We start from the raw sequence: 72,089 nt of genomic DNA, 5'->3' as shown, positions 1-72,089 counted from the left end.
GATCCAGCTTTGTGAATATTTTGGCTCCATGCAGGGGGTGAATAGCGAATCTAACAAAGGCAAAGGGTATCGGTTGCGAACCGTGATCTCGTTCAGCCCCCGATAATCAATGCATGGACGAAGACCGCCATCTTTCTTGCCCACAAAAAAGAAACCTGCTCCCATCGGGGAGGTGGAGTTCCGGATCAGCCCGGCAGCTAAGGAGTCCCAGATGTAGGTCTCCATCGATTCGCGCTCAGGTCGTGAGAGGTTGTACAGCCTGCTGGACGGGAACTCCACGCCTGGAATCAAATCGATGGCACAATCATATGGATGGTGCGGGGGAAGGGTGAGTGCCAGATCCTTGCTGAAAACGTCAGCAAGATCGTGGTACTCAACCGGCACCGCCGACAGATTGGGAGGGACTTTGACCTGCTCCTTAGCCTGGGAACCGGGAGGGACCGAGGATCCTAAACACACCCGATGCCAGGACTCGCTCCACTGAACCACCACCCCGGACGGCCAATCAATCCGGGGATTGTGTTTTAACATCCATGGCAACCCCAGAATCACACGGGAGGTAGAGGGAGTCACAAAAAACGTTATCTCCTCCCGATGATTCCCTGACTCCACCAGAGTTACTGGTAGTGTCCTGTGTGTGATTAAAGGGAGTAGGGTGCCATCCAGTGCTTGCACCTGCAATGGCGAAGGAAGTGCCACCAGAGGGAGCCCTACCTCCCTGGCCCATCTGCTGTCTAGCAGATTCCCTTCTGACCCTGTGTCTACCAGTGCTGGGGCCTGAAGGGTTAAATCCCCACTAAGGATTGTAACTGGGAGTCGTGTGGAAATATGTGTGCGTCCCACGTGAATTTCTTGGCCCACCCTAAGCCCAGTTTCTAGGGGCGGGCGTTGGTGTTTAACCGTTCGAGGCAGTGTCTCAATTGATGCTCAATTGAGCCGCAAACAAAGCACACCCCGCGGGGGAGCCTCCTCTGTCTATTCGGTGGTCTGAATGTGGCCCTGCTCGTGTCCATAGCTTCGTCAGCAGGGGGAGCTGTAGCCACACAGGGCATAGAGGCCGTGGAGCGTGGGAAGGGCGGACCTTTTTCGGACCCGGAAGGAAGAGGGACAGCGCGTGCCCGGCCACGCCCCTCATCTCGTTCCCGACGGCGTTCTTCCAACCGATTGTCTAACCGTATAACAAGGTCGATAAGCCCATCTAATTCCCGCGGTTCGTCCTTGGCCACCAGGTGCTCCTTCAGGACCGACGACAGTCCGTTTACGAAGGCGGCGCGGAGCGCAGCGTTATTCCAGCCGGACCTCGCAGCCACAATGCGGAAGTCGACTGCATAAGCGGCTGCGCTCCGGCGTCCCTGTCTCATTGACAGCAGCACAGTTGAAGCGGTCTCTCCCCTGTTAGGGTGGTCAAACACGGTTTTGAACTCCCTCACAAACCCAGTGTACGTATGAAGGAGCCGTGAATTTTGCTCCCAAAGCACCGTAGCCCAAGCGCGTGCCTCTCCCCGAAGCAGATTAATCACATAAGCTATTTTACTAGCATCCCCAGACAAACGGGCAGGCAGAGCAGACGAATCAGGAACTGGAGCAGGCCCTCCACTGCGTGACCTCCGCGCACCCGGTGGCCTGGAGTGACCATCTGGCCTGGATCGAGTACGCTCATAATAGCCAAGTATCATCTGCTACCGGCCTCTCCCCGTTTGAAGTGTGTTTGGGGTACCAGCCCCCATTGTTCCCGCTAGTGGAGGGAGAGGTCGGGGTGCCCTCAGTCTAGGCCCATCTGAGGATGTGCCGTCGGGTGTGCCGTACCACCCGCTCTGCCCTGCTCAAAGCCCGGACGAGGGCCAAGAACCATGCAGACCGCGGGCATGCCCCGGCCCCTACGTATCAGCCTGGGCAGGAGGTTTGGCTTTCCACGAAAGACATTCCCCTGCAAGTGGAATCCCCGAAGTTAAAGGACAGATACATTGGACCTTTCACCATACTCAAAATCCTCAGTCCAGCCGCAGTGAAGCTGAAGCTGCCAGCTTCACTGCGGATACATCCATTTTCCATGTGTCACGTATCAAGCCTCACCACGTTTCACCCCTCTGTACCCCCGGACCGGCGCCGCCTCCTGCCCGGATCATCAACGTGGAGCCGGCTTGGACCGTGCGCCGGCTCCTGGACGTCCGTCGGAAGGGCAGGGGGTTCCAGTATTTGGTGGACTGGGAGGGGTATGGACCCGAAGAACGCTCCTGGGTGAAGAAGAGCTTCATCCTGGACCCGGCCCTCCTGGCCGACTTCTACCAGCGGCATCCGGACAAGCCTGGTCGGGCGCCAGGAGTCGCCCGTTGGGGGGGGGGGGGTCCTGTTGTGTGGGCCGCTGAAGAGGAGGTACTGCTGGCCCACCACCACCAGATGGCGCCCTGCTTGAAGTGCGGGCTTCAAGCACGAGAGGGCGTCATAGCAACCGGGAGTGACAGCTGTTACTCGTCATCAGCACCAGCTGTCACTCATCCACATCACCACCACCATAAAGGCCGGATTGCAGCTCCACCTCCCCGCCGAGAACTCAGCAACCTTGGACGTAATTTCTCTGCTGAATTTAAACTGACTAATAGTCTGAACTTCTTTGCAGCCGTTTTCCTGTGGGTGTTGCCTTATCTGTGGGATTGGCGTTTGGTGTGATCAGCGACGGCTTCGCTTCACACCCCAACCAGATAAGTGGTTAGACAGGAGCTGCACGAGTGTGTGACTGGAGGTGGAGGTGCTCCCTCCTTACAGAGCACAGACTGTGGGATTACCGAGTGTGCGTACTCACACTCACCTGTGCTGTTTCTGTTCTCTGCCAGCAGTACCAGATCTGACAGCTGGAGACGGTGACCACCTGGGGACCCAGGACTTGGCGGCTCCGGTGTTTTTCAGATCCGTTGGCGGTGAGGGCCGTGTGGGATCCGGCTCGGTTCTGGACGGGCGTCTCCTATCCTCAAGCCTGCCCACACGTCACCCAACGTGTAATTGACTATAGTCCCAAACTGATTGTTGTCTGTATTCCGTTGTGCACAATTTACAACATTAAATTGTTACAGTTTGGCTTATCCATTGCCCGTTCTTTTACGCCCCCTGTTGTGGGTCCGTGTTCCTACACTTTCACAACAGCTACATGGGTCTGGAACTGTAGGGTTTGGATTAGAGTGAAAGAAGGGACAAAGGGTATACAAATCAGAGACATGGAGGCCCTTACAAAATACAGACCTGAGTAGACAAATAAATATGATGTCAGTTGATAGTATGACCAACAAAAAATCAGATCTAATATGGAAACAGATGATAAAATATATGACATAGAAACCAATATTGATGAAAGTATATTTGACTTGACTACAATTGGTTGAGTATTATATGGAAAAACAGTTAAATAGTGAAAAAATTACTGAATATACCCTGTCACTCATACATATAAACATCCGAAGCTTGTACTATAAAATGTCAAAAATAAAAGATTATTTAAACCAGTTTAAAAATAGATTCAGCGTTGTTGCAATCACAGAATCTTGGCTTAAAAATGACCTCATGGCTGATGTTCAAATGGAGGGATATGAGCTATATTTTGTAAATAGAAGAGATAAAAAAGGCAGAGGCATTGCTCTGTACATAAAAACAGATCTGACATGTAAAATTGTAGAAGAAATGACCATCATAGATGATGTCATAGAAATTGTAACAGTGGAAATTGTACATGAAACATCTAAAAATATTCTAATCAGTTGTGTATACAGAGCAACAGACTCTTGGGTTGTGAAATTTACAGATAAAATAATAGAATTATTCCATCAAATCAAAAACAAAACGCTCTTTATGTGTGGAGACTTTAATGTTAATGTGGAAAGCTCCAGTTGCCAAAGAGTAAGTGATTTTGTGAATTCAATGAATAGCATTGGGCTTATTCCCTTTGATAACAAAACCAACCAGAATTACATCGTAAAGTGCAACTGTAATTGACAATATATTCACAAATAGAATCGATGAAATTATTAAGAATGGGATATTGATGACAGATCTTAGTGATCACTTACCAGTTTTTTCAATATTTAAATATAAAAATAGGTACAAAAAAATGTTATAAACTTTAAAGGAGTCATTAAAAGCCTTAGAGGCATTAAATTATGACCTTAAAAATCAAAATTGGGAAGAAGTTTATGTCTGTGACGTTAATGTAGCATATAATTCATTTATGAAAAATACTGATGAAATCATATAATAAAAATTGTAAATTAGTAAACACTAGTAAGAAAAGAGTAAATAAACCATGGCTGACTAAGGGAATAAAAAACGCTTGTGTAAAGAAAAACTATTTATATAGGTGCTTTTTAAAAATGCAAACAAAGGAAACAGAACATAGATACAAAAAAATCTAAAAAATAAACTATTGACAATAATTAGGAAACAAAAAAAAAAAGATTATTATAGTGAACAATTGATAATAGTAAAAAGTGTGATGGAAAGTGATGGAGTGAAATCAACTTTTCCGAATTACCTTGTCAAGGAAAATAAAGAGATATATGACATAAAAGAAGTTGTAAATGAGTTTAATGATTATTTCTCAAAGGTGGGATCAAGTCTGGTGGGAAATAAACCAATAGTAGAAGATAAATTAAATACAATTGTAAATACGGTGAATAGTATTTTCCTTGACAATGTGGAAAAAGATGAAATAAGGAATATTGTAAAAAACTGTGTAAGCAAAAGATCAACTGACTATGAAGATTTAGACATGATGACTGTAAAAAGTATAATAGAAACTGTTACTGAACCATTCACTTACATTTGTAATCTGTATCTGTCAACAGGAATTTTTCCAGACGAAATTAAAATTGCCAAGGTAGTTCCATTATATAAAAATGGAGACAAACATAATGTTTCAAATTACAGGCCAGGTCATTGCTTCCACAGTTTTCTAAAATTATGGAAAAAGTTTTTGTGACAAGGTTTGATAAATTCATTGAGAAACATCATATTTTAAATAATGCTCAGTATGGATTCAGAACAAAACATTCGACAGCTATGGCAATTATGGAATTAACAGAGAAAATATCAACAGCAATAGATAATAAGGATTATTTTGTAAGTGTTTTTATTGACCTGAAAAAAGCTTTTGATGTTATCGATCATTCAAGATTGCTTCACAAGTTACAACAATATGGAATAAGAGGGATTGCACATCAGTGGGTAAAAAGCTACTTAGAAAATAGAAAACAGTTTGTTCAGATAAATAACACTAAATCAGAATTGTGTAATATTATTTGTGGAGTACCACAAGGGTCGGTACTTGGACCCAAACTGTTTATTTTGTATATCAATGATTTTGTGAATGTACCTAATGTACTTGTAGCATTTTATTTGCTGACGATACAACATTATTTTACTCTGGATCAGCTATACAGGAAGTAGCACAAGTGATAAATACAGAGTTGGAAAAAGTTAAATATTGGTTTGATATAAACAGATTGTCACTTAATCTTAATAAAACAAATTTCATATTGTTTAATGACAGAGTAAAAAAAAGTGATGTGTCATTAAAAATAGATGGAATGGACATTCAAAGGGTAAAAGAAACGAAATTTTTAGGAGTTATGATTGATGAAGATTTTACATGGAAGTCACACATAAATTACATAAAAGGAAAGACAGCAAAAGCCATCGCTGTTTTGCATAAAGTTAAATATTCATTAAATAGTTATGGAGAATCATAACTAGCTTGAACAGCCAATGGAAGAGCGAGGTGCACAGGCGCCAGCAGGAGGCGTGTTAGGTGAGCTGCAGCAAATCTTAATCGCTTTTACTGCTCGGATTGACTTAGTTACCGAGCAGAACGTTATTCTCAATCGGAAGATGGAGGCTCTCACCGCCCAGGTGGAAGCGCATGCTCATGGCACTGCTGCAGCACCTCCTCCTGCTGACCGAGTGCCAGAGATAGACATTCCGCTGGTCGTTCAACGAACCGCCCCACCATCCCCTGAAGCATACATAAGCCCTCCGGAGCCATATGGAGGCTGTGTCGAGACGTGCGCGGACTTCTTGATGCAGTGCTCGCTCGTCTTTTCACAGCATCCTGTCATGTACACGTCAGACGCTAGCCGGGTGGCTTACGTAATAAATTTGCTTCGAGGAGAGGCACGCGCCTGGGCTACGGCGCTCTGGGAGCAAAATTCACGGCTTCTAACGACGTATACGGGGTCTGTGAGGGAGTTCAAACAGGTTTTTGATCACCCCAATAGAGGCGAGACTGCTTCGAACGTGCTGCTGTCAATGAGACAGGGGCGTCGGAGTGCAGCGGAGCATGCTGTCGACTTCCGCATCGCGGCTGCAAGGTCCGGCTGGAATAACGTTGCGCTCCGCTACCTTCGTAAACGGACTGTCTCTGGTCCTGAAGGAGCACCTGCTGGCTAAGGACGAACCGTGGGATTTGGATGGGCTTGTTGATCTGGTTATACGATTAGATAACCGATTACAGGAACATCGTCGCGAGCAAGGCGGGGGGGCATGGCTGGACACAAGCCGTCCCTCTCTCTTCCGGGTCCGAAAGGGTGCCGCCGTCCCCACGCTCCACAGCCAGAGACTCCCGTGTGGCTACAGCTCCCCCTGCTGACGAAGCTATGGACACGAGCAGGGCCAAAGTCAAATCAAATAACAGACAATGGAGGCTGGCCCGCAGGGAGTGTTTTTTCTGTGGCTCGAGTGAGCACCTACAGAGGAACTGCCCCAAGCGGTTAAACGACAACGCCCGCCCTTAGAAACTGGGCTAAGGGTGGGCCATAACACGCACGCGGGGAAACCCCGTAAATCCACACGCATCCCAGTTACGATCCTGAGTGGGGATCTGACCCTTCACGCCCCAGCACTCGTAGACACGGGCTCGGAAGGGAATCTCCTGGACAGCAGATGGGCAAGGGAGGTCGGGCTTCCTCTAGTGGCTCTACCTTCACCTTTGAAGGTACGGGCACAAGATGGCACCCTTCTTCCACTAATCACACACCAGACACAGCCCGTGACGTTGGTTGTGTCTGGTAATCACAGGGAGGAAATTGTGTTTTTTGTAACACCGTCCACCTCCCGTGTGATTTTGGGTTATCCTTGGATGATAAAGCACAATCCCCAGATTGATTGGCCGTCTGGGGTTGTGGCTTAGTGGAGCAAAACCTGCCACCGGGAATCAATCAATCAATCAATTTTTTTATATAGCGCCAAATCACAACAAACAGTTGCCCCAAGGCGCTTTATATTGTAAGGCAAGGCCAAACAATAATTATGTAAAACCCCAACGGTCAAAACGACCCCCTGTGAGCAAGCACTTGGCTACAGTGGGAAGGAAAAACTCCCTTTTAACAGGAAGAAACCTCCAGCAGAACCAGGCTCAGGGAGGGGCAGTCTTCTGCTGGGACTGGTTGGGGCTGAGGGAGAGAACCAGGAAAAAGACATGCTGTGGAGGGGAGCAGAGATCGATTACTAATGATTAAATGCAGAGTGGTGCATACAGAGCAAAAAGAGAAAGAAACAGTGCATCATGGGAACCCCCCAGCAGTCTACGTCTATAGCAACATAACTAAGGGATGGTTCAGGGTCACCTGATCCAGCCCTAACTATAAGCTTTAGCAAAAAGGAAGGTTTTAAGCCTAATCTTAAAAGTAGAGAGGGTGTCTGTCTCCCTGATCTGAATTGGGAGCTGGTTCCACAGGAGAGGAGCCTGAAAGCTGAAGGCTCTGCCTCCCATTCTACTCTTACAAACCCTAGGAACTACAAGTAAGCCTGCAGTCTGAGAGCGAAGCGCTCTATTGGGGTGATATGGTACTACGAGGTCCCTAAGATAAGATGGGACCTGATTATTCAAAACCTTATAAGTAAGAAGAAGAATTTTAAATTCTATTCTAGAATTAACAGGAAGCCAATGAAGAGAGGCCAATATGGGTGAGATATGCTCTCTCCTTCTAGTCCCTGTCAGTACTCTAGCTGCAGCATTTTGAATTAACTGAAGGCTTTTTAGGGAACTTTTAGGACAACCTGATAATAATGAATTACAATAGTCCAGCCTAGAGGAAATAAATGCATGAATTAGTTTTTCAGCATCACTCTTAGACAAGACCTTTCTGATTTTAGAGATATTGCGTAAATGCAAAAAAGCAGTCCTACATATTTGTTTAATATGCGCTTTGAATGACATATCCTGATCAAAAATGACTCCAAGATTTCTCACAGTATTACTAGAGGTCAGGGTAATGCCATCCAGAGTAAGGATCTGGTTAGACACCATGTTTCTAAGATTTGTGGGGCCAAGTACAATAACTTCAGTTTTATCTGAGTTTAAAAGCAGGAAATTAGAGGTCATCCATGTCTTTATGTCTGTAAGACAATCCTGCAGTTTAGCTAATTGGTGTGTGTCCTCTGGCTTCATGGATAGATAAAGCTGGGTATCATCTGCGTAACAATGAAAATTTAAGCAATACCGTCTAATAATACTGCCTAAGGGAAGCATGTATAAAGTGAATAAAATTGGTCCTAGCACAGAACCTTGTGGAACTCCATAATTAACTTTAGTCTGTGAAGAAGATTCCCCATTTACATGAACAAATTGTAATCTATTAGACAAATATGATTCAAACCACCGCAGCGCAGTGCCTTTAATACCTATGGCATGCTCTAATCTCTGTAATAAAAGGTTATGGTCAACAGTATCAAAAGCAGCACTGAGGTCTAACAGAACAAGCACAGAGATGAGTCCACTGTCCGAGGCCATAAGAAGATCATTTGTAACCTTCACTAATGCTGTTTCTGTACTATGATGAATTCTAAAACCTGACTGAAACTCTTCAAATAGACCATTCCTCTGCAGATGATCAGTTAGCTGTTTTACAACTACCCTTTCAAGAATTTTTGAGAGAAAAGGAAGGTTGGAAATTGGCCTATAATTAGCTAAGATAGCTGGGTCAAGTGATGGCTTTTTAAGTAATGGTTTAATTACTGCCACCTTAAAAGCCTGTGGTACATAGCCAACTAACAAAGATAGATTGATCATATTTAAGATCGAAGCATTAAATAATGGTAGGGCTTCCTTGAGCAGCCTGGTAGGAATGGGGTCTAATAAACATGTTGATGGTTTGGATGAAGTAACTAATGAAAATAACTCAGACAGAACAATCGGAGAGAAAGAGTCTAACCAAATACCGGCATCACTGAAAGCAGCCAAAGATAACGATACGTCTTTGGGATGGTGATGAGTAATTTTTTCTCTAATAGTTAAAATTTTGTTAGCAAAGAAAGTCATGAAGTCATTACTAGTTAAAGTTAATGGAATACTCAGCTCAATAGAGCTCTGACTCTTTGTCAGCCTGGCTACAGTGCTGAAAAGAAACCTGGGGTTGTTCTTATTTTCTTCAATTAGTGATGAGTAGAAAGATGTCCTAGCTTTACGGAGGGCTTTTTTATAGAGCAACAGACTCTTTTTCCAGGCTAAGTGAAGATCTTCTAAATTAGTGAGACGCCATTTCCTCTCCAACTTACGGGTTATCTGCTTTAAGCTACGAGTTTGTGAGTTATACCACGGAGTCAGACACTTCTGATTTAAAGCTCTCTTTTTCAGAGGAGCTACAGCATCCAAAGTTGTCTTCAATGAGGATGTAAAACTATTGACGAGATACTCTATCTCACTTACAGAGTTTAGGTAGCTACTCTGCACTGTGTTGGTATATGGCATTAGAGAACATAAAGAAGGAATCATATCCTTAAACCTAGTTACAGCGCTTTCTGAAAGACTTCTAGTGTAATGAAACTTATTCCCCACTGCTGGGTAGTCCATCAGAGTAAATGTAAATGTTATTAAGAAATGATCAGACAGAAGGGAGTTTTCAGGGAATACTGTTAAGTCTTCTATTTCCATACCATAAGTCAGAACAAGATCTAAGATATGATTAAAGTGGTGGGTGGACTCATTTACTTTTTGAGCAAAGCCAATAGAGTCTAATAATAGATTAAATGCAGTGTTGAGGCTGTCATTCTCAGCATCTGTGTGGATGTTAAAATCGGCCCACTATAATTATCTTATCTGAGCTAAGCACTAAGTCAGACAAAAGGTCTGAAAATTCACAGAGAAACTCACAGTAACGACCAGGTGGATGATAGATAATAACAAATAAAACTGGTTTTTGGGACTTCCAATTTGGATGGACAAGACTAAGAGACAAGCTTTCAAATGAATTAAAGCTCTGTCTGGGTTTTTGATTAATTAATAAGCTGGAATGGAAGATTGCTGCTAATCCTCCGCCCCGGCCCATGCTACGAGCATTCTGACAGTTAGTGTGACTCGGGGGTGTTGACTCATTTAAACTAACATATTCATCCTGCTGTAACCAGGTTTCTGTTAGGCAGAATAAATCAATATGTTGATCAATTATTATATCATTTACCAACAGGGACTTAGAAGAGAGAGACCTAATGTTTAATAGACCACATTTAACTGTTTTAGTCTGTGGTGCAGTTGAAGGTGCTATATTATTTTTTCTTTTTGAATTTTTATGCTTAAATAGATTTTTGCTGGTTATTGGTAGTCTGGGAGCAGGCACCGTCTCTACGGGGATGGGGTAATGAGGGGATGGCAGGGGGAGAGAAGCTGCAGAGAGGTGTGTAAGACTACGACTCTGCTTCCTGGTCCCAACCCTGGATAGTCACGGTTTGGAGGATTTAAGAAAATTGGCCAGATTTCTAGAAATGAGAGCTGCTCCATCCAAAGTGGGATGGATGCCGTCTCTCCTAACAAGACCAGGTTTTCCCCAGAAGCTTTGCCAATTATCTATGAAGCCCACCTCATTTTTTGGACACCACTCAGACAGCCAGCAATTCAAGGAGAACATGCGGCTAAACATGTCACTCCCGGTCCGATTGGGGAGGGGCCCAGAGAAAACTACAGAGTCCGACATTGTTTTTGCAAAGTTACACATTGATTTAATGTTAATTTTAGTGACCTCCGATTGGCGTAACCGAGTGTCATTACTGCCGACGTGAATTACAATCTTACCAAATTTACGCTTAGCCTTAGCCAGCAGTTTCAAATTTCCTTCAATGTCGCCTGCTCTGGCCCCCGGAAGACAATTGACTATGGTTGCTGGTGTCGCTAACTTCACATTTCTCAAAACAGAGTCGCCAATAACCAGAATTTGATCCTCGGCGGGTGTGTCGTTGAGTGGGGAAAAACGGTTAGAGATGTGAACGGGTTGGCGGTGTACACGGGGCTTCTGTTTAGGGCTACGCTTCCTCCTCACAGTCACCCAGTCAGCCTGCTTTCCCGGCTGCTCGGGATCTGCCAGGGGGGAACTAACGGCGGCTAAGCTACCTTGGTCCGCACCGACTACAGGGGCCTGGCTAGCTGTAGAATTTTCCACGGTGCGGAGCCGAGTCTCCAATTCGCCCAGCCTGGCCTCCAAAGCTACGAATAAGCTACACTTATTACAAGTACTGTTACTGCTAAAGGAGGCCGAGGAATAACTAAACATTTCACACCCAGAGCAGAAAAGTGCGGGAGAGACAGGAGAAGCCGCCATGCTAAATCGGCTAAGAGCTAGTAGCTACACTAAGCTAGCGGATTCCTAAAAACACGCAAAGTGAATAATGTGTAAATAATTTAGAGGTGATTCAGCAGAAGGAGTGCTTTAGTTAAGGCACGTAAAGATTACACTGGGAAACAAATCATAATCTAGATAACTAGATCAATCTAACTGCGCAGATTAAACAGCTAACAGATACAGAAAAACACCGCTGTGCTCCGGAACAGGAAGTGATACAATACCGCAGTGAGAGCCAACCACCAGTAGAGGCAAAGGATCCTCGGTTCCGCCTTGTGTGACAGCTAATGAGGAGGTCAAAGTCCCCCCCAATCTGACGGCGGTGCCGGAGGAGTACCATGATCTTGCTGACGTTTTCAGCAAAGATCTGGCACTCACTCTTCCCCCGCACCGACCGTACGATTGCGCCATTGATTTGATCCCGGGCGTTGAGTACCCGTCCAGCAGGCTGTACAACCTCTCACGTCCGGAATGCGAATCAATGGAGACCTACATCCGGGACTCATTAGCTGCCGGGTTGATCCGGAACTCCACCTCCCCGATGGGTGCAGGTTTCTTTTTTGTGGGTAAGAAGGATGGCGGACTCCGTCCATGCATCAATTACAGAGGGCTGAACGGAATAACGGTTCGCAATCGATACCCGTTGCCCCTGTTGGATTCGGTGTTCACGCCTCTGCATGGAGCCCAAATATTCACCAAACTCGATCTTAGGAATGCGTACCACCTGGTTCGGATCCGGAAGGGAGATGAATGGAAGACGGCATTTAACACCCCATTAGGTCACTTTGAGTACCTGGTCATGCTGTTCGGCCTCACCAATGCGCCCGCGACGTTCCAGGCCTTAGTTAATGACGTCTTGCAGGACTTCCTGCATTGGTTTGTCTTCGTATATCTAGACGATATACTCATCTTTTCCCCGGATCCTGAGACCCATGTCCAGCATGTACGTCAGGTCCTGCAGCGGTTGTTGGAGAACCGGCTGTTTGTGAAAGGCGAGAAGTGCGAGTTCCACCGCTCTTCTTTGTCCTTCCTGGGGTTCATAATCTCCTCTAACTCCGTTGCCCCTGATCCGGACAAGGTTGCGGCGGTGAGAGACTGGCCCCAACCAACAAACCGTAGGAAACTGCAACAGTTCCTCGGTTTTGCGAATTTTTACCAGAGGTTCATCAAGGGCTACAGTCAGGTAGTTAGCCCCCTGACAGCCCTGACCTCCACTAAAGTCCCCTTCACCTGGTCGGATCGGTGCAAAGCCGCGTTTAGGGAGTTGAAACGCCGGTTCTCGACTGCACCAGTTCTGGTGCAGCCCGATCCAAAACGCCAGTTTATAGTCGAAGTGGATGCCTCTGACTCAGGGATAGGAGCCGTGCTATCCCAGAGCGGGGAGTCCGACAAGATGCTCCACCCATGTGCCTACTTTTCCCGCAGGTTGACCCCGGCTGAAAGGAACTATGATGTCGGCAATCGGGAACTTCTTGCGGTGAAGGAGGCTCTGGAGGAATGGGGACATCTGTTGGAGGGAGCTTCGGTACCATTTACGGTTTTCACGGACCATCGGAACCTGGAGTACATTCAGACCGCCAAGCGTCTGAACCCCAGGCAAGCCCGCTGGTCACTGTTCTTTGGGCGTTTTGACTTTCAGATCACTTATCGCCCCGGGACGAAGAACCAACGATCTGACGCCCTGTCCCGGGTGCACGAGGAGGAAGTCAAGACGGAGCTGTCAGACCCAACGGAAACCACCCTCACCTGGGATGTGGAGAAGACCGTCCGGGAGGCCCTGACACGGAACCCGGACCCGGGGACCAGTCCAAAGAACAAGTTGTACGTCCCACCAGAGGCCAGGGCTGCAGTCCTAGACTTCTGTCACGGTTCCAAGCTCTCCTGCCATCCAGGGGTGCGAAGAACCGTGGCAGTGGTCCGGCAGCGCTTCTGGCGGGTGTCTCTGGAAGCCGATGTCCGGGAATACGTCCAGGCCTGCACCACCTGCGCCAGGGGCAAAGCAGACCATCATAAGACCCCAGGCCTCCTCCAGCCTTTGCCCGTGCCTCATCGCCCCTGGTCTCACATCGGCCTGGACTTCGTCACGGGCCTCCCGCCGTCCCAGGGCATGACCACCATCTTCACGATAGTGGACCGGTTCTCCAAGGCAGCCCACCTCGTGGCCCTCCCGAAGCTCCCAACGGCCCAGGAGACTGCAGACCTCCTGGTCCACCACGTTGTGCGTCTGCATGGGATTCCATCGGACATCGTCTCAGATCGTGGTCCTCAGTTCTCCTCTCAGGTCTGGAGGAGTTTCTGCAGGGAACTGGGGGCCACCGTAAGTCTCTCATCCGGGTACCATCCTCAGACAAACGGACAGGCAGAGCGGGTGAACCAGGATTTGGAGCAGGCCCTCCGCTGTGTGACCTCCGTGCACCCGATGGCCTGGAGCAACCATCTGGCCTGGATCGAGTACACTCACAATAGTCAAGTACCATCTGCTACCGGCTTCTCCCCGTTTGAGGTGTGTTTGGGGTACCGGCCCCCATTGTTCCCGCTAGTGGAGGGAGAGGTCGGGGTGCCCTCGGTCCAGGCCCATCTGAGGAGGTGCCGTCGGTTGTGGCGTACCGCCCGCTCTGCCCTACTCAAAGCCCGGACGAGGGCCAAGGCCCATGCAGACCGCCGGCGTTCCCTGGCCCCTGCATACCAGCCGGGGCAGGAGGTTTGGCTATCCACAAAGGACATCCCCCTGCAGGTGGAATCCCAGAAGCTCAAAGACAGGTTCATAGGACCTTTCACCATTCTCAAAGTCCTCAGTCCGGCCGCAGTGAAGCTGGCAGCTTCAGCTTCACTGCGGATTCACCCAGTCTTTCATGTGTCACGACTCAAGCCCTGTCATACCTCTCCACTTTGTGCCCCTGGACTGGAAGCCGTGTGGGATCCGGCTCGTTTCTGGACGGACATCTCCTATCCTCGAGCCTGCCCACACGTCACTCAACGTATAATTGACTGTTTTTCCAAACCTGTTTTGTCTGTATTCCGTTGTGCACGTCATAACATTAAATTGTTACTTTTTGGCTTATCCATTGCCCGTTCATTTACACCCCCTTGTTGTGGGTCTGTGTTCCTACACTTTCACAACAGAAACTATGAAATAAGCCAGTGGGCTGTGACAAAGCCAAAAATGTAATATGTTAATAGTGTTTTAGAGTGTTTGAAGTTTAAAATGTAATCTGTTAGGGATGTTGTCTTTTAAATAATGGTTAAAATTATTAAATAAATCGGTGGCTTGTGACAAAGTCATAGAAATGTAATCTGTTAAATTATGTTGATTAATGATGCTTGATACTGCAAGATTGTATTGTAAAAAAGGGGCAGAATATATAAGACTTGTTCTTCCAATCTGCTGCTTTTCATTCAATGGTTTGTAATGTTTTGTTATTTCTGCTTTTCTGTTTTTTTCTTTTAAATGAATAAAATAAATATTAGATAGATAGATTTTCACAGGTGTTGAAATACTTATTTGCAGCAGTAACATACAAATAAATTATTAAAAAATCATACATTGTGATTTCTGGATTTTTTTTTTTTTTTTAGATTATGTCTCTCACAGTGGACATGCACCAAAGATGAAAATTTCAGACCCCTCCATGATTTCTAAGTGGGAGAACTTGCAAAATTGCAGAGTGTTCAAATACTTATTTTCCCCACTACATATAGCACCAAATCACAACAAAGTTGCCTCAAGGCGCCTCACACAAGCAAGGTCCAACCCTACCAACCCTCAGAGCTACAAGGACGTCTGCATACATATAACCTACAGTAAATACACATGGCCCTCAGCGCTTTGCTCAATGAAACTTTAAGATGAGTGGCTCGTCACATCAGGTGTAGTCAAAGATTCGTGTTTTTCTGTTTTGTTCTTTGCACAGTTAAAAATTGCTTTATATCGACACTTTTGATACAGCCAAATTTTTAATTTGCTGTTTACTTGGCTGACAATGAGTTGGCTGCTGATTCTGTGATGCCATAGCACTCTAAAATCAGTTTTCATGCTAAAATAAATGATACATTAAGCATAAAACAACATTTGTACATAATTTGGGTGTAAACTGTCACAGAAAATTTCCATAGAGTTAATCCTCAGGTGAAAAAAAAATTATCGCACGAGCTGAAAAGCATCGTCCTGCTCTGCTGAATGTCGTGCTCTTAACTCAGTTTCCAAATCACCATTAACGTCACCGCTGTGATCCTGGACTGGACCCGAACCCTGGTCCTCAGACCGGGGTTTTGGGGTTTTAAATGTTTCTTTGTGGTTTGTGTTAGTTTAACAGTTTTGTTAGTGTTATTGAATTATTGTGTTTTGTCCTTCAGTTGGTTTAGTCAGTTTAGTCAAATGTCATGTTGCCATTACCATGAGTGAGAAGTGCAGTGCGTTTGATGTCTTCCGCCACCGTCTCTGTTTGTGGGTGTGTAAAAATCAAAGTGTCCATGTATTTTTGACCACGGACAAAAGGGGAAAAGCTGACATTTGCTGTGTGGTATGCTTATAGGTCCCTTCACACATAACATGAATGAGGCCGAATGGTACTTATGAAAAATCCTAGCCACACTTGAACACCTCATACAGCAGTCAGCACAACCTTTTGGCCACAGGACATGCACTCCATATTCATGTCGCACTCTTGCCAAAAACCCAATCAAATGGCGGTCAAGATGAGGTCATACTGCTATCTGAGCACCACGACTGACGTCTGAGTGTGCCGCTCCCCCCCCCTCCAACATTGTCGAAGTGCACCCGAGTTGGCGAAAGATCGAACAGTGGCCAGAGTGCAGTGCAATTGGTGTCCAGTGTAGCGCAACACCTGGACGGCTGTCATGTCCATGATGGACGCCATTTAACACATACATTGTCATTCCCTCCCATGCGTTACACAATGTATATGAGACATTATGATCATCACAGCTGTAATACAAGATGTGCAGGTGCACGCAGCCTGCTGCCCAGTGGTGGTCCTAGAGTGATTTACTCCACGGGCGAAACCCCCTGCGTGTGCCCCCCCGCGCACACTAACGTGGCCACCACCTCCGCTCCACCACCCATGAAAACACTAACTTCGTCCAGAACACCCACAATCCCACAAATTAACTCACAACATTTATTTATACATGCTTCCCTTAGGCAGTATTATTAGACAGTATTGCTTAAATTTTCATTGTTACGCAGATGATACCCAGCTTTATCTATCCATGAAGCCAGAGGACACACCAATTAGCTAAACTGCAGGATTGTCTTACAGACATAAAGACATGGATGACCTCTAATTTCCTGCTTTTAAACTTAGATAAAACTGAAGTTATTGTACTTGGCCCCACAAATCTTAGAAACATGGTGTCTAACCAGATCCTTACTCTGGATGGCATTACCCTGACCTCTAGTAATACTGTGAGAAATCTTGGAGTCATTTTTGATCAGGATATGTCATTCAATGCGCATATTAAACAAATATGTAGGACTGCTTTTTTGCATTTGTGCAATATCTCTAAAATTAGAAAGGTCTTGTCTCAGAGTGATGCTGAAAAACTAATTCATGCATTTATTTCCTCTAGGCTGGACTATTGTAATTCATTATTATCAGGTTGTCCTAAAAGTTCCCTGAAAAGCCTTCAGTTAATTCAAAATGCTGCAGCTAGAGTACTAACGGGGACTAGAAGGAGAGAGCATATCTCACCCATATTGGCCTCTCTTCATTGGCTTCCTGTTAATTCCAGAATAGAATTTAAAATTCTTCTTCTTACTTATAAGGTTTTGAATAATCAGGTCCCATCTTATCTTAGGGACCTCATAGTACCATATCACCCCAATAGAGCGCTTCGGTCTCAGACTGCAGGCTTACTTGTAGTTCCTAGGGTTTGTAAGAGTAGAATGGGAGGCAGAGCCTTCAGCTTTCAGGCTCCTCTCCTGTGGAACCAGCTCCCAATTCAGATCAGGGAGACAGACACCCTCTCTACTTTTAAGATTAGACTTAAAACTTTCCTTTTTGCTAAAGCTTATAGTTAGGGCTGGATCAGGTGACCCTGAACCATCCCTTAGTTATGCTGCTATAGACTTAGACTGCTGGGGGGTTCCCATGATGCACTGAGTGTTTCTTTCTCTTTTTGCTCTGTATGCACCACTCTGCATTTAATCATTAGTGATCGATCTCTGCTCCCCTCCACAGCATGTCTTTTTCCTGGTTCTCTCCCTCAGCCCCAACCAGTCCCAGCAGAAGACTGCCCCTCCCTGAGCCTGGTTCTGCTGGAGGTTTCTTCCTGTTAAAAGGGAGTTTTTCATTCCCACTGTCGCCAAGTGCTTGCTCACAGGGGGTCATTTTGACCGTTGGGGTTTTTCCGTAATTATTGTATGGCTTTGCCTTACAATATAAAGCACCTTGGGGCAACTGTTTGTTGTGATTTGGCGCTATATAAATAAAATTGATTTGATTTGATTTGATTTGAAGTGTGTCCGCCTGTGAGTGCTTTGTGACGATGGAGGAGCTCAGCAGCACCCGCTGCTCGGTAGGGACAGAAACTGCGATAGAAGTCAGAAAGAGTGATAGAAGTCAGTCTCCAAACACAAGCAGCTACAAAAAAACCCCACCAGAAATAGAAGCTCGATTTGTCGCTAGTCGTTTAACAAAGAAAATACTGCTAAGAGGATTAGGAAAGTCTCCGGTTCAACTCAGAACAGAATGAAAATTAAAAAATGCTCTCACGGATGTTTACACCAAAATATCGCCACCCCTGCTGCTGCCTGTCCATGATGAGTCGATGGGCTGCTCGCCAACACAGCTGGGTGTGATATGAGAGCTGTCCAAACACCCATCATGACATATGCAGCTTTAGTGCAGCGGATAACTGAAAAAAATGCTTCAAATGGTGATGCAAGCACCAAATTTGGCACACATACTCCTTAGACATTACTCTTTTAAAAATGCCAGGTATCCATGTAAACTTTCAATAAGCGGCCAAGAAGGGGTCAATTGAAGTATTACACAGGGGTCAAAATTTAAAAATGCTCCAATCATATTGAAAGGTATTCCATATTATTTGTCTGATCATAAAGATTCCAAAAAGGTATAGTTTGGACTATCTGTGAATGAATGTTCTGGACTTATGGGGCAAAAACAGCAAGAACACTGAGAAAGGTCAATTTCAGTTTGTACAAGGGTCAAAAGTTAAAGTTGCTCCAATACACACGGAGCTCTGGAGCAGGTTTTCATCGAGGATTTTTCTGTACATTACTGCATTCATCTTTCCCTCAATCCTGACTAGTCTCCCAGTTCCTGCTGCTGGTAAACATCCCCACAGCATGATGTTGCCCCCACCATGCTTCACTGTAAGGATGGTGCGAAGGCCCTTCTCCCCCAATTGCTCAGACGGGCGACCAGCTCTAGGAAGAGTCCTGGTGGATGCAAATTTCTTACATTTACATATGATGGAGGTCACTGTGCTCATTGGGACCTTCAAAGTAACAGAAATGTTTCTGCACCCTTCCATAGATTTGTGTCTCCAGGTCTGTCTCAGAGGTCTACAGACAATTCCTTTGACTTCATGCTTGGTTTGTGCTCTGACTGTCAACTGTGGGACCTTATATGTAGACAGATATGTGTCTTTCCAAATCATGTCCAGTCAACTGAATTTACACCAGCTGGGCTCCAATGAAGCTGTAGAAACATCTCAAGGATGGTTAGATGAAACAGGATGCACCTGAGCTTAAATTTGAGCTTCATGGAAAAGGCTGTGAATACTTACGTACATGTGATTTCTTAGTTTTTTTTAATAAATTTGCAAAAATCTAAAAAAAAAGCTTTTTCACATTGTCATTATGGGGTATTGTGTGTAGAATTTTGATGAAAAAATGAATTTACTTCATTTTGGAATAAAGCTGTAAACTTAACAAAATATTGAAAAAGTGAAATGCTGTGAAAACTTTCTGGATGTACTGCATGTGTGTGTTTGTGTTGTCACACATTGAATATACATATAAACACTGTTATCACATGAGAAACAGTTTCATATAAAGCTCCATTAATGAAATCTGCTCAGTCTCCAGACGTGAGCCTGAATGTTCTGACTGAACAATGGTGATGTTTTTTCTGTGTTCCTGAATGTAATAATCATAAAAAGTTATGTTCCGTTAAATAACGCAATACTGTTGGCTTTAATTCTGTTTTCAAAGCCAACTTATTTCATCACTTTGTTTTTCTTCTACAGCGTTCAGTTCTTGATCATTCAAATATCAACAAACAGGCCTTTGGAAAGAAGCAATTTCTCCATTAATTGAAGATCTTTGAGGTCCAGAACATGTGTGTCTGTAGCTGCAGATGAAGAGACCAGAGCCGCTCTTGTTGTAACTTTGTTTGTGGCAAAAATGTCATTTGCATAAATTTCTTGGAGGGTATAAGATACCAAGGAAAATATTGGCTTTATATTTCACACACCAAGAAATCAGTTCCCCTTGTTATTATGTCCAAAATATCTTTGATATCACTTTATTAATTTGCTTTATTTATTTGAAATGACAGAATATTGAGTTGTACTGAATGTTTCTGGAATGTTGCATTAAATAATCTCAAAAATACTGCAGACAACATTGAAAACAGCAGAAATTCATCACTTCACCCACTCTATGACTCATAACCACTGATGTCTTCAGCTCATCATCTCCTCTTTGGATGTTTTTTTTTTTAAATCCCAGAATTTTTTGACTCAAGATATGTCAGAATCATGGATTCCAAATTCTGGTTGATATGATCTGCTTTTGGTCAGCAATGTGGAGTTTGACTTCACAAAGTGTTTCAGCCAACTGATTTGGTTTTGAGGAACCTGTCAATAGGTTTATGTCCTGAAAGCAACCCTGACCTTTGATCCTTTAGAAAAAGAACACCAAAGATATCTCCTGGAGTCTTGAGAGACCTCAGGGAGCCTCATGGGGCCACAATGGTCCAACACTATTAAGGCCACATTGTTCGGACCTCAGGAGGCATGTTGGTCTGATCTCAGGGTGCCATGCTGGTTGAACCATAGGGCGCCATATTGGTTGGTTCACAGGGGGGGCACATTAGTTGGACCTCAGGGCGCACCATTGGTCAGAGGTCTGTGTTGGCTGGACCACTAGGGCCACAGTGATTGTACCATAGGGTGCCACACTGGTTGGACGTCAGGAGGCCACGTTACTTGGACCAGAGGTGGCCACATTGGTTGGACCACAGGGGGCCACGTTGGTTGGACCGCAGGGGGGCCACATTGTTTGGACCGCAGGGGGGCCACATTGTTTGGACCACAGGTGGCCACGTTGGTTGGACCACAGGGGGGCCACATTGTTTGGACCGTAGGGGGGCCACATTGTTTGGACCACAGGGGGCCACGTTGGTTGGACCACAGGGGGGCCACATTGTTTGGACCGCAGGGGGCCACATTGGTTGGACCTCAGAGAACCACATTATTTGGACAACAGGGGCCCATGTTGGTTGGACCACAGGGCACCTGTTGGTTTGACCTTAGGGTACCACTTTGGTTGGACCTCAGGGCACCATGTTTGTTGGTCCACAGGGACCCATGCTGGTTGAACCATGGGGGGCACATTGGTTGGTTATCATCAGTGAAAAATAATGTCAACTTGACATTGTTTTAATTAGAAAAGTAACTTTCTCCTTGCAACTTAAAGAATTAATTTTTCTTTATTGGACTAAATGAAAAAACTAATTATCCATATTGTTGCGGGAACATTTTTTAGGTTTTTGAAAGAACATTTTCATTTTGGTGCTGGTGGTCGAAGCTAATGTTATTTTTTGACCAACTGCACCTTAGTAGCAACTTGCTGTATCAATATAAAGTTTTGCTCTTACAGTTTCCTCTTTCTCGACATGGTTTATCACTTCAATGTGATGTTGATGTGCTTTATGCTTTTTGGCTAAAGCTTTTATAGTTGGACGTCCTTCCTGACTCCTCCTGAGTTTTGTCTGGGCTCCAGACCAGAAGCACTTTAGGATGCAGAGAGTCACTCGAGGAGACTTCAGCTCGTTGGCCAGGACTAGTCAGGAATTGAACCCCCGAGCTTTTGGGTAGCAGACATCATTTGGACCTATGGGCACTTTTAAGCCATCCAATTTTCCAAAATACAAAACAACAACCAGCAATGATTGTTGAGTGTTAAGACTCTGGGGTTAGATTTAAAGATGCTCCCTTGGACTGTTTAACTCATAAAAACATTCTTTCACATTGAATATTTGATCTTAAAAAGGATGGGGGTGGAGGCCAAGGGGTTAGTGTGTTTGATTCCAGGGGAGAAGGTTCCCAGTTTAAACCCCACCCCTGCCACATTTCTCCAGCTAATGTGCAGTTGCGTGAAGAAGGGCATCCAATGTAAAATTTGTGCCAAATCAACTTGCAGATCCACCTTGCATCTGCTGCGGCGACTCCGAGCGTAAAAAACCAAAGCTGAAGAGACTTACTTTATTTGATCTTAAAAAGCTTTTAAGAAAACAGGTTGTTTAGCAGTTGAAAAAAGAATTCAGAACCTGCCCTCCTGCCCCGCCCACTGTCCCTATGATTGGCCTGTACAGCTCAAACCACTGGAGGCTGCATTTAGCATTATTGTAAAGCCAAGTGGCTTCTGTGTGTGTATCTGTGTGTGTGTGTGCGTGTGTGTGGCTTTGATTAGGCAGAAACCGGGGAGAGCTGACATTTGCTGTCTGGTATACTTATGTATTTTGGGTCAATGAACGCTGCGAAAACAGAAAGTTGATAGGGCTAATATTTTTGAATTAGCAATTTTAGCTAACAATAAACAATGGATGTTTTGCTGCAATGCACCATGGGAGTTTGGGGTTTTAAATGTTGTCATTGTTGTTCATGTTAGTGTAACAGTGCTGTTAGTGTTATTGACTTATTGTTTTGTTGTTCAGTTGGTTCAGTCAGTTTAGTTAAGTGTTATGTTGCTTTGACCATGAATGACTTAAATTTCATGTTGGCATCATGAATGAAATGTGTAGTGTTTTTTAATCTTCTGTCACCATCTCTGCGTACAGCAGAATGCAGAATAGACAAACAGCTGTGTGTGTTTGTGTGCAATTTTAATCACACAAACTGGAGAGCTGACATTTGCCGTTGATATTCTTATATATTTTGGGTCAAGGATGAACACTGCAAAAACAGAGAGTTGATATGACTAATGTTTAAGGAAAAGCTATGGATATTATCTACCAAAACTGAACAATGGATATTACTAACTACACTCTGGACTCACACAATTCCAGCGGAAGGCGGTAAATCATCTTTATATTAAAAGCGTGCGTGCAGTGAGTGATTTTATTTAGTAATTTCAATATAAGTACATAATATAATTGTAAAAACTGAAAAAGTACATGGATGACACAAGAAAGTGAAAACAGTTACGTATTTCCATTGTGGTCCATTTAAAAATCTAATTACAAAATAGAAGTAAAAATAAAATAAAATAATAATACTGATAATAATTTTGTTGTTCAATTGGCTGCTCCCATATTGTGTTCAGGGGCGCCACAGCGGATACAGCCAGATCTGCACTGGTAGATGACAAAAGTTTTACGCCAGATGCCCTTCCTGATGCAACTCCAGTTTTACCTGGAGAAACACATACAGCCACTGGTGTTCCAAAGAGGTCTCCTATCCAAGTACTAACCAGGTCCTGCACTGCTTAGCTTCTGAGATCTGACAGGATCAGACTGACACAGAGCAGATCAGCTGCAATACTGATAATAATAGTGTGTATATGATAACAAGAACCTAGACAATTTATAAATACATTAAGACAGTAATTTAACATAAAAAATTACATAATTATTACATAGGGGAGGTGATGGTCTAGTGGGTAAGCATTGGGCTTTGGACCAAGAGGATCCTTGGTTCAAATTCCAGCCTGACTGGAAAATCACTAAGGGCCCTTGAGCAAGTTTCTAAATCCCTAGTTGTTTCCGGTGTATAGTGACTACCTTGTATGGCAGCACCCTGACATTGGGGTGAATGTGAGGCATTATTGTAAAGAGCTTTGAGCATCTGATGCAGATGGAAAAGCGCTATAAGAATACAGTCCATTTACCATTTACATAATTAAGAGGAAATAAAAGTGTTGAGTTCTTCATCTAAAGATTGTTGAGGTTTAAGGTTCTAAAAACATTCTGGACTCACACACCATTCCAACTCATTATACAGCTACAAGGTTTGCTTAATTTATTATCACCCTTGAAAAATGTCAGCTACCTATTTTAAAAACACGACCCAATCGAGAGTCTGTGGAGTCTCACAGGCAAACACGCTACTTTAGTACTTTATTATTTATACATCTGAATAATATCTGCTCATTAAAACCTGGATGAAAACACAAATCCAACATTTTTACACAGTTTTACAAATTTAACACATCCATGACTGTGTTTAATTAATGATCGTTTCAGCATATAGAGCATTTCACCACAAAATGCACCTACCTAACACACAAATGCACCAAAAACTAACCAAAAATAAAACATTCTAAGGTATTTCCATGACAGTTAAATGGACTGCATTTATATCGCTCTTTTCCATCTGCATCCGACGCTCAAATAGTTATTAAAGCAAGTCACTTAAACATGAAAAGTAACAAACAGGGGTTCGACTTGCATCCAGAAAGTATTCACAGCGCTTCTCTGTTTCCACATTTTATGTTACAGTTATGGATGAAATTCTTTTTTTTTTCCCTCAAAATTCAGCACACAATACCCCATAATTATAATGTGAAAAAAGTTGCAATTTATTATTATTATTATTATTATTATTATTATTAATAATAATAATAATAATAATAATAATAATAATAATAAAAACTAAGAAATCACATGTACATAACTATTCACATCCTTTTCCATGAAGCTCAAAATTGAGCTCAGGTGCATCCTGTTTCCACTGATCATCCTTGAGATGTTTCTACAGCTTAACTGGAGTCCACCTGGGGGAAATTCAGTTGATTGGACATGATTTGGAAAGACACACACCTGTCTACATATAAGGTCCCACAGTTGACAGTCAGAGCACAAACCAAGCATGAAGTCAAAGGAACTGACTGTAGACCTCAGACAGGATTGTCTTGAGGCACAAATCTGGGGAAGGGGACAGAAACATTTCTGCTGCTTTGAAGGTCCCAGTTCAGATCCACCAGGACTCTTCCTAGAGCTGGCCGCCCCTCTAAAGTGAGTGATCGTGGGAGAAGGACCTCAGTCTGGGAGGTGACCCGCACTGCACGCCGCTCTGACTGTGCCAGGTCATCGCTGCAATATGGGCTTGTGGGAAGGATGCTGGACTACTTTCAAGGTTTCCTGGATGTAAACAAGAAGACATCCAACATGGACCAAAGCCACACACATGCACCAGTGAGAGGGTAAGTAAGCAGATATACGCGATGGAAGAATGTGGAATTGGGTTTGCGGCGTTTTGTTTTCATGTGAAGGATGAGCGATAATGGAACATAAACATGAGGCCTCGTAAAATTTAATTTTGCTTCTTCATGAGCACTGAAATTATTCATTTTGTGTCTCAGAAAATATTTTCTGGACTTGTTCTTTGCTATATTTGATATATTTATGTATTTTTAAATCAAAATACACTTTTTGTTGTGGGACTACTTTAGGTGTAGTGATTGCTTCTTGGTGATGAGGCCAAAGCGCAGGTGCACACAGAAAATAAAAAAATCTTAATAGTGGTCCGGCCCACCTGAGAGAGAGAGAGACCACTGCCTGAGCCTGGCGAGCGGTCGAGGATGGGAGGTGACCAAAGAACCCGATGGTCACTCTGTCAGAGCTCCAGCATTCCTCTGTGGAGAGAGGAGAACCTTCCAGAAGGACAACCATCTCTGCAGCAATCCACCAATCAGGCCTGTATGGTAGAGTGGCCAGATGGAAGCCACTCCTTAGTAAAAGGCACATGGCAGCCCGACTGGAGTTTGACGAAAGGCACCTGAAGGACTCTCAGACCAGGAGAAACAAAATTCTCTGGACTAATGAGACAAAGATTGAACTCTTTGGCGTCATGTTTGGAGGAAACCAGGCACCATCCCTACAGTGAAGCATGGTGGTGACAGCACCATGCTGTGGGGATGTATTTTAGCAGCAGGAACTGGGAGACTAGTCAGGATTAGGGATGGGTATCAAGAACCGGTTCCTTTCGGGTATCGTTAAGAAATGATTCGATCCACTGACATCAATAACCTTTTTGCTTAACGACTCCCTTATCAGTCCTTCAGAGTGGCTGTTGTTTTTGTGGGTGTTTTGTCAGGAAAATGATCATTTCTCTACACTGATTACAGACCCGCTGCAGGGTCTGTATCAATGTCAATTTCTGCAGCGCGGCTTTGCTTTGAACCTTGAACCAATCAAAGCAGTGATTCGCAGATTGAAGCAGTGCTTCGATCTACTGCTTCATTGATTCATTGTGTTATTTTGCTTTATCTTAATTTTTCCCCGCTAAAACCCTAAAGAGCATATGTCTGTGAGCAATATTTACCTTTTTTTTTATGGTAAACCGACCTGTTATGGTCTTCTGAAATTTTATAACTTAAAAATGGGACAGATGCCAACGCATCAGCATGTCTATGGCGTTTTCAATGTTAAAGTTAGCATTAAGGTGTTCGCATTTCATCACGTTTGTTTGCATTTGTTTTCTGTATAATAATTAATGGCTCAGTGTTCGTTGTGTAAAAGAGTCAAATTGCAATTTTTTAAAATTTATTTTTATTCATATATTAATAATAATAGCAACAGCAACAATAATAGTAATAACTCATAATAACTAATAATGCAACAATAAAATTTTAGAGAAAGAGACAAAAAGAACCTGATGAAACAAAACAACAGAAAAGATAAAACCAACTAACAATGAAAATAAATACATACATACAGAAATAAATGTTTCCTGTGAACACCTAGTGACTCTTACGCCTCCATTTCATCCCTGTCTTAAGTTTAATGACAATTTGTTTCATTTAAACCATATTTTCAATGTGTTCATTTCTTCAGTGATTTCCTCCAGAACTATCTGACAAGTTAGAAAACTGCTGCATCCTAGTAAGAGCAGAATACTACTGGAATGAATTTGAATAAGGAACGTTTTTTTTCTCACTAAATGGATGCTGCACTCACTGCAGTTTATTGTCTGGAATAGTCCCAGATTGCATTTCAGAGCTTCTAGAATTCAAACATTTTCGTGCAGGTGGTGTTGGGGGGTAATTTTGTGTTTCAGCTTTTTTTGTTTTTCACCACTTTCATCCCTGAATATGTGAAATCGTGAGTCACTTTTGTGCAGATTAACGTCACTAACTGGGACTCCTGTCTTGTTGCGAGAAAGAAACAAGAATTGTCCTCCGTTCTGTTCATAGAACTCCAAACGCTGCGCGGCTCTCTGCCGAGTCAAGTTAGAACGATAGAATCCAGTCTGAATTAATAAATTCAAAGCGAAACACTGTTTAAATCAAATGACGCTCTTTCCAAATGTTGTAATACAGACAAACTGCCATTGATCAAAATGGTTTTCCCTCCCAAAATGAGACGTCCTGCGCTGACGTGCAGCATCCGGCTGAGCTCAGCTCAGAGGTACGGAAAGACATTCATGCCAAAATGTCTGAAAGGGAATGCTTTTGACAAAAACTACAGATTTTATTTATTTTTATTTATGTCCAGAGATAACCACTTTAAAAAGCTGTTGACATAGAAAACCTGTAAAGCCTCCTTTTAGTACACAGAAAATTCACAAGAGGTATCGATAAGGGAATCGACACGGAATCGGATCGATATGCGGAATTGATAATGGCATCAATATCAACAAAATCTTATCATTACCCACCCCTAGTCAGGATTGAGGGAAAGATCAATGCAGCAATGTACAGAGACATCCTGGATGAAAACCGGCTCCAGAGCGCTCTTGTCCTCAGACTGGGGCGATGTTCTTCTTTCAGCAGAACAATGACCCTAAACACACAGCCAAGATATTAAAAGGAGTGACTTCAGGACAACTCTGTGAATGTCCTTGAGTGGTTCAGCCAGAGCCCAGACCTGAATCTGATTGAACATCTCTGGAGAGATCTGAAAATGTCTGTGCACCGACGCTCCACATCCAACCTGATGGAGCTTGAGAGGTGCTGGAAAGAGGAATGGACCAAACTGCCCCAACACCTGAGGCTCTAATTCCTGCCAAAGGTGCATAAACAAGGTATTGAGCAAGGTCTGTGAATACTTATGCACACGTGACTTATTAGGTGTTTATTTTTAATAAATTTGCAAAAATTTCAACAAACTTTTTCATGCTGTCATTATAGGTTCTGTGAGTAGAATTTTGAGGAAACAATTAATTTACTCTATTTTGGAATAAGGCTGTAACATAAACTGTGGAAAAAGTGAAGCAGTGTGAATACTTATGCACATGTGATTTATTAGGTTTTTATTTTTAATAAATTTGCAAAAAATTAAACAAACTTTTTCATGTTGTCATTATGGGGTTCTGTGAGTAGAATTTTGAGGAAACAAAGAATTTACTCTATTTTGGAATAAGGCTGTAACATAAACTGTGGAAAAAGTGAAGCGATATAAATACTTTCTGGATGCACTGTATGTGTGCAGCAGATCAAAAAGAAAAAAGCAGGGCTCATATATATCCCTCCCTTTTCTGCTGATGCACTGAAATGATTACACTATGTTAACACAATTTTTGTTCCTGGCTTCTAAGTGTTATATTTCAACTGCTTATGTCTAAAGTCTATGGAAAAATGACTACATTCAGCACAAACTTTGATTTTTTTTTTTTTTTTTTTTTTTTACATTCTAGAAAGTTCTAAAAGTTTCTTGAAATTTCTAGATAATTCTGGAAACTTCTAGAAAATTCTGGACAGTTCTAGCAGTTAAAGAATATTCTAGAAGACTACTCAGTAGTAGTGAAGGCGAATCGAGAATATTCTTGAAAACAGACAAATTTCAAAATATCATTGTCCTGATCACAGAAGCAAAGTTTCTGTGGAATAACAGCTATTTTCTATTTATTTAAGGCATAACAGGTTAGGAAAACACACTGTGTACCCAGGAACAAAACAAAAATAAAAAATTGTTACATAGTGTTATTGATTTCCAGAATAATGATATTTGGTGTTATTTTTGTTGCTCAAAAAAAATTAAAACAACAATTTGAAAACACATCAGATCTCAATGAGGGAAAAAAAAATCATGCTAGACATTGTTCCTGGTTTGGACTGAGTTATATGTTCAGAATGACAGGATGCCACATCATTTGATGGAAATGAAAACTGTCAAGTAACAGCGCTGAATTCAAAGACACTCTGAAAATCAAAGTGAAAAAATGGTGTGGTGGATTTGTCCATTTTGCCTAAATTTCATTGTAAACAGTAAAATCACCAGTGTAAAACTAACACTGCCAGTGTACATATGGTCCTAATCTGGTCAGAGTGGGACCATATGTACACTGGCAGTGTTACTGTAGGGCCCCTCACGCATGGTGCGAAGTTTGGAGGAAGTGCACACTTAGTGCGCATGACGCAGGAATCGTGTGCAAACCGTGTAATGTCGCCGCTGCCCCCCAACGCCTCGTACACCTGTTGCTACAGCTATTTGCGCACACAAGTGCCTGAAAGACAAAGTGTGCGCCGGTCCAATTCCAGGTGACACGCACGAACACACCGCTCACATGGCACTTAGAAAATGTGTGGCCAGCCGCACTCTTGGCACGATAACTGTGCGGCCTCTGTAGGGTCCAGGTACCGCACCTTGCTGCCAGTAGTGACACTGACTCTGGGCAAATTCAAAACTAGTCAAAAGTCAGAAGAGATAAGGAGGGAAAAAAATGTCACTGGCCTCCACCTGTAAAACTGTTCCTGTTTGGAGGTCATCTCGTTGTTGCTCCTCTTGTGCTCCTGTGGTTAAGCAGCTGAAACTGATAAACAACCCCGTCTGCTACTTAACTGACCACATCAACATCCCAGAAGGTGTATTGATTTGATGCTACAGTCTGATTATGGTAAAAGTGTTCCTTTAATATACTGAACACTTTTGTTTTTGCTCACATTTTTCATGAGCTGAACTCTAATATCTAAAACATTTTCTATCTACACAAAAGACCTATTTCTCTCAAATTTTCACAGATCTGTCAAAATCTGTGTTTGTGAGAATCCGTCCCACCTGACAGGTGTGGCATATCAAGATGCTGATTTGACAGCATGATTATTGCACAGGTGTGCCTTAGGCTGGCCACAACAAAAGGCTACTCTGAAATATAGAAGATGTCTTGGATCTTCGAGTTCACCTCATGAAAATTGGGAGCAAAAACAAAAGTGCTGCTTTTGTATTTTTCTTCAGTATACACATATGTCCCTGGCCTGGCACTAATGAGATTAGTCAAGTTCTACATTTTTTGATGTTATAGGCTCTATATTTAATTATTCTAAATTAAGATGTTATTTGGACAGCCATAATTAAAATATAAAAGCCTGACACAGAGATAGAACCTATACACCACAGACAAGATGAACTCGCCTGACAGAAACGTGAGCTGGATGCTGCTTTATTTTCCCAATTTTTTTTTTCTCCTTTCTGTATCTGCAGGAAAACTATACATTTTATGTTTTTGGACAGATTTACATTCATATTACATTTACATTACATTCACAACATCCCATCATTTTTTGAGATTAAAATCATGAATCCAAGAACCCCTGCATTGATCAATGCACCATCACTCTAGTGTTGGAAACAATATGACATCTGTCACTCAAATCTTAGAGGCCAGTGTCACCACTCTCAGTATACTAGAGCTCTTAGTGAAATTTGATTGTACCTACATTAATAATAAATGTCCACTAGGTGGAGATATTGCTCCATTTCAAGAACCTTTAGTAGAGGAAGTTGTGGGACATGATGTCAAACCGGTTGCTTATAGTCATAGATAGGCACTCTAAGTCAGTGCAAAGAAAGCTGTCCCCTACAGGATTGTGAAAAACGTACAACTGCAAAGGATTGTTGTATGTCAGCAAAAAACAACCTTTGAGATATCAGAGATGGGCCCTGAGGCCTACCAGATTCCATAACATGCATTACTGTCTACAGCGCCCCCTGGTCAAGACTCCAGTCCATCACAGACTACTGGAACACTGCAGATGAAGTGTCTCATCCATGGATAGGGTCCAATAATCAACCCAGGTCTACGTGATCTCCCCGAGCTATCTGCTACGTGCTCTTGAGATACAGCTGCAAGAAACAAAAATAGAAAAGGGAGGGGAAAAAAAACAACAACAAGACATGGTTCCAATAAATTCTTTATTGTTTTTTTTTTCTTCCAATAAAAAATACATTCATACAGAAACTATTTTACAAAACAATTTCAAATGAAAAATCTTGGTATGTCATAAAACAAAAATAGAGCCTCATATTTTCCACGCTTATCCAATAAAGATTCTTGAGTTAAAGATAGGGCGTCATCCAAGTCTTCAAAAGACAGAGGAAAGAAAAATAAAATACATAAAATGGTGATATTTCTAGCGTTAAAAAAAACAAAACAAAACAAAACAAAAAACCGTGTGTAAAACAATTTTTTTTTTTTTACATTAAAAAAAAATAAAGTGATAGGCCACAGGTTTTCACGCTGCCGGCACTGTTTTAAGAATGTACAAATGTTTGAAACTTCCTCCAATCGAATCAAAAGCAACAATGTCACAGAAGCAAATGAAGGAGAATGGAGTGCGTCTATTTTACAACTCTTCGTCTTTAGAAACAACACGCCGCCGTGTTTTTGTCTGAAACCCTTTGAAAATAGAAGCTTCCTTAAAAAACGTCTTCTTAGATTACAACTTACACACATTTGCATGTTCAACAATTCTCAGTGTATGAAGATGTGATGACAGGCTGCCTTAAGGGTTACCATGGCAACATGGTCAGTGACAAGATGGTGACTCCTGACAAAAAACCTTTGACTTCAAACACTTAAAACAAACAAAAAAGATAAATTTTTGGCAAGAACGAATATTTCAAAATGCATTGTACAATTTGAGGTGGGGAAACAGCGCCACCATCCACCATTTATCAGCCATTTCTTTCATTATAAAAAAAAAAAATAAATAAATAAAATTGACAAGCTTTGTTAACTTAATTTAGTTGGAATTTGTGTTTCCCATTTAATTTGAACAACCACATTCTGTAGGTCTGCTTAAAGTAACTCACTCACTTATCCTCAACCGCTTACTCCAATTAAAGGTCATGGGGGGCTGGAGCCTATCTCAGCAGTCATAGGGCATGAGCTGGGGTACACCCTGGACAGGACACCAATCTGTCAAAGGGCTGGTTAAAACAACTAAATTAAGTAAACATTTTGTTTTTTTTATAGTGTACTGACCATGCTTATAATATATATATATATATATATATATATATATATATATATATATATATTTGCAATATTTCTCAAAAGATTTTATTAGATTTCCACTAAAATCTGTCGGACAAAAAACCCATTAAATGTTTGCATTAATCAGAATCTGCATGTGGATTCTACATCTTAACCAAAGTAATTAAAAAAAGTAAAATTAAAATAGAGAAAAATTGGGCATTTATTTAAATATTTTGATCAATTTCTGAAACATACAAAGAATAATCTTAAATTGTGTCAGATTTGTTCATTAAAAATGTAACAGAAAAATGAAACACTTTTTTTTGCTGTCCAAATGTAAAATTTGGACAGCATTTGTGCTCCATCCCTTTGCTGTTTTAAAGCAACTGTGTCATGGCATGGAGGTCTAAGAGGGGGCGCTGTTTCCATTTTGATCAGGGAATGAATGAACCTTTTAAATAAAATATCCTTATTTCATCTGGATAGAAATTAGTTTGTAAGTTTATCCAATTAAAAGATGTTAATAAAATCAGAAACTCTGGTGACACTTTGTCTTTTCATGTGACTTCATTTACCGATCTTCGAAATCAGAACAAATACTGGATCAGCCCAAACACTGAAGGTGGTGCAGCTCAAAATACATCAGAATGGTTTGTCATGTAGAAGGTACCAGACTGTGAAGAAGTGACGTCATTAGGGGTGGAGCAATGGAAACCCTTGAGTCGTCTGACGTGTCTCTGCGTCAAAGCCCATGACCGAATTAAGCAGACACACCATTCAGTCCGCCACAAACTGAGTCTCCATTTGAATGTGTATTGGAAGTGTGGATTTCAACCTATATACCAGTTTTTAATTTCTGTTGATAAACCCAGGTGCATTTCTAGAAAATGTCTTACTTGGCATTTCTTAGCATGTGACGTACATTTTAGAAAAAGCAACATCCCACTGGCCGACAGAGTGAAACGAACGCTGCTACGTCCTATAACAAATCTTCTGAGCTTTCACTGGAAAGTGAAGGCTCAGATTTACATAGGATGTACACACTTCACCCTGAAACACTTAACTTTTTCAGAGTCTGTGGGCCTTTGGATCCTAATATGGTGATGCAGCCGTTTGCGTTGAAAGATGCTGTTTAACTGCTGCCATGAACATAATGCTGTTTTTACAGGCTGCCTGAAAATGCAGATGTATTTCTTACATTGGAAAAAGTCAGATGATGTTATTTTCAGAGATAATAGACTTTCTATCTAACATGCCAGAATCCTGAGAGAGCTTGAAGAACTGACAGCGGAGCTGCAGTACATTATTCTCCAGCCAGCGATCATGCGTGAGGACTTTGACCACATTTTAAATATGGACAGTCCACAACATCAATCTTGGAAATCATTCTACAAGTGAGTGAGTGCCCTGTTCAGTTGTTTTCCTTTTGTATTTTATTCTCCTCAGCGGAGCTGGTAGGCTTTATCTTTATTTTACTTTGTCAGGTGTTGGATCTTGATGTGTGTGGAGCAGCACACTGCTGTAACGTGCATGCGGACCTCTCCGCTGTTTTCAGGACATCTGATCACACAGATTTTTTTTTTTTTTTCATAGTTTTATCGATGACAACCCTTATAAGTGTGCACAAAGCTGAGCTTTTAGCAGAGACTGTTTTTAAACAGGCTGCGCTTATGACTAATGGCCATGCACGCACACTAAATCTCACAATGGACAGCCGCAGCAACTTTTACTGTGACTGCATCACAATTAACGGTTATCGCTTAAAAATGAGTCATCATAACACGACATCACACATATGTAAACTTTGAAATTAATCTGTGGCTCTGTTCTTAACGTTAGCAGCTACATTCCATTCAAGTGTGCGCTGAGACGTTTTCCTCAAAGCTATGTAAACGCTGTTGGAAACGCTTGGGGAAAATAAGTACTCACAAGTACTTTGCTTTCAGCAGGCTCCGTAGCTGTTTGTTGCGAATGCTGGATATTTTGAAACTGGTCATGGAAGTGTACAAAGTAATTCCAGTGTATCATCGGATGGTCACTAACAGCCGAAATCTAAGTTGTTATGATTTTTGTGCGACATATCCTTTAAAGTAAATTGTGACGGAAAAACCAAAGTAGTCAAAAACACCAAATTATACCCTGGACCCCAGTGGGTTAATACGTAATAAGGCAACTCTAACTAAAGGCACAAACATGCTTCAACGTCACTATATAACACAATGCAAAAGGCCTGACATTTATCCATGAGGGGGCAGATTTGAGCACAATATCTTTTGCTATCTATGTATTGCTGTTGAGCAGATTCTAATTGTTTTTGGCATAGTTTAGCTTTTTACAGATGTTTGTGCCTTCAATGAAAATTGGATTAATCTCTCATTTGGACAATAAAATCATTAAAGTAGACCTGCATTGAAATAAATGCAGTCAGCTCTTTGGACCAAAAAATGACATATTTACACATAAGATCCTTCTCAATGTAATAAAGTAAATCTGCAAGCCCAGATCTGTCATTCAACGGAGAAATCTTAGTTTAAAAATGACAAATTTACAGCTAAAATTTAGCCCTCCGCAAAACTGTCATCACATCCGGGACTCTGCCGAGACGTCAGCGTCCAGGATGTGATTTTTTTTTTTTTTTTTATTGTAAAAATGTGTTTTTGAACTTTTATACTGAAACTTTTCCATTGGCTGGTAATTTGTTTATTCTGTATGTGTGGTGGAATGCTGAAATTGACACGTAACCTTGCTGCCTGTCTTGGCCAGGACGCTCTTGTAAAAGAGATTTTTAATCTCAATGAGACTCTTTTCCTGGTTAAATAAAGGTAAGAAGAAGAATCAAATCAATTTTATTTATATAGCGCCAAATCACAACAAACAGTTGCCCCAAGGCGCTTTAGAGAGAAGACCCTATCCCAGCATGCATTGCGCGCGTCAACTGTAATTTGTGGATTTACGTCAGTTTGCATCTCTTACAAAAGCACCTTTTTATTGTCTTATACAGAAGGATCTACTTTTTTAAAACTTCATATTGTCTTGCGGTACGCTTGGTGAGTACACATTTCTTTTATTGTTGCTTGAAAATGATTTTTGGGGACTTTTTCATACGCCCATTTGATTGAGTGGTGTCGCATTGAAAATCTACTGTCTTTAGCCTCCGGTGTTACCGTCGCGGGGTACGGAGGCGGGACCCGCAAAGAATTCAAGTCATTAAAAAGATATAAACCTCTCTCAGCGGCCACGGAGCGCTGCGGCTCCGATTACCGAGACCGTGCAGCGCTGCGGATTTTGCCGCAAGAAGTCTGTCCTTGTGGGCAACAGGTGTCACCGGCCGCTCCGCATCAAAACAGCGAGCTTAGTCTCTGGACTTGTGCCAAGTTGGCCGCACCTCCTTTCAGTAGACAGGGAGGTGGTGCCGGCTGCACAGCAGACACGGGGCGGTGTGAGTGGCCCGCTGCGGCATTTACCGAGCCCTCAGACTCTGTAAGCGCCTCAGAGGCAGTGAGAGCAAGGCGTCGGAGAAGAACGTCACCCGCTGTCGATGTCGCCACTAATTTGAGCATGCAGAGCTGTATCTCGCATTCATTGCGGCTTGCTTTTGGATGTTGAAACCAGGATGTGTATAACAGTAACATTATTAACAGATAAAATCAGTTTCAATGCGGGATCAGACTGAAGGCGCGAGCGCTCCGTCTTCTCCCCGACGTCATGGAAATGATCCGGATGTACAAACTGTTTTCGCGGAAGGCTAAATTTTAGCTGCAAATTTGTCATTTTTAAACGAAGATTTCTCTGCTGAATTACAAATTTGGGCTTACAGATTTACTTTACTGCATTCATAAGGGTCTTATAAATACATATCAGCTATTTCTTTCTGAAATCTGACCACATTTATTTCAATGCAGGTCTACTATAAGTTTGTAAAAACCTCCCAATGCAACGTCTTCAAATAACTTCTTCTGACAAAACCACAATCTCAAATACTAGCAGCTGTTCCTTTGACAACCGGTTAAGGTATAGTTGGTTGTAAGTGGTTCAACAGTGATGAAACAAGGTATACAATAAATTAAGAAGAGCTAATATCCAGTTAAAAACCTACATTAAGTACTTTTTAATTTGGTATTTTAAGTGCAGAGTTTAAGTAAGCAAACATCAAACGCTCTTATTTTTTACCAGATTATACTGTTTAAAAATGTTTAACATTAGCACAAACATATCTGCTTTAAAATGTTTTAAGTTGTTTTGTGATGGCTATTTTGTTTTTCATGACAGCAACTTCTGGAAGAGGAACTTAACCCTTTTATTAGTTAGTGAATTTTTAAGCGCAAATTAACAGGCATTTATCACTTTAAGTTACACACCAATTTTATCTTTCCTATTAACTATGTGTGCTTATAGTGCTAACTTATTCTAATTTTTTTAAGCACTGCTGTAATTAATGTATCTTGTATTCTTTTACTGTGTTATTCTTTGCAGTGGTGAGCATAGTTCTGCTAATCCGCTATCAAAGCTAACTTTTTTGTTAGCGGATTAGCTTTTCAGTTGAAACCATCAGCGGACCAATTAGCTTCCAATAAAATTTAGTTCCAATAACTTTTAGACTAACTTTTTTTTTTTTTTTTTTACATAGTAACGGTGAAAAACATTTATAAACCCTGTTGGCTCCTGTCTGCTATGTATTTTGCAGCAGTGAGGCAGCTAAAAGGAGCTGATCTCAACTCTACCCCAGCAGAAGGAGCCTAGCCAAACTGCATTATGGGTAAATAGAGCCTGTGATCACCGATTGGTTTATTGATTTAACCAACACAAAACTTAGATGAAAATTCTGTTAAGTAACAGCAACAATCATGTGATGCTTTGTAATCTTAATTAATTTTATTTTGTTTTCTGAATTGTTTTGTCTGACGCGCCTTGCGGTGACTGTTGTGTTTTGGCACTATATAAAGTGAATAAACTGAATTGAAATTGAGGCCCAGTTTACCCATAATGCAGTTTGGCATCTGTGTGTGTTACTATGTTTAAAACTTCAGAATTAGTGCATTATTTTAGAATTAAAAGATGTGTTAAATTTTCAGTTTGTACAAATGACAGACTTGACATTAATGTAGTTAAACTATCCGGATTAATTTGGTTTATAAATCAAAACCATGAGTTAAACCTGCTTTCCTTTTCAAGACGTCTGAACCACTGTATACTGTAAAGGTAAATGATGCTTCCCTACAGCAGTGGGCAGGGCGCACAAACACAGAAGCGCTGACATTTTGGCTATGTTTGGGTTTATGATTGCCTTTGATTTTATCACAACCGTTGTCGGTGTTTAAACTCAAAATCGGCTTGTCAGTAGCTGTGAGTGTATGGGAGACACGTTATCGGTTAGCTGTAGCTTTTGATAAATTTTCTGGTGCTCTATCGGTTAAGCATTATAAAAGATATTTTTTCAGTTAGCTGATTAGCGGTTATTGAAGGTAACTTTTTGGTTAGCTGTGCCCACCACTGATTCTTTGATGCATACGTTGGTATGTGGATTGAAGTGTACCAAATAAATTCAATCAATCAATATTTATTCTGCATCCCTTTCTTTGTGCATGCTGCGTGGAACAGTGAAATATCATTTAAGCATCGTAATCAGATATTAACAACCGTTGACACAAATGCGAGCTGGTCTGCAACAATTTGAAGTGGAATTTAAGAAGTCACAGAAAAAGAAGAGTGTGACAAGAGCAATTTAAAAAAAAACAAAAAAAAACCAAGTTGTAGCTGTAGGGGAGGAGCTTGATGTCAGTTACAGTTCAAACATGCACACTGTGAGGTCAGTACTTTTACAGTCACTGTTTAACATCACGACCTGCAAGAACACGAAGCTCTGCTGAACTGGTCCCGCTGGTTTTTGGCACCGTTTAAACCAGGACCACAACCATCTGAAGCATCTGACTCAGCCTGAGGGCGAGACCTTACCAAAACTTCAAAACGGACTTCTGTCTCGGTTACAAACCAAATGTGGAAACATGTCAGTAGTGACACATCGTTTAATTGTTTTTTCTCTTTTGCATTTACATTTTAATTTGTTGAAAGGTCCGGTGGCTGCAGATGCCACCCGGCACGAGAACACATTTCCGAGATTCTGTACCTTTGACGTTACAGTCCACCTGAACCACCTTGTACTACACAGTAGTAAATAGGTACAAATTGCTTTTCCAACTGCTCTAAATTTCTGCCTCAAAGCTGGGTGGTTTTGGAAAATATGACTCTGATGCAACTTACTCAACACAGAACATAGAAGAATGGAAAATGGCAGTCATTCTGATGCTGATACAGTTACACCTTTGTTATTCAGGGGTTCGGAAGAACACTCAGGTCCATAAACACTTCATCACTGTCTATGAGCTCAAAGTGCAAAATTTCAGCTTTAATTTGAAGGGTATTCACATCCATAACACTTTTTCTTTATATATCTCTGGATATATAAAAGTATTTATTTCTCGCTACCTCTTAAAAAATATGGAGGAAAAATTCCAAACATATTCCATTTCTACAGAAATTCAGCCATCTGGGAATGTACTCCGCCATCTTGGATTATTTTGTTCAAGGACCTAACCAACAAACACCACACTGGACAACACTCTGATTGGCAGCCACCCTGTTGCATCACTCAGCATTTGCATAAAGACGTCTTGTCTATTTTGGCCCCACCTACCTAATGGCAAAGCGCCCACTTGTGTCTTTTTACTGAGAATGCCCACTCTAGCAGTTGGTCACTTTGCCTCTGTCTGTTGTAGCTAATATGACCAAGGGGTGATGGGGTCCCAGCAATGCTTGACATCATTGATTTAAAAAACAAAACAAAACCATTGGAGCACCCTCTGCTGGACAAACTAGGTAGTAATACTGGCATAGAAACAGATACCTATATATTTGTGAAAGGCTGATGTCAGCTGACATTATCAACCAACTGATGCGTCGGTCGGGCTCTAATTGGTATCTCCAAACACAGGGACCTCAAGACACTAAGCTCTTCCCAGGCATCTCTCAATCCCAAAGTAAGCGGAGCAAATGTCTCTACAGCTTCAACACTTTCTGAGCATGCAGATAAATCCCTGCAGGCCAAATCCAGAAAGTCAATAGAATCCTGGGTCTTAAGTTTTGATTCAGGACAACAACAAATGCAGGCATTTCAATTCATCACTCAGCTTCTCAAGTGCTAGAATCACAGTATCTACTGATTCTGCAAAGACCACAGCATCATCTGCAAAGGTTAGTCAACTTTTCCTCACAAAAACAAAACAAAAAAAAAAGACCCTGAGCTGCAGACTTAACAACTCTACCCAAACCCTCGTCCATGGAACAATGCTTATAGACACCAAGGTACTGACATCACTGCGCACTTTAGATGTACACACCACCAAATGAAAGCGGAAACATTGCACTACAAATTGGATTATATCTCTAATTGTCCTCTGCAGAATATTAAAGTAAACCTCTGGGCAATGTCTAAAGGTTTATGGGTCCGGCTGCGTGATGGTGTGGACCAGAGCCTTTGTAAAGCTATTTCATAAGCTGCGTTCCCAAACCCCTGGATGTGTGAGAGAGTGATGTATTAAACTGGACAAGGCCACTTACATAAGGCATCAGTAAGGTCAACAGTGCATTTACAGATAGAACGAAAGTGAAATCGAACAAGGGGAAATCCGTGTTCACAACAGTTGCCAAGCAATAGTGGTATCCCCAACAAATGAAGACAAATAACAAAATGACTGCCTTATGTTTTTGTACAATACTATGATACTGAGTAATATGATGGTAGCTGCTCTTGAATTAAATTTCATTGTCCTATAAGCAAACGTAAGCAACACATCCCCAGATCCCATGCAACTTCTGCTATAATGGCAATAACTGTTTGTGTACAATGTTTTTTTTTGTTGTTTTGTTTTTTTAAGACACAGAGTGCACACAATGGACAACAAAATGAGCTTTATCGTGTGTATGCTTTGAGACAGGCTACATAATACATTGCACATTTAATAGCTGCACTAAACAAAACAATCTCCCATTTTCAAACCCGGGAGCTGTGATTCCACCTCCGGGCAGCAAGGGGGCACTAACCACTCTCAAACAGTCCACCTCTGCACCATACAGATGGACTCAAACGGGACAGACAACCCCCACCACCTTTTTCCCCCCCATTTCCACACAGACTTCCCTCGTTTTACACCATCCCCCTTCATGCCATTCACTCGCATTTCCAATAATGCAATGCTCCATCCACTCCAAAAGCCAACACAGGCATCCAGTCGCAGGCACTCATGCGCACAGGCAAACACACTGTCAATGGAGGAACAGCACCCCCGCAGGAGTCCCACAATCCTCCAGGGAAAAAAAAAAAAAAAAAAAAAGCATTGACACCATACAGAAGAGTTTCTTCCCATCTTCTTCGCACCAGATTTTTCCCACTTCTATCCCGGCACTATCCCACTCCTCCGTAAAAGCCTTCCAAGAGCAATCTCCACAGCGAGGTGCTGGAGGCACTAAGTATGGTGCAAATAGCCTGCACTGCTTGACGTTTTTTTCCCACTGACTGGAACATGGTGGCGTCCCCGTAACGCTCCCGGGACACACCGGCCTCGCTGATCCCCCAATAGGTCAGGACAATCAACCCGAGTCATCCCTCAGAGCTCTTGTCGTAGCCGATGTCTTAGACGTGCCTCTTCATGTGCAGTGCCAGGTGGTCGGAACGGGAGAAACACCTAAAGGGCGACACGGCACGAGTTTAGCTGCTTCATGTAATGGATTTTTATCCTTGACTGCCGAGGAGGAGAGAAAGTTAAGAATTCCACAATTATGGAAGAACAACATGAGGAGGAAGTTTATGAGTTGATCCCGGGGATCGGTACCACTGGGTCAAAATAGGCCTCACGACTTCTCCAGATACAAGGTCTTGTCATGCAACACAGAATAAATGGTCGAGCACCAAAAAGTGACGTAATATTTATTAAACTGCTGCAGTCACGGCCATCTTTCTTATAATAATTACATCTGTGTGCCTGTCACGCTGAGGTTTGAGGACAACCTCTCAGTGATCGCTGGACTGGTCTGCTAGCAACTTGGCAAGCAGGATCGGCCGGGGGTGGAGCCGTGCATACTTTATTACTGTCCTGATTGGCCTGCAACACCACAAGTTATTTGGGTCCAACAAATCCCACTTTTTCCATATGGAACCCAGCTCAGCCAAATTTGACACATGGTTTTGGATGTGTTGCCAGGTATGTGCCTGAATTTGGTCATGAACAGGCCGAAACCCCGGACGTTACTGGGATCAGAAAAATACACCTTGTCCCAAAAGGGAAAGGTTTCAACCTGTCCAGTGCTTCTACTTTCTACGATCAAAATACAAACTGTGTTTATCTGTAAATCTGGGGTTCTTATCCACAGTATCATGAGCTCTGCCAATTACACCAAACATTTCTACATTTTTATTTTGAGAAATTGTTCATTCTTCACCTTTTTTTAGAACACTGAACCAAATCACGGGTTTCTTTCTCTTAGTTCTAATCATTCTGCAATTGTGCCCTTTAGTTTCAGAAGCTTCTGTGGGTTTCCATAGTAGAGAAGCTTGAATCTTTGACTGGACTGAGTTGCTTGATGTGAGGACGTTTCGCTTCAAATCGCAGAAGCTTCCTCAGCTAAAATTCTTGCTCTGGTAGTCTGACTTCTGTCTTGACTCTTGTAGAGAAGAATAAACAGAAGCCACAAAAGCTGGAGTTTTAAACCTAACCAGACCCCTCCTACCGAGAGGCAGACTGCTATAGGCTAGTGACTCAACAACAGCTCTAATTAGCACCTATTGTGCTCTAGTAAGCACCCTCCTAATGACAGGGCAGCTCCCTTGATGACTCTGCTCTCAGGAGACTCTGCTCTCAGGAGAGTCGTCAAGGGAGCCATCAGGAGAGGCGTCCGTCCCATCATTAGGAGGGACAGCTGCCCTGTCATTAGGAGGGTGCTAACTAGAGCACAACAGGTGCTAACTAGAGAACAACAGGTGCTAATTACAGCTATTGTTTAGTCACTAGCCTATAGCAGTCTGCCTCTCGGTAGGAGGGGTCTGGTTAGGTTTAAAACTCCAGCTTTTGTGGCTTCTGTTTATTCTTCTCTACAAGAGTCAAGACAGAAGTCAGACTACCAGAGCAAGAATTTTAGCTGAGGAAGCTTCTGCGATATGAAGCGAAACATCCTCACATCAAGCAACTCAGTCCAGTCAAAGATTCAAGCTTCTCTACTATGGAATCCACGTGGGCAACTGAGAGCCTTCACAGAAACTTCTGCGGGGTGACGTCACGCGCCGCGCTCACCTGTCGCAGTGGCTGCATTTGAATGGCTTTGCTCCGGTGTGCTTCCTGAAGTGTCTGGTGAGTTCATCGCTTCGTGCAAAGCGCCACTCGCAGCCTTCCCATGAACACCTGTAGGGCTTCTCACCTGCACAGACAGCGGCAAAAACAGTAATGGAATTACAATCTCAACACATTTCTAAATCGTAAGATAAAACGTGGCCTGATTTTGCTGTCGTAAATTCATTACTGTAGAATTGCCCAGATATTACCTTGACCCCAATGATTGACCTTCACCCCAAGTTTTGACCTTGCCTGAGCAATTCCAGAATCCACCTACATATGTGTGCCACGTCAAACTGGAGTGACAATTGAAAATTTGACCTTTAACCTTTGCCAAAACAAACCTTTTGAGCACAATTATAGGGCTGACATTCCTGCACATACCAGGTTTAATGGAACCTGGACAAAAGACGTCAAATTATAGTCTGGCGATGGTTACGATGATTATTGTTATTTGCAGCCTGTAATCATCCTGGAACCTTTTCAACTCATCATGTGACCTCTCATAAGGTTTTAACTCGGACTACTAAACTGAGTTAACCTTGACCTCTGCTGTGCCTACTACACAAGCTAATAAATGCACCCCCCCCCCCCAAAAAAAAAAACAAAACAAAAAAATCCATTTCAGCCCAATGTCCACATGCGCTTTTTTCTGGCAAAAAAAGCATTGACTGTGCGCCCACATATGCCCCGTACCAGCAGTTTCAGTTGGGGGGGTAGATGGGATTTGTTTCTATGACAACACTAAATAGCGGTGATAAAAAGTACTCAGCCTCAGCAAGAATATGGCATCTGTCCAATCTGCTATCACAGAAAAGTTTATCGCTGCTGCTGCTACACAGATTCTGAGCGACAAATGTGCTAAAATAAATCTGTCCAGTGGCCTGAAAAGGCACTGCAGTACTGTCACAGCATCTTTCTGAAAAGGTCAAGGATTTTCAACTTCAAAGCACTGAGTGGCTGCACAAAAACAAAACAAAAAAGATGCTGGTTGTGGTGTGTTTTTGGAGGGGCTGCATGCACACAATAAAAAACAAACAAAAAAAACAACAAAAAAGCGAGCGTGCTGTATGGACACACAGCCTCGGTTGTTTCTTTGGGTTTGTGATTTTTTTTTTTTTCCCCTCTGAAATGCATCGCAAGCAGTTTTCCACCGGAAGCGATTTTGCCACAGGCACTTCTCTTCCTGAAGCCTCCAACTTCTACTGCCAGAAACACGACTCCTCAAAGGCGTCTCTGCTATTTGGAGCAGTTTGTGATCCGATTGGAGGAGCGATGTTGCCGTGGAACGACGTGCCGAGTGACTGCTGGGAGCCGCTGTGGTGTGCAGCCGACCGCTTATGTAAGAAAACAGACGGTTCCCAAAATCCTAATGGACCTCCAGGCCATTAACCATGTGGCCAGCACGCTCAGTGAAAGATGCCAGGAATACGACTTCCTCCGCTAATGGGCAGCGCAGCTGTAAACAGCCTGGCAGAGGTCAAAGTTGACGAGGGAAACTGCTCACATTTGAACTCTCTGCAAATGTCAGATTCCCAGGTTTTTTTTTGTCGTGAAGTTCTCATGGTGAAACCTGAGAACTGTTGCTTCCGGCATTCACATTCTGTGGGTCGGACTCGACCACACTGCCTCCTGCTGTGTGAATCACGGTGTCAGCCGCTCCTCCCGACAAACTATTCAGAGCATGTGGGAGCGTCTTCAAAACTCACAGCAAGTCAACACCTACACTCATTTGCAGCGTGTGAACGCTGACTTCAACACGAGACTCCACGCCTCACGTCAGGTGACAAAGTTTGGGTTAAACACTGTATTGTTTTTGTTTAACTGCAACTTCAAAGAGCAAGACTTTGAAGCAACAGAAGACTCATTTAAATTATCAATATTTGATGAAGCTACAGTCAGCCAAAGATGTTTGAGTGACAAGAGGCTTCACTTCTCAAAAGACTGACGTAAACAATCTGTGAGATCACATGATCAAAAGGAGATGACCAAGTGGAAGCAGCAGTCCTGACATTTCAGTTTCTACACACTGAAACAGCTGAAGAGATCCTTGTCATTTGATTGGTGGTTTGTATGGCACGTGACATGGACTATTCGTACCATTTGCCATTGTTTTCCATTTACTGTGCAATTTTACTGCTATTTGTGCTATTGCACGCTGCGACTACTGCGTGCGCACACTAACGGCTACAGCAGTTAGCAGCTTATTGACGCTGCTCATTCATTTAACACAAAAGAAAAACAAACCCACTACACCGTCAGCCGTCTGGAGGCACTTGCAGTAATCGCTGGGACGTCTCTAGCTAAGTGGAACCGCTGTTGGATGAGGAGCTGAGAAAAGCAGATGGTGTAACCGAAGAAGTCAGCGCACGCCATCAGCTACGGACTACATCGTCAGGATTGTTTTTGAGCTATTTGACTGTTTTTGCAAGTTTACTGACAACAGTTTTGGACTGAACTGCTATTTAAAATTCATGTTGGACTGTTTGGAACCTGTTGACGTCAAAGGACCAGTGACGCACACCAAGATGTAGGTCTCTTTCTCTTGTTTATAAATTAATAAAATATCAAATGGAATCTATTTTAGCCGTAATATGTAAAACAAATAATGAATGTTTTTTCATTTTTTAAATGGTGAAGCCTCGTTGAATGGAACATTCCATCTTTTACCTCATGACATATTCTTACCATTGAACTCAAACATTCATTATATATCTATATATATCTATATATATATCTATATATATATATCTATATCTATATCTATATATATCTATATATCTATATCTATATATATCTATATATATATATATCTATATATATATCTATATATCAGTTTGAAGAAATACTACAAGGTCTGCAGCTGCTTCTTGAGCAGTTCATCTCTTCAGCATGCAACGCGAGCGCTGCCCCCCCCCGTCAGCGTGCGACGCGAGCGTTGGCCCTACAAATCAGTGTGCGCCGCTAACATTAGCCTGTCTAGTCAGTCTGTGCTAATGCTAGCTTGTCCTGCTGTAGCCGCTCTCGTCACTAAGCTTTAACGACACTTTCAGATGTAACATTTGTGCTAAACACATTAATAGACTTTATGACTAAATCACACTTTGTTGTAACATCAGAAAATGATGTAGAGTGTTACTATGAGCTAACAACGGAAACTTTGAGACATTTGCAAAGCATGATGAGCACAAACTGATGTCTCTGTGGATAGTTATGAAGCCAGTGTCTCACTTCAGTTTATTTTTAGTTTTCTATCCATCCTTAATATTCAAATGAAGCTCTGCTATAAAACACTTTCAACAGGCTGATGATGAAACCTGTGATGTCACAAAGTGCGGGTGGAATGGTCTTTACCTGTGTGCGTGCGCTGGTGTGCTTTGAGGTGGGAGCTCTTGGTGTAAACCTTCCTGCAGCCATTGAACAGGCACTTGTGCACCCGCCTCCTCCCGTCTGGTGACGCCTCTCCGCCGGTGCTCTCCACGCCCCCAGTCCTTATTTTCCCAGGTGAGTGCAGCACAGTCTGTATCCCACTCCACACGGGGAGGGCGGAGCCTTCCTTGCCCAGCTCGGGTGAAGACGGCGGCGTGCTGATGACAGTGGAGCTCATGTCCTCCCTGCCGTCCCCCAGAATGTCAGTCAAAGAGCCGGCGGTGAAGTCGAGTGTCGGGGAGAGCTCCTCAGAGCTGTCGGAGGCCTCGCTGCTGGCGTCGGAATTGAAGCCGGTGGCATAGAGGTGCCGGCTGTCCTGATGGTCTTCCTCCTCCTTTATGTGGGGGATCTTTGGGTCCGGCTCGCCTGATTTGTCCCCGCAGGCTAACATAAGTTTGCTCCACAGGTCCTCCTGGCTCTCGAACTTGAGGTCCGCAGCAGACACATAGGGTTCGCTCTGGAGGTAGCGTTCCAGCTCGAGGCACGTCTGTGGGAGACGAGAAGAGACGAGTCAGTTCACAAGTTCTCAGACCTGACCTTCACAGATCTGATCAACAACTAAAACCATGCAACTTCGTGAGTTGATGAAGCAGGGAGGGCAGGCTCTTGTTTTCACTGGTGTGTGTGTGTGTGTTCATCTGTGGACAAGAGAACTCAAAAATTGCTAGACAGAATTTGGTGGGGACATTATTTTGATAGGTATCTACAGGTGGTTAGATTTTGGACAAGTTTCATCAAATGCCAAGGAAAACATCGTCCAAAAATGAATAAATATACTCAACAAAAATATAAATGTGTGAACAATATTTGAGGGAAATGGTGATATTGTGTATGTGGAAAAAGTTTTAGATCTTTGAGTTCATCTCATACAAAATGGGAGCAAAACCAAAAGTGTTGCGTTTATATTTTTGTTGAGTGTACATTTTAAAAATGTTGTTTATGTCAGCAAGCAAGAAGCCAGATGGATGATTCAAAGCGTATATTGATCAGCCAAATCTATGTGAACGACTGGTTTGAATGACTTCATCGTGAAGTCACAGAGTTCAAAACACCATTAGAGACGGATGTACGAGGTCTGTCAATAAAGTATAGGTCCTTTTTATTTTTTCAAAAACTATATGGATTTCATTCATATGTTTTTATGTCAGACATGCTTGAACCCTCGTGCGCATGCGTGAGTTTTTCCACGCCTGTCGGTGACGTCATTTGCCTGTGAACACTCCTTGTGGGAGGAGTCGTCCAGCCCCTCGTCGGAATTCCTTTGTCTGAGAAGTTGCTGAGAGACTGGCGCTTTGTTTGATCAAAATTTTTTCTAAACCTGTGAGACACATCGAAGTGGACACGGTTCGAAAAATTAAGCTGGTTTTCGGTGAAAATTTTAACGGCTGATGAGAGATTTTGAGGTGATACTGTCGCTTTAAGGACTTCCCACAGAGCGAGACGTCGTGCAGCGCTCCCAGGCGCCGTCGTCAGCCTGTTTCAAGCTGAAAACCTCCACATTTCAGGCTCTATTGATCCAGGACGTCGTGAGAGAACAGAGACGTTTCAGAAGAAGTCGGTTTCAGCATTTTATCCAGATATTCCACTGTTAAAGGAGATTTTTTTAATGAAAGACGTGCGGACGGATTGCAGCGTCGGCTCGCAGCCGCTGCGACGCTCCGCCACAGGAAAAACACCTCTGTTGGAAGCCTTAAGGACAAGTTGGAATATGTCCAGCTGTTAAACAATTTCTCATATACTCACTCCACTGAAAGCCATCAAAAGCCGCCTGGATTTTACAAATGGTTATCAACACGGAGGTGTTTTTCCTGTGCCGCCGCACCGCGCCGGCTGTGTCCCGACGCGCGGACCCGTCCGCACGTCTTTCATTAAAAAAAAATCTCCTTTAACAGTGGAATATCTGGATAAAATGCTGAAACCGACTTCTTCTGAAACGTCTCTGTTCTCTCACGACGTCCTGGATCAATAGAGCCTGAAATGTGGAGGTTTTCAGCTTGAAACAGGCTGACGACGGCGCCTGGGAGCGCTGCACGACGTCTCGCTCTGTGGGAAGTCCTTAAAGCGACAGTATCACCTCAAAATCTCTCATCAGCCGTTAAAATTTTCCCCCGAAAACCAGCTTAATTTTTCGAACCGTGTCCACTTCGATGTGTCTCACAGGTTTAGAAAAAATTTTGATCAAACAAAGCGCCAGTCTCTCAGCAACTTCTCAGACAAAGGAATTCCGACGAGGGGCTGGACGACTCCTCCCACAAGGAGTGTTCACAGGCAAATGACGTCACCGACAGGCGTGGAAAAACTCACGCATGCGCACGAGGGTTCAAGCATGTCTGACGTAAAAACATATGAATGAAATCCATATAGTTTTTGAAAAAATAAAAAGGACCTATACTTTATTGACAGCCCTCGTATATGTACTTGTACATTTATATTGTGGTATGTGCAGGATATGTGGATTAAATCTGGTGATCCTATAAAAGCACATCAGAGAACTCAGGAACATCCAACATGCAGGTCCTGTTCCTCCAGCTCTTCTGGGAAAAGCCACAAATATTCAAAATTCCTTTCCACTTCTCTGTATTATCCTCTTCCTTCTTTCCTTATGAGGGCTTTTGATTGTCAGCTCTAAAATCATGTTTAAATTTAACTCCATGCACGTTACACATGCAGGCACACGAGCAGGTCTGCACGTCAGCTGATGACACAGTGGTGTTCATCCAGAGGCTGTAATTACTCTCGTCAGCAGGGGGCGTGGTACTGTGACACCAGCTTCCTTCCTTCCTCCCTGCAGGAAGGAGGAGATGCGCAATGTCGAGAGTGGAGTCTGAACTAAGGGTGCCCTCTGAGGCCAAATCAGGCCCCATTATCAGCTCCGTGTTTCCAAGTGAGAGCGTGCACAAGACCCTGCTTCTGGGAGTGCGTCTGTGCGTGCACAAACTGGGGATGGTCATGAAATCTGCATATGCTACAGAGCCCCCCCCATCGAGTTAGGGAAGTGCATGTAGATCTTTTAAATCTATTAATTATTCAACATAATGTGGATTTAATAATGCATTCAGCAGCATTGCTCGAAATAACATCATGCACGGGGGACCGAAACCAGGGCGGTCTGGTTCACAGGGGTCCATAAAAAGCCCGGCATGAATACTGCAAGAGCCCGTGGATTGTGGGTTTGCTTTCTGTGAAGAGGAAGTGACAGCGCACTTCCTCCGCCTGCTGCAGATGGTGCGGACAGGACGCGATACCGTCGCTACAGGACGTTTACGACAAGTCGACCATGTGGAGTTTGTCCCTCAGAGCACCATCAACAAGGAATTAAAAAAAAAAAGTGTGAAATTAAAAAAATATCTTCTCAGATATTTAATAAAACTGCAAACACAAACACAGCATCAACAACATAAAAATAAATCCTAAAATAAGTCACATACAGCCACGACAGCTCCAAGATTACAGCGCTGGTTACTGATTGGTCAATTCGCCAATCAATAATGTCAGTCATTTTAAGATTGCTGAAACGTGACTTGTTCTTGCTTCTTAGTCTTTATTTAGTTTTCAATTAGCTGATTACACTGTTGTACACTGACGCCTAACGGATTTAAATGTCTCTAACCGATGGTAAAATGTCCTAATCAGGATTTAATCTGTGTAAACTGGGAATAATCTGGTTTAACTGGCATTAAACTGTTCTGCACAGTGGACATACTGATTTTAAATGTTTCTAAACCACTTTAAACAGGTTTGAAAATAGTTTAAACAGCTAAAAAGAAAAAGTAAACTGTTACACACAGTGGACAGACAGGCTAAAATGTTTTTTGCGCACTTTAAAAGGGTATTAAAATAGTTGAAATAACTAAGACAAAGGTAAAGTGCCTTAATATAGCTTTAACCTAGATTGGGAATACTCTGGTTTTAGCTGTTCTGCAGACCATCTGAAAATGCTTCTAAAACATTTTTAACTGTTTTTAAACCAGTTTAAACAGCTTTAAAATAATAGTAGAACATTGAAGTTAGGGAGAAAAACTGTATTAAACCTCTACTCAGAGGATATCTGGTGATAAAATACTTGTTTAAAATGCATCTAAAACACTTTAAACTGTTTTAAAATAATTGCAAAAAGATTAAATTAGGGATAGACTGCCTCACAGAGACCTACGGTTAAATGTTTCCAAACACTATGCCTTAAAATTATTCTAAAACACTTTAAACTCAATTTAAAACAGTTTAAAATAATGGCAGCATGTTGAAATTATAGGGATAAACACATATTAAACCTTAAAATACTTACAAAAAGACTTTACTGGGCATAATTTGTCTTAAAAAAAATTCTAAAACATTTTAAAACAAGTTTTCAAAAATGATGGGAAAGTGGCTCAAATTAGCTCCAATATGGCCAAACTAAGAACAATCTTGTTTTTATATTCATCAAACTGTTATGCACAGGGCATATATGTGTTTACAGCATTTATAACCCTTGAGCAGAATTTCAAAAACTTAAATAAAACACCTCTTTTGAAGTGGTTAAAAAAGTAAAATCAGATTATTATAATTAAACTGGGAATGGTTTCTGGAAATACTGTCTTAAAATGCTTTGGATATTCAATTTGAATAAAATAACTGTTTAAAATACACAGAAAAACAACAGTAGAATCGTTTAAACGGGATTTATTTTGGCTAAATTAGGAACAGAATAGATTAAAGCGGTTTTTAATCGATTTGAAATCAGTATCTGTTTTGGATCTGGATTAGCTCCAACATTCATGGCTGCACTGCGTTTAACCATTTTAAGGACAAACTGGTTTCAAATTGGTTTTAACATTCAAAGCGGCTTTAACCGGACAGGGGTTCTCGAGGACTGGTTTAGTCTTGGATAGATTTTTGAGCAAAAGCTGAGTCACTGCAGTTTGTAAACCAAACGATTTTTAACCGCTGGTACCAGCGGACCAGCTGAGACCTCAGTCAGTCAGTTCCTGGGGAGTAAACCGAGACTGTCTGAATGCCTGACGAGCCTCTGAAGGGTTCTTGGCTCGAAGCCCGAAGAGACGAACACGATTGAGTAGACAGGAACATCGCGCCAAACTCTCTTCATTTAACGGACACTAAAGTCAGCCGTTAATTCTGTCAGACACAAACCGCCGCTCCGGGCACGTGTGCGCCACAAACACTTGCAAACTCAGCCTGCGCAAAAACACGTGGTTTGTTTTTTCATTCAACAAGATCGAACAAGTCACAAAACCATCTGAGAAGTTTTTTTTTTTGTAACCAATTAGCGCTAAAGGCAACGAGAGTTCCGACAGGAACCACGACAAACGAGGAACTTATTGCGCCACTTCGCTGCCAGTGCAGAGCGCAGCGGCACCGACAGCCGCAGCTGTCATGTGCAGATGTGCGCACATTCTTACACACACACGCGCCTGTCAAAGTGCGCGCGCTTACCTGCTGCCAGTACTCCTCCAGGGACGGCAGCGCCGAAAAGTATCCCGTGTCGTGCACGATCTGCAGCTCCTGGAAGATGCTGCACATGGGAATGACGTCCATGTCGCTCCCGAATCGAACCGAGCTGAGTGCGGAGAGACGAGCCTGCTGCGGTGGCTAACAAGCGGTTTGCGCATGTAGAGTGCGGAGCCGCGCGCGCACTTCCAGCCGAGGTTCGAGCGTGTGACGCACGGAGAAGCGCACAACACTGAAGTCTCCAAAAAGTCCGTCCTGCGCACTAAACTTCACCCCCACCGCCGATTCAAAACTACACACAGACCCACGCCCACGTGACTCCCTGACGTATCGGCGCGGCGGCCAATACAGACGCAGCAGCGAAACGCCCGCCCACCGGCCCGCCGCAGGCCAATGGTAAGTCTGAGGAGACTCATTCCCTGCGCCGTGATTGGTCCGGGCTTCGCAGCTCCTCCCGCTGCCATTGGCTGGAATCTGTGCTATTTTTAGAGCGCTATATAAAAGTCGCCGCTCCACAGTCAGGAAGTGACACTTCGACCAATTCAAATGTGGGCCCTACTCCGTGTTGCCAGGTCTGCTTATTATAAGCCACGATGGGCTTATCCTTCTGAAGATTAAGAAAAAACAAAACAAAAAACGTTCTCTTGTAACAGATTTAATCAGACTCAGGTGGATCTGTAAAAATAAGTAAATAAAATAAAAAAGAGGTGGAAACTTTGAATTTATAAAAAATTAAATGTCAATGGCTGTTTGCAAAACTTGGAACACATAAAGTAGACACTTCAAATATCTCAAAATGTTATTGCATTATCTTAATAGTGTTTTCCAACTCTTACATAATTCAACAAAATTTGTACAGCAATGCATGTGCTCACACGCACAGAAATTGATGTGGATGCACATTCCTCAGCTGTCCAGCAGGTGGCAGAGCAGCAATCTTTTTTCATGGGTGTTTGTGTAAAATCGGAATTCCAAAATTTTCAGAACAGATATTCGAGTTTGCCGTTAGTAACTTGCAGTACAGATAACAAAATGTTTTACTTTCATTACCGTTCACACATTCTACACATCATTTAATTTTGCCTTTGTTTTTCCACTTTGATGTGTATTTTGTCAAATATTTTGCAATGTTGTCAGCATCACATTCCTCATATGGGTGTTTTCTAAAATCATTAGCTTGTGTCATGTCAGTGATCCAACAAGTGGGAAGCACACATTCAGGATATTACATAAACTTTTAATCTCTTTATCCTTGTTATATGCCCTTTAATGTTAGAAATGTACTTGAGAGCATTTATTGATTTTTGAGTTATTGTACATAAACTTGACATTTTGCTGTCCAATCTCTTAGCGGTGCAGAGAAAACCAGGAGGGAGATTTTGCATTTTTTTAAGGTTTTACAAAACCTGGTGAAAAGGTTACAATTCAATTAATTATATGTTTTGTGGATTAACTAGCTTGGGAATGCCTCACGGTCCCTCTGGAAGAGTTAGAGGACTTGGTTGACAATAATGTGGACTAATATGCTGCAAACTGGATAAGCAGAAGATAATGAATGAATGAATGAACGAATGAACTAGTGAGCTCAATATAGCTACCTAACGAACTAAACAAATAAAATTAAATGTACATTCCAGTTTCTTACATTCCGTTTGGGCTTTTTGATTCTCTTTGCAAAACCAAGACATAAAAAAATGTGCAATTTTCAAGTTTGTCCTCAATGTACAATTAACAACCAAACACACATATTCTCATGTGTTATTATTTGTCTGCTTATAACTTGGTTTGACTCCATAAACCAACAAAAATGTAATAATATAAAATATGACATCACTAAGATGTGTTGGGTTGGTTTAGTCTAATAATATTTAAATTGAGGTATTTGTATAATAGCAAAATTATAACTATTCGGAAGATTTAGTTTGTTTTTTGTTTTGAAGAGCTGATTGGCTTATTATTATTATTTTTTCTTGGGGGGGGGGGGGGGGGGGGGCTTGTTTCACATCTATATTTGCTGGTTTCTTTCATAAGATCTGGCAACACGGGCTCCAGCCGGAGCTGAAGCTCCGCGTACATGCGCTCTTGCCGGCTCCGCAGCTGTCTGTTTCCTCGCATATAAACGCGATTAAGGTTTATTTTATTCAGAGGAACACAAAGAAAAATGGTTTCTAAGAGCAACCTGTCCATTATTTCCCCTTCAGAAAATCAGTGCCATAAATAGTACGAAGCGCCTCCGAACTCGGAGGAGTCATCAAGGAGCTGATCAGGAAACAAAGCTGATAGTTTCTGTGTTAATGGCCAACCAGAGGTACATGAGGATTATTATGAGCCTCACAGTGACAGTGAAGACACTTTAATGAGCTCTTCACTTCTAATAGAACTGCCGTAAAGACGATTATTGACAAAATGCTGTGCAGTTTATTGTGGCTGCAGCTTCAGGCGGGTGATGGTCAGACTGTGCACGCGCGCGCGCCCACATATCTGCTTCAAACACCTGTAGTGCTGAACATGCAAACAACCTCAAAGGTATTTTTTAATCCGTTCTTTTCACAGCAGGACTTAAATAAGATGCATTTCACCGATTGATTGATTGATTTGTTGTATCAGTGACGATCGATGGCAAAATTCAAATGAATTCAGATCAGATCGTCCATTGATCAGGTTCTTACCACCAGTAAGGGCTGTAAAATGTCAGTGTCATCATGCTGTCAGGAGGAGGCAGTAAATGGTCACATCTTAAATGAACTATGAATATTTTATGGCCATACATTGTTTATTGATTATGCACAACAGCAGGGAAGGGTTCGAACATTATACAAGCACTGAACACTGGCAACGTGGTAATAACAGGGTACACAGTAAATTTAGCAAAAATCACCAGGTTTAAATTAACACTGACAGTGTTAAGTTCAGACTGCCGGTGTACATATGGTCCTACACTGACCCAGTGTGGGACCATATGTACACTGTCAGTGTTAATTTAACAGAGAGATGACAGTAAGTCACCATTAAGTCACTCTCAAGTCATGAATCAGCAAGTCCCAAGTCAAGTCTCAAGTCATAATGACCACCAAGTGTTTGACAGCTGACTTGAGACTTGCTGATTCATAACTTGAGAGTGATTTGACAGTGTCTTACTCCCACCTCTGGATTTTGCTGTGTATTGTTTTCACTGGTGTGTGTGTGTGTGTGTGTGTGTGTGTGTGTGTGTGTGTGTGTGTGTGTGTGTGTGTGTGTGTGTGTGTGTGTGTGTGTGTGTGTGTAGACAAAATAACTCAAAAACAGCTGGACAGGTTTCTTTCAAAGTTGGTAGAAATATTACTTAGATATCTAGAAGTGATTAGACTTTGGGGTAGTTTGGTCAAAGATCAAGGAAACAATGGCCTGAAAACACGAACACACACACACTCCAACCGCTTATCCAAGATTGGGTCACAGGGGGCTGGAGCCTATCCCAGCAGTCATAAGGCATGAGGTGGGGTCCACCATGGACAGGATGCCAGTCTGCCACAGGGCCACATATAGACAAACAAACACCCACATGCACGCTCTCCAGTCCACCTAACCTACATGTCTTTGGATGTGGGAGGAAGCCGGAGCATCCGGATAGAACCCACGCAAACACAGAGGGAACATGCAAATTCCACAGAGAAAGACCACAGGTGCGAATCAATCTAGTGGCGTGCGGCGAGGTTGATGGCTGGTGAGGCACTGACTTCATCACAATCAGATTTACAAACATATGAACCCCACAGAGTAGCTTATTCACTGTTTGATTGACAGCAGTTAACGGGTTATGTTTAAAATCTCATATCAGCATTCTTTACACATACAAATTGTAGCACACAAAAAGCACATTTAATTTTAAAAAAGTGTTATTATGGTCTTACCTTTACTTATAAATGAAGTCCCCATGTGCCGCTCCTTCTGAACAAAAGCATCAATGACTTGTTTGTAAGTGTTCCTTATCTTCCTTCAGTTTTAAAAGTCTCTCTGTCTGAGTGGCGATCACTGCAAGGAAAGAAAGTCGTCGTTTCTGGCTTTGAATGTGAGCGGCCGACCACTCATGTTTGATGAGAAAATTCTTCAGGTCACAATATCCCATCTGAGTCCAGACAGTCACAAGTTGAAAAAAGAAGGCAGCAGAAAAAGTGTTTTCTGGATGTTCACACAGCCAGACTTTACCTGTGTGTCCCACTGTGTTTGAAAAGAGCAGGTCTTCTGTCCCGCAGCCCTTCCTTTAATTCAGAGGTCTCAAACCGGTTCCAGAAAGGGCCAAGTGGGTGCAGGCTTTCTGTGCAACCACCCACTCCCGCAGGTGATTTCACTGATTAACATCACTTTGAGCAGGTGGAATCAGTTAATCAGTGAAATCACCTGCTGGAGTGGGTGGTTGCACAGAAAGCCTGCACCCACTCGGCCCTTTCTGGAACTGGTTTGAGACCTCTGCTTTAATTGTTACCTCCTGCTTTGATTGAGAGTCCAGTTTAGAAAATTGTTTCGGTTTGGATATGTAATCCTCCATTCTGAAAGTAATATAAATGGACTGTGGCTCTTAACTTGCTAAGCTTGCTGTCACCTATTCTGCAACTGAGGAGTTGCTGAAAGAAGAATCCCTGGGATCACTAGTGCCCCCTACCATGAGGCAGGAGAACTGCATGCCTCACTTTGTGCCTTTTTGCAGTCGTTTTCTGATCGCTCAGCACACGAAACACGTTACACACACATACGTACAGCTGTTGACAAAAAACACAGTACATTATGTACATCGGCTAAACTATGGAATTTAAGTTCATAGAACCAAAGTGTTTGACCATTTTAATGGTGACATACAGAGAGACAGTGAGACAGTCTGACTGCACAGCATGCCAGCAGTCAGCCCGGGGATTGAACAATCCAAGGTGAGGCATGGCTGGCTGCTGCCTCACCGCACATCTCTGCTTGGTATTTGACAATCTGGTCTCACAGAAAGTCATGATACAGCAGCACGAAATATACATTAATCTATTGGTTCGTGATATTGTGACAAAAAGCGCCTCATTTTCATCACGGCAGCACAAATTCATTCTACAACCCCAGGCAAAAATTATGGAATCACCGGCCTCGGAGGATGTTCATTCAGTTGTTTAATTTTGTAGAAAAAAAGCAGATCACAGACATGACACAAAACTAAAGTCATTTCAAATGGCAACTTTCTGGCTTTAAGAAACACTATAAGAAATCTGGAAAAAAAAAATTGTGGCAGTCAGTAACAGTTACTTTTTTTAGACCAAGTAGAGGAAAAAATATGGAATCACTCAATTCTGAGGAAAAAATTATGGAATCACCCTGTAAATTTTCATCCCCAAAACTAACACCTGCATCATATCAGATCTGCTCGTTAGTCTGCATCTAAAAAGGAGTGATCACACCTTGGAGAGCTGTTGCACCAAGTGGACTGACATGAATCATGGCTCCAACACGAGAGATGTCAATTGAAACAAAGGAGAGGATTATCAAACTCTTAAAAGAGGGTAAATCATCACGCAATGTTGCAAAAGATGTTGGTTGTTCACAGTCAGCTGTGTCTAAACTCTGGACCAAATACAAACAACATGGGAAGGTTGTTAAAGGCAAACATACTGGTAGACCAAGGAAGACATGAAAGCGTCAAGACCGAAAACTTAAAGCAATATGTCTCAAAAATTGAAAAATGCACAACAAACAAATGAGGAACGAATGGGAGGAAACTGGAGTCAACGTCTGTGACCGAACTGTAAGAAACCGCCTAAAGGAAATGGGATTTACATACAGAAAAGCTAAACAAAAGCCATCATTAACACCTAAACAGAAAAAAACAAGGTTACAATGGGCTAAGGAAAAGCAATCATGGACTGTGGATGACTGGATGAAAGTCATATTCAGTGATGAATCTCGAATCTGCATTGGGCAAGGTGATGATGCTGGAACTTTTGTTTGGTGCCGTTCCAATGAGATTTATAAAGATGACTGCCTGAAGTGAACATGTAAATTTCCACAGTCATTGATGATATGGGGCTGCATGTCAGGTAAAGACACTGGGGAGATGGCTGTCATTACATCATCAATAAATGCACAAGTTTATGTTGATAAATGTTGACAATTGAAAGGATGTTTGGGGATGATTAAATCATTTTTCAAGATGATAATGCATCTTGCCATAGAGCAAAAACTGTGAAAACATTCCTTGCAAAAAGACACATAGGATCAATGTCAACGAGCAGATCTGATTTGATGCAGGTGTTAGTTTTGGGGATGAAAATTTACAGGGTGATTCCATAATTTATTCCTCAGAATTGAGTGATTCCATATTTTTTTCCTCTGCTTGGTCTAAAAAAGTAACCGTTACTGACTGTCACGATCTTTTTTTCTTGATTTCTTATAGTGTTTCTTAAAGCCAGAAAGTTGCCATTTGAAATGACTTTAGTTTTGTGTCATGTCTGTGATCTGCTTTTTTTCTACAAAATTAAACAACTGAATGAACATCATCCGAGGCCGGTGATTCCATAATTTTTGCCAGGGGTTGTAATTCATTCCATGATGGCTGCACGAAATTAAAAGTGAAGCGGCAGGGTGGTCGGGGGTAGTAATGGTTAGGGTTGGGGGTAGGAGTAGGGTTAGTAATAGTGAGTTAAATGAACCCTGTCACGAAAATTGGACTCATTTCATGACAGGAGCACGAAAAAACAAACAAACATGAGACTGGGCTGGTATTTGAATGGAAAATGTGAAAATTCGGTGATTTTGAATGAAAAATAATGTAAAATTGGTGAAGTTAAAAAGAACAAACTTTATTGTACAAATCACTTGATAAATATAACCATTTAATTAATTTTTTCATTTTACATTTTTTCTTCCCATTTTGTGCCTCGCCCGTCTCCCCTGACCGCACGTCACTATGACCATCTCGCTGTGAGGCAACTGTGCTAACCACCTGAAAAAACAACCAACTCAATAATTAAGAAGCCTAGATGGATGACCGAAAGCATATATTGATAAGCAAAATATTTGATTGGTATGAATGACTTCATAATGATGTCATACAGCAGTCATATGATGAAATCATACATGGAATGTTCCATCTTTCAACAAATATACTATACTTTCTATACTATACAAATATACTTTCCATTGCAGGAATGGAAAAATTCATTATTTGTTTTATATGACACCTATATAGATCATATTCAAGACAAAGACCATGTGTTATAGACAGTGATGCCGTTACTCTAATCTGACCACTTTTTTTTAGTAACGAGTAATCTAACGCGTTAATCTTTCCAAATCAGTAATCAGATTAAAGTTACTTCTCCATGTCACTGTGCGTTACTATTATTTTTCATTGTGGGTCGATAGCAGCATTAAACTTGGTCTGTGGGCAGGAGGTCGGGGTTCGACTGAATTGCCCACTTTAAGCGAGCTGTGAGCTTTTAATCCGCGGTTTTTTGCAGCTGCTCGACTCGTCCTCACCTCTTAAAGCGCGGTGATCAGAACACCTGCACTGAGCTTTACAAAGACATTTTTATACTTTTTCCCCTCCTTTATTTAGAATTCTGAGCTGAGCCGCTCTGTATCTGGTCGTTAAAAACAGCTGATCCTCCGTGACGTGTTGTGTGGGCCGCTGAAGAGGAGGTACTGCTGGCCCACCACCACCAGAGGGCGCCCTGCCTGGAGTGCGGGCTCCAGGCACCAGAGGGCGCTGCCGCCGACGAGGGCTGCCAGGGTGACAGCTGTCACCCATTACTGGACACAGCTGACTGCACTCAGGACGGAGGTATATCAGCAGGACAGCGTCTCCACCTCAGTGCCGAGATATCGCCTTGAGATTAAGGTAACCTTCTCTGCAAGCTCATATTGAAGACTCTGATAAACCTTGGTAAACCTTTCAGGACAGCTGACTACAGAAAGCTACTTGCTTGGATAAGTACTCACCTTTCCTGCTTCATTGTAACAAGAGGTGGAGGCGGCTTCTCCCCTCTCCGTCTACTGGGTGCTGTCGCATCCATACCTGTGTGTTTGTGCTCTTTCCCGCCAGCAGTACCGGATCCGACGAGCGGAGGCAGTGGCCACCTGGGAATTCGGGACTTGGCGGTTCCAGTACTTCTGGGGTTCGGTGGCAGAGGAAATCTGGGTGGTTCCGGTTCGACTAGGACGGACGCCTCCTACCTTCGAACCTGCCCACACGACACCAGCAGATTTCGGCTTCAAACTCCAAATTATTAATTGTTGTATTGGTTGTGCTCTTTTCACAACAGTAAAACTTGTTATTCACCTTTCTCCATTGTCCGTTCATTGCGCCCCCTGTTGTGGGTCCGTGTACCTACACTTTCACAACAGGATATCTCGGCCAGCGTCATGGATCCCGAGGGGCGTCAACCGGCTGTTGAACGGCCAATGGAAGAACAGGGCGCAGCGGCGGCTTCGGGAGGGGTAGTCGGTGAGTTGCAGCGGATCCTCACCGCTTTCACCACTCGGATCGATTTCATGACCGAGCAGCACGTTCTCCTAAACCGCAGGGTGGAGGCTCTCGCCGCACAAGTGGAAGCGCGCCCTCCGGGCGCCGCTGCGGCTCTCCCTCCCGAGGACCCTGCGTGTGAGAGTGACGTTCCACTGGTCGTTCAACGGTCCCTTCCTCCGTCCCCAGAAGCTTACATAAGCCCTCCAGAACCGTACGGAGGCTGTGTGGAGACGTGCGTGGATTTTTTGATGCAATGTTCGCTCGTCTTCGCACAGCGTCCCGTGATGTACGCGACTGACGCTAGCAAAGTAGCTTATGTCATAAACCTGCTTCGCGGGGAGGCACGCGCTTGGGCTACAGCGCTCTGGGAGCAGAACTCACGGCTCCTTCATTCATACGATGGGTTTGTACGGGAGCTCAGAACGGTGTTCGATCATCCCAACAGAGGCGAGTCCGCTTCAACCGCACTACTGTCCATACGACAGGGGCGTCGGAGCGCAGCTGCCTATGCAGTCGCCTTCCGCATCGCGGCGGCGAGATCCGGCTGGAATAGCACTGCCCTCCGCGCTGCCTTTGTAAACGGACTGTCTCTGGTCCTAAAAGAGCACCTGGTGGCTAAGGACGAACCGCGGGATTTAGATGGGCTCATCGATCTAGTTATACGACTCGACAACCGGGTAGAAGAACGCCGTCGGGAACGAGGCGAAGGGCGTGGCCAGGCACGCGTCGTCCCTCTCCCTTCCGGGTCCGATCGAGCTCCGCCCTCCCCACGCTCCTCTGTTCCTGCGCTCCGTGGGGTCACAGCTCCCCCTACTGACGAAGCTAGGGACACGAGTAGGGCAACATTTAGGGCACCAGATGCACAAAGGAGATGGACCCACGGAGCGTGTCTTGTTTGTGGTTCAATAGAGCACCATGTGAGAGACTGCCCCGAGCGGTCAAACGCCAAACGCCCGCCCTTAGAGACTGGGCCAGGGGTGGGCCAAACATTCACGTGGGACATACCCACATTGCTACACGACTCCCAGTCACGATCCTGTTTGAGGATTCAACCCTGAAGGCCCCAGCACTGGTGGACACGGGCTCTGAGGGGAATCTGCTAGACAGTAGATGGGCCAGGGAGATAGGGCTCCCTCTGGTGGCTCTTACCTCGCCTGTGCAGGTTCGAGCACTAGATGGCTCCCTACTCCCACCAATCACACACAAGACACCTCCAGTAACTCTGGTGGTGTCAGGCAACCACCGGGAGGTGATCGAGTTCTTCGTGACTCAGGCCACCTCCCGTGTGGTTTTAGGATTTCCATGGATGCTTAAGCACAATCCCCGGATTGATTGGCCGTCCGGGGTGGTGGTTCAGTGGAGCGAAACCTGCCATCGGGAGTGTCTCGGTTCCTCGGTTCCGCCCGGCTCCCAAGCTAAGGAGGAGGTCCGAGTCCCGCCCAATCTGAAGGCGGTGCCAGCGGAGTACCATGACCTTGCGGACGTGTTCAGCAAGGATCTGGCTCTCACGCTTCCTCCCCACCGCCCGTACGATTGTGCCATTGATTTGGTTCCAGGCAGTGAGTTCCCGTCCAGTAGGCTGTACAACCTCTCACGGCCGGAACGCGAATCAATGGAGACCTACATCCGGGACTCATTAGCCGCCGGGTTGATCCGGAATTCCACCTCACCGATGGGCGCTGGTTTCTTTTTTGTGGGTAAAAAAGATGGCGGACTTCGTCCATGCATTGATTACAGGGGGTTGAATGAGATCACGGTTCGCAACCGATACCCGTTGCCCTTGTTGGATTCAGTGTTCACCCCCTTGCATGGAGCCAGAATCTTCACCAAGCTGGATCTTAGGAACGCGTACCATTTGGTTCGGATTCGGAAGGGAGACGAATGGAAGACGGCATTTAACACCCCCTTAGGTCATTTTGAGTACCTGGTCATGCCGTTCGGTCTCACTAATGCTCCCGCGACCTTCCAAGCGTTGGTAAACGATGTCTTGCGGGACTTCCTGCACCGGTTCGTCTTCGTATATCTAGACGATATACTCATCTTTTCTCCGGATCCTGAGACCCATGTCAAGCATGTACGTCAGGTCCTACAGCGGTTGTTGGAGAACCGTCTGTTTGTGAAGGGCGAGAAGTGTGAGTTCCACCGCACTTCTTTGTCCTTCCTGGGGTTTATCATCTCCTCTAACTCCGTCGCCCCGGACCCGGCCAAGGTTGCGGCGGTGAGAGACTGGCCCCAACCCACAAGCCGTAGGAAGCTGCAACAGTTCCTCGGCTTTGCTAATTTCTACAGGAGGTTCATCAAGGGCTACAGTCAGGTAGTTAGCCCCCTGACAGCCCTGACCTCTCCAAAAGTTCCCTTCACCTGGTCGGACCGGTGCGAGGCCGCGTTCAAGGAGTTGAAACGGCGCTTCTCGTCTGCACCAGTTCTGGTGCAGCCCGATCCTAGCCGCCAGTTAGTGGTTGAAGTGGATGCCTCGGACTCAGGGATAGGAGCGGTGCTCTCCCAGAGCGGGAAGACCGATAAGGTCCTTCACCCGTGTGCCTATTTTTCCCGCAGGTTGACCCCCGCTGAACGGAACTATGACGTCGGCAATCGGGAACTCCTTGCTGTGAAAGAGGCCCTCGAAGAGTGGAGACATCTGTTGGAGGGACAGCCGTGCCATTCACGGTTTTCACTGACCATCGGAACCTGGAGTACATCAGGACCGCTAAGCGTCTGAACCCCAGGCAAGCCCGCTGGGTCACTGTTCTTTGGCCGTTTGACTTCCGGATTACCTACCGCCCGGGACCAAGAACCAGAGATCGGATGCATTGTCCCGGGTGCACGAAGATGAGGTCAAAACGGAACCGTCGGATCCCCCGGATCCCATCATCCCGGAGTCCGCTATCGTGGCCGCCCTCACCTGGGACGTGGAGAAGACCGTCCGGGAGGCCCTGACCCGTGTCCCGGACCCCGGAAACGGACCAAAGAACAAACTATACGTCCCACCAGAGGCCAGGGCCGCAGTCCTAGACTTCTGTCACGGTTCTAAGCTCTCCTGTCACCCGGGGGTGCGAAGGACCGTGACAGTCGTCCGGCAACGCTTCTGGTGGGCATCCCTGGAGGCCGATGTCCGGGATTACGTCCAGGCCTGTACCACCTGCGCCAGGGGCAAGGCCAACCACCAGAAGACCTCAGGGCAGCTACAGCCACTGCCCGTGCCTCATCGCCCCTGGTCCCACATCGGCCTGGACTTCGTCACGGGTCTCCCGCCGTCCCAGGGAAACACCGTCGTCTTCACGATAGTGGACCGTTTCTCCAAGGCGGCCCACTTCGTGGCCCTCCCGAAGCTTCCAACGGCCCAGGAGACAGCGGACCTCCTGGTCCACCACGTCGTCCGTCTGCATGGTATACCATCAGACATCGTCTCCGATCGCGGTCCCCAGTTCACCTCACACGTCTGGAGGAGCTTCTGCCGGGAACTGGGGGCCACGGTCAGCCTCTCGTCTGGGTATCATCCCCAGACCAACGGGCAAGCAGAGCGGGCGAACCAGGACTTGGAGCAGACACTACGCTGTGTGACAGCCGCGCACCCGACGGCCTGGAGTACCCACCTGGCCTGGATCGAGTACGCTCACAACAGCCAAGTGTCATCAGCCACCGGCCTCTCCCCGTTTGAGGTGTGCTTGGGGTATCAGCCCCCCTTGTTTCCGGTGGTCGAGGGAGAGGTCGGTGTGCCCTCGGTCCAGGCCCACCTACGGAGGTGCCGTCGGGTGTGGCGTGCCGCCCGCTCTGCCTTGTTGAAGGCCCGGACGAGAGCGAAGACACATGCAGACCGGCGGCGGGCCCCGGCTCCCACGTATCGTCCTGGGCAGGAGGTATGGTTGTCCACCAGGACATTCCCCTTCAGTGGACTCCCCCAAGCTCCAAGACCGATACATCGGCCCCTTCAAGGTCCTCAAATCATCAATCCCGCCGCAGTGAGGCTTCAGTTGCCGGCCCTCGCTGCGGATTCACCCGGTATTCCACGTCTCCCGGATAAAGCCCCATCACACCTCACCCCTCTGCACCCCGGGTCCGGCACCACCTCCTGCCCGGATCATCGACGGGGAACCGGCTTGGACCGTGCGTCGGCTCCTCGATGTCCGTCGAATGGGTCGGGGTCTTCAGTACCTGTGGACTGGGAGGGGTACGGCCCCGAGAACGCTCCTGGGTGAAGAGGAGCTTCATCCTGGACCCGGCCCTCCTGGCCGACTTCTACCGTCGCCATCCGGACAAGCCCGGTCGTGCGCCAGGAGGCGCCCGTTGAGGGGGGGGTCCTGTTGGTGGGCCGCTGAAGAGGAGGTACTGCTGGCCACCACCACCAGAGGGCGCCCTGCCTGAGTGCGGGCTCCAGGCACCAGAGGGCGCTGCCGCCGACGAGGGCTGCCAGGGTGACCGCTGTCACCCATTACTGGACACAGCTGACTGCACTCAGGACGGAGGTATATCAGCAGGACAGCGTCTCCACCTCAGTGCCGAGATATCGCCTTGAGATTAAGGTAACCTTCTCTGCAAGCTCATATTGAAGACTCTGATAAACCTTGGTAAACCTTTTCAGGACAGCTGACTACAGAAAGCTACTTGCTTGGATAAGTACTCACCTTTCCTGCTTCATTGTAACAAGAGGTGGAGGCGGCTTCTCCCCTCTCCGTCTACTGGGTGCTGTCGCATCCATACCTGTGTGTTTGTGCTCTTTCCCGCCAGCAGTACCGGATCCGACGAGCGGAGGCAGTGGCCACCTGGGAATTCGGGACTTGGCGGTTCCAGTACTTCTGGGGTTCGGTGGCAGAGGAAATCTGGGTGGTTCCGGTTCGACTAGGACGGACGCCTCCTACCTTCGAGCCTGCCCACACGACACCAGCAGATTTCGGCTTCAAACTCCAAATTATTAATTGTTGTATTGGTTGTGCTCTTTTCACAACAGTAAAACTTGTTATTCACCTTTCTCCATTGTCCGTTCATTGCGCCCCCTGTTGTGGGTCCGTGTACCTACACTTTCACAACATGACGCGTCAACAACTAACGCTATTTTCCACTCAAATGCACCTAAACTCTCTTTCTGAGGACCACATGATGTGAAAACGCAATAAAACTTTCTTACCTGTAAATCTGGTCATGTTTTCTGCATAAATAAATGTTATCCATTCGTTGTGCTCAAACGCCAAAGCAGGGGCGAATCCAGATGGAATGGGGCGTGGGGCAGGGATGTGCCCCCTCCCCACAACACCCTAGATTAAAGGTGCAATTTTGAAGCCGTTTTTTACTACACTAATATTGCTTAAAATAATAATAATTTCGACAAGTAAAATGTTTAGAGAGAATTTAAATGTTAGAAAAATGTAGAATTTAATAGTTACCTTTATAAACAATGTAGGCTCGAATTGCAAGTTTTACTGTTACAGTGCTGTCAACAGTTAAATATGAGGTCAAGAAAGACGTCTTTATTTTACTTTTTATAAACAAGTATTTATTTCATTGAAGTCAAGCAAGGGTGACTGTAAAGTGAGTTTTGGCAAAACAGGTATCATTGTCATGTTGAGGTGGCAGAGGGTTGTTGTCGGCAGCTGGGAAAAGTAACTAAAAAAGTAACTAGTAATCTAACTTAGTTACTTTTACAATTGAGTAATCAGTAAAGTAACTAAGTTACTTTTACAATTGAGTAATCAGTAAAGTAACTAAGTTACTTTTTCAAAGTAACTGTGGCAACACTGGTTATAGATTACTTCCTCATATCATGTATTTTTTTTTAAAAGGTAGCTGAACAGTTCAATGGAGAAAAAATTATGTAAATAACAAGGATCTATTTAGTTGGTGCAAAATATACAATTAATATATGAATGTTATAGTTATTGTAAAATGAATAGTCTGAATTAATGATTATAACTAAAATTTTGTTTCACCTGTGTCAAATTACAGAAGTTTGAGATGATCCAGTATGACTTTCTTTTGTCTGTTTCATTTATCTGTTATTTAAGACAAAGAAAAAAAATAAAACAACATACAAAATCCTGTGTAGAAAATAACTTTAGCAGGGTTTTAACAAAATTGGTTGGAATATTTATCAGGTGATTTACTTTCGGAGGAAATTGGTCAGACTCAAGGTGGCCACAAATATACTCCAAAAACATATTTTCCAGGATATCTCCACAACCAATCAGGTTAGAGAGATGATCTAAAGCTCATATGAAGCAAATAATCATTTGTCATTACGTGGTCATCACAAAATAATGATCCTAATGAAAAAAAAAAATCAGTAGATGTGCATTCAGGGTATAGATTTCAACTTTTTGTCTGAGAACCTTATCTGAGTCCCGACCCTCAGGTTGGGAACCACAGCTCTGAAAAACATTTATTTTCTCAGAAACAGAAGATAAAAGCTGATAACAAGGAGGTAAATGAAAGAAAACCTGTTCTATTCTGAGATCCGTGTGTATTTAATGGCACGTTATAAATCCACGCTTCCACACACGGATCTGCTCCATTTCCTTCCTTTGAATATGGATAATCACATTGCTCTGTGGTGATCAGCGTGCACGACTTCACTTAACCTTCATTATCAAACATGTGCATAATCAATCAGGACTAATTAGCCCGCATGTTGATAGATGAGGAGATTCATGGGCTGTGATCTTGTTCAGTTTCACCTCTGCTGAACTGTTTCTGTTTGTTCATTACCTGTTTACTTAGAAACTAAATCAAATTATCAACAAAATATTGTTTTTTATAAAATCTGTAACATTTTGGGAGGATTCCGACTGAGGTGCAGCAGTTAAATATCACCACAATTGCACACAAGCTTGTTTTTGTTGTCCAATATGATATCTCTAAAATCATAAAAGGTACAGAACCAAAGTGTGTGACAGCTTAGAGCCTGATCTTGCTAAGTACTGTTAAAATTGGTAATGTTTGCTAGACCCCGACCGATATGGATTTTTTTGAGGCCGATGCCGATAACGATATTTGGATGAAAAAAATGCAGATAATCGATAAATCAGCCGATATTATTATTTTTTTAATGAATAAAATGTTCTTTTTTGGACCCTTAACAAAAAAGGTATGAGCTAAAAGCTGAAGCTTTGTCTTCATATTGATTAACTTTATAACAGAGAAGAATTTTCAAGTTCCAAAAAATGCAAAAATGCAATTAGAGCAGTTAGGGGGCTATTCAAACAGGCCAACTAGTAAGATATCACTCCTGAAAACGATCTTTGCCATATCACGTGAAGTAAATTTGCCCTACAATTGGATTTTGGAAAACCATGTGACGGAGAACTAATTCTGATTGGACACTCACATTGCGCACATCATCACACATCTTCTATGAGGAGTACCAAGATGGCCGACGGTGGATCAAAAGTCCCCCGATTAACTTTTTAGCAAAAAAGAGTAAGTTTCTATCTCATATCATTAAAAAGTTATTTACAATTTAGTAAAGCTTGGTCCCAGCTGTCGTATACGATGGTTTCAGTCCCATAGGGTTAATGGCGAACGGCAGTAATTCCCAGAACCCTTCCGGACGACCAGTGAATCTGAATGTTTCAACCTCTTAGCAGTAAACAAAAGTTCTTCATGCTAGAAATAAGGTCTACACAATGTGGGCTTAATAAAAAGTGTGACCAACGCAATGAAGCACATTTGACACATTACTACATAAACTGAGTTAATCAAACTGAGTTGAACTGAAATGGGAGAAATGTGGGGTGAATGTAATCGCAAAGTTATTACAAACAACATTGTTATAAACTTACTTGTATGCTTTTGTCAGCTGATCAGTGCAGTGTGACAGCGAACTACAGGGGCCGGTGATGAACACATTTAAGCAGGGGTGTAAGCAGCTCTCAGTTGAATGAAGTCAGAGCTCCATCTACTGGACAAATGGTGCAAGGACATTTTACATTGCCGACACAAACATTATTTCAGTAACTTTTCTGTTTATAAGAAACTATCGGCGTTCTATCAGCAAAATTTTGGCTGATAGTGAGTACTTTGAAAAGGGCTTATATCAGCCGATAATATCGGCCGGCCGATATATCGGTCGGGCTCTAATGTTTGCAATTTTTTTTTTTTTGCCAGATTGAACTCAAGCAACCAAATGTTGACTGTCTACCCTCCAGGACATTTAATACTTCCACCAAGGATTTTTTTTTCAATGTTGTTTGTTTGAAAGTGTGTAAATTAACTAACTCGGTCCACAAACCAAGCATAGTTCAGTAACCAGAATTCTTAAACAGCAACAGCGAGGTTTATTTTCAGTATCAATTTTACCAAAATATCAAATCTAGGCTTGGATCTCAGATGTACCTTCTGACAAACTAGCTGAACTTTCAGGTCTTCTTTTAAGAAAATCCTCCTCTATACCACTTCATCATGAAGCTGTATAACTGGTGATACAAAATGCAAAACATTCACTGTGCACAATTTCTCCAATCACAGCCACAGAAGCCTGTAACTTCTTCTGGGTTGTCTTGGTGGCTTTCCTCACTCTTCTCCTTCTTGCACAGTCACTCAGTTTTTGAGAACTGTCTATTCCACACAGATTTACCATTGAGTGCCATATTGTTTGTACGTGGTGTGTCCATAAAGTAACAGTCCTTTTTATTTTTTTTAAAAACTATATGGATTTCATTCATATGTTTTTACGTCAGACATGCTTGAACCCTCGTGCGCATGTGTGAGTTTTTCCACGCCTGTCGGTGATGTCATTCGCCTGTGAGCACGCCTTGGGAAGGAGTGGTCCCGCCCCTCATCAGATTTTCATTGTCTGGAAATGGCGGAATGAAAAGGACTTTTTTCCCATCAGAATTTTTTCAGAAGCTGTTAGAGACTGGCACCTGGAAATCATTCGAAAAATTTATCTGATTTTCGGTGAAAATTTTACGGGCTTCACAGAGAATAAGGACTTTAACTATAGCTTTAAGGACCCCTTTAAGGATGGTCGGTGCGCCGCGCTCCGAGCTGCGACGTCGCGGCACAAACCACTGGATCATTTCTAAGCTGATGGCTCTGTGGATACGAGACCGTCGTGTGCTCTTTCTCTGGTTATCACAAGAGCTGGTCATCAGCCATTTTCCGGCAGATTTCACTTTTAACAAGAGATTTTGTCATGGAAAGCCGCACGGAGGCTTCGCGCGTCACGACCGATTCGCTGATGAAGTGAGACAAAGGAACACCTCCATTTCGGAGTGTTAGAGGACAAGTTTGGACATGTCTATCTCGGCTTTCAGTGCTTACCAGTCGAGTGAGTATAAGAGAACTTGTGGAGAGCTGGACATGTCCCAACTTGTCCTCTAACACTCCGAAACGGAGGTGTTCCTTTGTCTCACTTCATCAGCGAATCGGCCGTGATGCGCGAAGCCTCCGTGCGGCTTTCCATGACAAAATCTCTTGTTAAAAGTGAAATCTGCCGGAAAATGGCTGATGTCCAGCTCTTGTGATAACCAGAGAAAGAGCACACGATGGTCTCGTATCCACAGAGCCATCAACTTAGAAATGATCCAGTGGTTTGTGCCGCGACGTCGCAGCTCGGAGCGCGGTGCACCGACTGTCCTTAAAGGGGGTCCTTAAAGCTGCAGTTAAAGTCCTTATTCTCTGTGAAGCCCCTAAAATTTTCACTGAAAGCCAGATAAATTTTTCGAATGGTTTCCAGGTGCCAGTCTCTAACAGCTTCTGAAAAAATTCTGATGGAAAAAAAAGTCCTTTTCATTCCGTCATTTCCAGACAATGAAAATCCGATGAGGGGGCGGGACCACTCCTTCCACAAGGCGTGCTCACAGGCGAATGACGTCACCGACAGGCGTGGAAAAACTCACGCATGCGCACGAGGGTTCAAGCATGTCTGACGTAAAAACATATGAATGAAATCCATATAGTTTTTGAAAAAAATAAAAAGGACCGTTACTTTATGGACAGACCTCGTATTTCTACATAATTCATGCAAATAAAGTTCAAGACACATTCAGTGATTTGGAAATGTTCATGTATCCATCCCCTGACTTATCTGAAGAAAACTTGCAATAAACCTGATTACTTACAGGTGTTATACCAAAGGGGCCTTTAACTTATTCAACCCATCATCTGGGCTTTTATATTTTTAATTAATTTATATCAAGTTTTAGAGATTTACTTTCAGTTTGAGTTTTAGGAAGATCATTTTAGAAATTTTTATATTGAGAAGCCCGATTTACTTTTTGTATTTGAAATGGCATAAACAAATTAAAATGTGTGAAATACCAAGGGGCCAAGTTTTTTTGCAAGGCACTGTATTACTATTGTCCTAATTCTGCGTCTGGGAAGTTATAATCATTAGTGTGATCATCATTAGATCAGTAATAAACCTTTGTTTCACATTTGATTGATCTCAGTCCAATTTAATTATAGACAAAGGAGATGAATTCAATAATCTAAAAACAATAGCAGGTTGACATGAGTTAAACTTCATATGCTGTTGCATAATATGTGGGATAAAGTTGAATTTTGGCAGAACAACAGCAGCATTGATAAGTTAAAGACAGACTACATGACAAACAACATATTTGGAACAGAGCGCCATTGTTCGACCCGTCGTCCCGGTCGGATGCCTCCACAGCTGAGTGTCTTTTGTTGAGCTCTCGGTTGTGGCCACATTTTCAGGACTCAGCAGCATCTCACTTTGTCATGAGTCTGTGTTTCAGGATACGCAGCACATGGATGGGTCTGTGTCATGTATGTGATGTGTCAGAGAAGGGAAGCATGAAGCACTCATTGCTCACCTTATGTGCACTCCAAACGAACAGTGAAGTATGTAAAGCAATTCATTAAAATCATGGTAGAATGACTTAACTTGTCAACACCAGCAAATCCTCCATTTATCTGTGTTTCATCACTCAGGCTGCAAACAGTCTTTTTCAGACATGCAGCTGGAAGCCTAATATATTCAGAAACTTAAAGTGCTTGGCAATAGCTAAAATGACAATATATTTCATTTCAAGGTATGGAAGATGATGCAAAGCAAATTCAAATTCAATACAAAAAGCAAGAATACTTACATTTTAAAGGCAATGTGAACATTTTGTAACACTAAAAAAAAAATGTTTGCAGATTATTGTAAGATAAAAGGAACAGAAGATCACCAAGAAGTGAACCTTGAGGAACTCCATAAGCCCTGAAACCGCCGAAGCAAACTGGTGGCCACCTGACCACTCGCACGGTTATTGTGGACACGCACATAGACAGCTATAGAACATCAACAATTTAGAGTAATAACTGATCTGATTCCCTCATATGCTTATTTTTGTTTTCCAGATAATGTAACCTTCATCCCTCCTAATCTGTCCATGCCATGATCAGTGTTTTCATCTTATCTATCTATCTATCTATCTATCTATCTATCTATCTATCTATCTATCTATCTATCTATCTATCTATCTATCTATCTATCTATCTATCTATCTATCTATCTATCTATCTATCTATCTATCTATCTATCTATCTATCTATCTATCTATCTATCTATCTATCTATCTATCTATCTATCTATCTATCTATCTATCTATCTATATACAAGGTCTGTTAGAAAAGTATCAGACCTTTTTATTTTTTTCAAAAACCTGATGGATTTGAATCACGTGTGCTTGCATGAGCAAACCTTGAACCTTCGTGCGCATGCGTGTTTTTTCACGCCTGTCGATTGCGTCATTTGCTTGTAAGCAGCCTTTGTGTGAGGATGGGTGTAGTCTCTCATCGTTTTTTCTTTTCAAGGAAATGGCGGAACAACTGGAGCAGCGCGACTGCATCAAATTTTGCCAGAAACTGGGCGACAGCCAGGTGGAAACCATTCGGATTATTCAGACGGCTTTCGGTGATGATCCTCTGGGCATCACACAGATTAAGGAGCGGTACAACCGGTTTAAAGACGTCCGCACAATGGTGGAGAGGGCGCTGCGCTCCGGGTGGCCTTCAACATGCTGAAATGACCAGATCATTTCCAAAGTGAACACTGTGGTGATGCGGGACCATCGTGTGACTATCCGAGAAATTGCGGAAGAGGTGGACATCAGCACTTTTTTGGCACATTCCACTGTGACAGAAGATTTGGCCATGAAAAGAGTTGCAGCAAAATTCATTGGCACGAAGCTGATGGCGGAACAAAAGCGCCTTCGTGTTGAAGTCTCACAGGACATGTTGTGACATGCCCACCTCTTCCACCATTCGGAAGATTCAGACGGCTTTCGGTGGCTTTTCAGTCGTGTGACTATCCGAGAAACTATGGACTTCTATTGACACCAAACTTATACTGGAGAGTAAACGACCGTATTTTATGTCAGAAATGAGGTCCAAGTTGTTAAAAGCAGCATTTCTCCT

The 72,089-nt window shown here is 43.3% G+C and overlaps 1 protein-coding gene and 1 long non-coding RNA gene across 2 annotated transcripts; one reads left to right on the top strand and one right to left on the bottom strand.

The window, feature by feature from the left end:
- The first annotated feature begins 31,442 nt into the window (after positions 1 to 31,442).
- On the top strand, positions 31,443 to 36,008 carry LOC117521466. Its single transcript, XR_004563947.1, has 2 exons — positions 31,443 to 34,395; positions 35,912 to 36,008. It is a non-coding gene; the product is annotated as an uncharacterized LOC117521466 (long non-coding RNA).
- Positions 36,009 to 39,891: 3,883 nt separating this feature from the next.
- Positions 39,892 to 51,522, bottom strand: LOC117521464 (Krueppel-like factor 6). Its single transcript, XM_034182764.1, has 5 exons — positions 51,424 to 51,522; positions 51,239 to 51,362; positions 45,731 to 46,292; positions 42,338 to 42,461; positions 39,892 to 40,735 (listed from the first exon to the last, which is right to left on the bottom strand). Exons 2-5 carry the CDS (start codon positions 51,338 to 51,340, stop codon positions 40,684 to 40,686), a joined length of 840 nt encoding a protein of 279 aa, XP_034038655.1. The 5' UTR covers positions 51,341 to 51,362; positions 51,424 to 51,522; the 3' UTR covers positions 39,892 to 40,683.
- Between the last annotated feature and the right edge of the window lie 20,567 nt (positions 51,523 to 72,089).

This window comes from Thalassophryne amazonica, chromosome 12 (genome assembly GCF_902500255.1).
Source record: "Thalassophryne amazonica chromosome 12, fThaAma1.1, whole genome shotgun sequence".
Lineage (NCBI taxonomy): Eukaryota > Metazoa > Chordata > Actinopteri > Batrachoidiformes > Batrachoididae > Thalassophryne > Thalassophryne amazonica.
The sequence above is the reverse complement of the archived record's forward strand: the minus strand, read 5'-3'. Positions and strand labels throughout refer to the sequence as shown.

Coding starts and splice junctions, on each gene's coding strand:
- LOC117521464 (XM_034182764.1), bottom strand. CDS start 51,340: ATGGACGTCATTCCCATGTGCAGCATCTTCCAGGAGCTGCAGATCGTG. Junction 42,462..45,730: donor ACACCAGCGCACGCACACAG/GTAAAGACCATT, acceptor CTGTCTGTGCAG/GTGAGAAGCCCTACAGGTGT. Junction 40,736..42,337: donor AAATGCAGCCACTGCGACAG/GTGAGCGCGGCG, acceptor GTCGCCCTTTAG/GTGTTTCTCCCGTTCCGACC.